The 72089-nt window shown below is 34.3% G+C and overlaps 3 protein-coding genes across 7 annotated transcripts; all 3 read right to left on the bottom strand.

Annotated features, from left to right (window-relative positions):
* Nucleotides 1-34539: 34539 nt before the first annotated feature.
* LOC107951136 (amino acid transporter AVT6A) lies at nucleotides 34540-37116 on the bottom strand. Its single transcript, XM_016886070.2, has 5 exons — nucleotides 36639-37116; nucleotides 36387-36539; nucleotides 36106-36309; nucleotides 35240-35705; nucleotides 34540-35090 (listed from the first exon to the last, which is right to left on the bottom strand). Exons 1-5 carry the CDS (start codon nucleotides 37060-37062, stop codon nucleotides 34952-34954), a joined length of 1386 nt encoding a protein of 461 aa, XP_016741559.1. The 5' UTR covers nucleotides 37063-37116; the 3' UTR covers nucleotides 34540-34951.
* Nucleotides 37117-37882: 766 nt separating this feature from the next.
* LOC107951137 (uncharacterized) lies at nucleotides 37883-40164 on the bottom strand. 5 transcript variants are annotated; one of them, XM_041083036.1, is made up of 4 exons: nucleotides 39591-40161; nucleotides 39437-39523; nucleotides 38162-38339; nucleotides 37883-37981 (listed from the first exon to the last, which is right to left on the bottom strand). In XM_041083036.1, the coding sequence occupies exons 1-3, from the start codon at nucleotides 40008-40010 to the stop codon at nucleotides 38193-38195; spliced, it is 654 nt and encodes a 217-aa protein (XP_040938970.1). In that variant the 5' UTR covers nucleotides 40011-40161; the 3' UTR covers nucleotides 37883-37981; nucleotides 38162-38192. The 5 variants fall into 5 exon arrangements, with proteins under 5 accessions (XP_040938970.1, XP_040938976.1, XP_040938980.1 ...); XM_041083042.1 differs by having other exon boundaries at nucleotides 37883-37978; XM_041083046.1 differs by lacking the exon at nucleotides 39437-39523 and having other exon boundaries at nucleotides 39591-40164.
* Nucleotides 40165-41582: 1418 nt separating this feature from the next.
* LOC107951135 (branched-chain-amino-acid aminotransferase 2, chloroplastic) lies at nucleotides 41583-46753 on the bottom strand. The gene is made up of 9 exons (XM_016886069.2): nucleotides 46591-46753; nucleotides 46419-46489; nucleotides 45829-46000; nucleotides 45242-45418; nucleotides 42542-42673; nucleotides 42365-42463; nucleotides 42073-42285; nucleotides 41890-42002; nucleotides 41583-41821 (listed from the first exon to the last, which is right to left on the bottom strand). Exons 1-9 carry the CDS (start codon nucleotides 46657-46659, stop codon nucleotides 41707-41709), a joined length of 1161 nt encoding a protein of 386 aa, XP_016741558.1. The 5' UTR covers nucleotides 46660-46753; the 3' UTR covers nucleotides 41583-41706.
* Nucleotides 46754-72089: the final 25336 nt, after the last annotated feature.

Below are 72089 nucleotides of genomic sequence, written 5' to 3'. Positions count from 1 at the left end.
AAGTTGATCTAAATGACTTTTATATTCGGTCACATAGGTAAGTACATGTGAGCTTATATTGAACTTGTATATTCAGTTGCATGTGAGGTTATATTGAACTTGAGTATTTGTTTACATGTGAGCTTATATTGAACTTGTATATTTGGTTATATGTGAAGTTATCTTGCATGTACATATTCGGCTATATGTGATGTTCTATTGAAATTGAACTTTAGGTTATATGTGTTGTTTTATTTAACTTTTATAATCGGCCACATGTGATGATATAGTGAATCTTGTATATTCTTCCATGCATGTAAGTGTCCATGTGATGTTATATATTTGATTTTTGAACATTCGGTCAAGGTAGCTTATTGTGTTAAAGTATAACATTATTGATATAATTTGATTTGTTTGATTGTTTTGAATATTCATTGAGTAGTTTAAATTTGCTTAAGGCTTACTAAGCTAAATTAGGTTACTCTGTGTGTGTTTTCGTTACTCTGTTTTATAGATTTTGGTGGTAAGTTACGAGCTCGGGGATCGTTATTGAAGTCATCAACACTATCGTCCACTTTCGGTACTTTGTAAAGTCTATTTTTAAACTTATGCATGAATAGGCTAATAAATATTTTGTTCAACTTTGGATATGTATAAACTTAGCCATGCGAATATGGCTTATCTTAAATGTTTGGATGTGGCTATGTTTAGCAATGGTTTATTCCGTTTTGATTTTAAAGTTATGTGAAATGAATGGTAGGTATATGTGATTGGTGATATGTGTATTGGAAATAGCTTAAATATGATTATTAGACTTGGTTGTGATTGATAATTCGGTCATGGTATGTATAAATGAGGTTAGATAATTAGATTATGGTACATGTACAGTTAATTATAACATGAGTTCATATGTTAAATTTTAAGTTAGTTTAAAGTATATTTTGATATGCATGATATATGGTATGTTTTGTATTAATGAATAGAAATTGGTTCGGTTTGCATGGAAAGTGTATGTATACTTAAAGTGATTAGTTGTTTAATTATATAGATATGGTTAATAAAGTTAAGTAAAGATTATCTATTGAGATTGTTTTGTTTGATATATATTATAAGTGAGATAAAGATAATTTACCAAATGAGTAATGATTTGTGTAATAATACACTTTGGGAATTATATGAATTTTAGCAAAATGTTAATTATATGTATATATACATATGTACATGTTGTTTATTCGAATGATGCTCGCCATAATGGTTTGATTTATAATGAAAGTATATGCGTATGTATATATATTTGCTAATAAAAATGTGATTATTTTAATGTTATAAATTTGATTAAATTTTGAGGTATGATTCGTAAATGTAATATGATTAATAATGTATGATTAATATTTAATTAGCCATGTGCTTATTATATATGAATATGAATTGTATGAAGATGTGAATGTTTGGAAATATGTTTTTGTTTAGTAATGCCTCGTAACCCTAGTCCGGCGACGGATACGGGTTAAGGGTGTTACAGTATTGGGCTAACGCCTAACTGATTCTGATACTGAAATAGGCTTAGACCTAAGACTGCAATTGAATATGTACTGTGATTGTTACTTGTTTTGTTTACAGGATTACACACTGAGTTTATAAAAACTCACCCCTCTTTGTTTAATGTGCATAGGTAATCCCCTGGCCTAGACGGATCGGTGTAGCGAGAGACTCGTTGGTGACCACGGTTCTGGACTGTCATGGTTTTAATTTATGATTATTGGTTTTATTCTATTTTTACTGGTTAAGTTTCTAGGTTGTAATTGGTCTTTCAGATTTTGGTTTGGTTTTGGGTTTTAAATATCTCCACTTTATATACAACTGCTAGCAGTAGGAAACCTCGATTTTTAAAAGAAACAAATGATTTTAAAAAATGCACGATTGTTTTAACTGTTTAAAAAGCTTCTGCATCGAACAAACATTTTGAAACTATCGACTAAATGAGTAACAAAATTTTAGAACTGATAAGATAATAAGATAAGTAATTCAAAGGAAATGGTTTTATTGCAAGGACACAGTTTTCAAACACTCTATCATGTGACATCGCGAAATCCTGCCATAGCGCCTAGGCCGGGTTTGGGGTTTACATTATGGTTATTAGAAAATAGACTATGGACTATTATCTCTATTTAGGACTATTTTTTTAAAATTCATAGAATTTTTGTGAGTCAGAAATGGACATAGGACTTAAATGTAATTTTTTCCAAAATGAGCCTATGACGAGGAAAAGATGGAGCGATGGTGGTTGAAGACCCAAGGAATTTCTTGTGGCAAAAAGCTATGTAATTTTTTTTTCATTTATTTTCTAGAAATAGAACCATAGAAACCTTGGCTGACAATTTTATTTTAATTATCTATCTTCTTTTATATCTGCTTTATAATTGTTTATAATATTTATATTATATAATGTTATGATTGTGATATATATGTATGAGATGATCCACAGTTGATCAATTAAAGATAAGAAGTGTGATATTGCGAAATTGTATCATTCCATTCATTTCTTTAGGTTATTCGATTGCAGTGAGAAGTGTGGTAATAAGAAGGTGCATGTCTAGGATTTGTTTTTGTAAATAAAGGCTTGGTTTTGAAGCGGTCAAATAAGACTCATCTCCCTTTCCTATGACCTTACCTGGTGTACGGTTCACATTCACTTCTTCGATTTTCCCTTAAAAGAAAAACTGTGGAGAATCAAAATTATTTGTTTTATGATTGATTGATTCTTATGAATAAATGAATGTGAATGTTATAAAATTGTTATAGCATGTTATGTATATATTGGAGGTATGTCATATAAGATCAGGTAAGAATGTCACTAGGACTATTGTATGATCATTCTTGAAATTTGAATACAAACTTTACAAGTTTTTAAAATATTGAGTAGAAGAAGTTCCCTGAATAAGACCTACGGCATCCATTGATGGTCCTTGAGTAATAGCATGATAAAGTTTCGAGTCAGTTCCTACCTAGTTGCACCTAAGGTAAACTTTATCATGTGGGTTCACTAGATAGGATTTCCTTTTAAGGACAACTAGCTATACATGACTTTTAGTGAGATTATCCCAAGATGACTCAAAAATGAAAGCATGTTCATAATAGGTGTTGAGTCAATGGTTGCACACTCAAGATTGTCTCTTATTAAATATTTTCCCAAGATACAATATTTAAGCTAGAATTAAGAATTAAGAATTAAGATTCATGAACTGATTAGATGTAATCCATGTTCTTACTAGTTAATCATGGGATCTCAAGGTGATATGATTAATAGGTGTGAGAATGATCATAGAAATGGAAAAATGTTTTTTTAAGGTTTTAATACAATACGCACGCATCATACTGCATTCTTGATATGTTGCTGAAATAAAAATATTTGCTTAATACAAATATACTAATTAGTGAATCTTTATTGTTTTTTCAATTCAAATATGTCTCCTACTCATTTTATTAACATTCTTATTGAAAATAAATTGAATGGGGGATAACTTTCAAGAATGGAAACGGAACTTGTTGCTAGTTCTCAGTTATGAGAAACAGAAATTTGTTCTTGATGAACGTTGCCCACCTGAAGCTCAGCCCAAAGCAAGAAATCACTAGAGAGATTTTAACTTAATTGCTCGATGTCATATGTTAACGAGCGTGAGTAGTGTGCTATAAAAGTAACACGAGAATTTTTATATTGCTAAAGAGATCATGAAAATTTTGGAGGATTTGCTCAGAGGCTAAGTCACATTGGCTCGACAATCCACTTTTAGAAATTTGATGAACTCTCAGTAGAAACCTGACACTCCGGTCAAATAACATATGCTTAAGCTTATGGTATTCTTTGTAGAAATGGGGATCTAAACTAGATGTGAACACTCATATTGAAATAATGTTCAAAATTTTGACTAAGGAGTTCACTACTTTAGGGCTGCTTACAACTTGGAGAACAAGGCGCTTACCTTGCGTCAACTCATGAAGGAATTACAATCCTATGAGTTGATATTGAATGGTCCGATTCAGGAGAAACCTAAGGCAAACTTAGCTATAGGCTCATCGTCCTCTAAGGCGAAGTAGAAAGCTAAGGGAAAGAAGAAACCAAATAAGTTTTTGGTTCCAACTCGTGTGGATAGGAAGAAAGCTAAAAAGTTAAAAGATCTTAAAAAGATCAAATGTTTCTTCTGCAATAGGAAACGACACTTTTAAATCAAACTGTAATGAGTATTTAGGTTACCTAGTCGAAAATGGAAAAAATATGAACTCTTTGTGGTTGAAGCTTACTCAATGGATGAATCAATTGACAATTGGGTTATTGATTCTATAACCACTAACCATGTGTGTGTTTCTTTACATGGGTTCAGCAAAATGAGAAGTCTGTGTGACAAAAGCCTTTCGTTGCAGACTGGAGATGAGAGCTATGTTTCAACCGAAGCAGTAGGAGAAGTTAATTTTCATAATTTTAGGAACATTGTTTTAAAGAACGTATGTTATGTACCTCATTTTAAGAGGAACTTAATTTCTGTAGCATGTTTATTTAATGACGTTTATTCTGTAACATCTAATAAAGGGATTATTGTTCACAAAAATCATTTTTTAATCTATAATGGATGGATATGAAACTATTTTTACTTCATCAAACCAAATAACTACTCGATACTTCAAAGTGAAATGGTGAATAAGAAGCTTAAAACTTCTCAATCTAATGAGGGGTACTTATGACACTTAAGACTTTGTCATATTAACCAAGAAAGATTAACTAGACTCGTGAAAGATGGTCCCTTAAGTATGCTTAAAGAAGTTAGTCTTCCACAATGTGAATTTTGCTTGGAAGGTAAAATGACTAAGAGATCTTTTAATGTGAAAGGTACAAGGGGGTGCACGCTAATGTATGTGTTCCCATGACCATCAATGCTCAAGGAGGTTATGATTATTACGTGACTTTCATCGAAAACTATTCTTGACATGGATATGTGTATCTAATGCATTGCAAAAGTGAAACCTTGGATAAATTTTGAAAGTTTCGTGTAAAAGTGGAAAAGTAATTAGATTTATCTGTAAAGAATATTCGGTCTGATCAAGGTCGGGAATACATTTCCGATGAGTTCTTAAGATACCTTATAGAGAATGGGATTTTATCCAGTTTACTGCACTGGGAACTCTACAGCAGAATGGTGTAGTTGAGAGAAGGAACAAAATCTTGCTTGAAATGGTTCATTCAATGTTAAACTATTCAGAACTCCCTACTTCCTTCTAGGGATATACGATACAAACAGCTTGCTATATTCTGAATGATGTTTTAACCAAGTCTGCTTCTAAGAAACCTTATGAACTATGGAATGGAAAGAAACCCACTCTAAATCACTTTACAATATGGGGTTGTCCAGCCCACATTATAGATAAGGATGCAAAGAAGTTTGATGTACAGACTGAATTATGCATGTTTGTAGGATATCTAAAAGGAATAAAGGGTGGATTATTCTACGATCTGAAAGACAATACGGCTGAAGTTTCTACTCATACTACTTTCCTTGAGAAAAATTACATGGATAACTTTAAACCTCGAAGTAAAGTGGTAATTGAAGAACTTTTGAGAGCTGTAGTATAATCACCAAGTTCAGTTCTTGAGAAAGTTGTAGAAAGACTTGCAAAAGAACAACAACATAGGGGAATCCATCGTAGTGAGAGAGTTTTTAAGAGATTGAACTTATTCACCTATAATGGTAGTATTTATAATACGGAAGCCAATCATAGGGATGATTATCCACTCACTTACGATAAGGTTATGCAGGAAATTGATTCCAAGCTCTAAAAATAGACTATGAATGCCAAAATGGATTCTATGAAATTCAATACCGCGTGGGAACTTGTAAACTTACCTATTGAGATTAAACTCATAGGGTGTAAGTAGATCTACAAGAAAAATAAAAATGTGGAAAATGGAAACACATATAGTTAGACTTGTAGGGAAAGGCTACATATAGAAAGAACACATTAATTACGACAAGACCTTCTCTTTAGTAGTCAAGCTCAAGTCTATCCACATACTCTTATCCATTACTATTACTCTCAATTATGACATTTGTCAAATGGATGTCAAGACAACATTCTTAAATGGCAATCTTAATGAGATCATTTACATGGCTCAACCCACTAGCTATGTTGTCAAAAAAAAAGGAGCAAGATTGTTTAAAATTGTTAAGATCCATTTATGGACTTAAGCAAGTGTTGTAACAGCCCGTTTTTGGGTCAAATCAGAATAGTGGTTGCGGGACCACAAATCTGAAGTCAAAATATTTATTTTATTATTATTTTAATGTTTACAGCATGATAGCATGTATGTGTGAAAATTTCTTAAATAAATTTTATCATTTAAATGGTCAATTTGATAAAAAGAACTAAATTGCGTAAAGTGTAAAAGTGAAGTTCCATTAGCTAAAGGTATTCAATAGCTATGGAATCTTAATTTAGAGGCCATTATGTTGTAATTTGATCATTTGACATATGAGTGGACATATTTGGACATTAAATTGATGATTTAAATGGTTTATAATTAAGGTTAAATTTGTAATTAATTAATAATGTCATAATAAATAAAACAAAAATTATAATTTTGGGTCATCTCCATCCTCTAGCTGAAAGTAAGAGGAAAGAAGAAGCCATGGATGCTATTTTAGGTTTTGGCAATTGCATGAGTAATTAGTACGTGATTTTGACTTGGTTTTTATTAATTTCTATGTTTTTGAGATTGTTGCAGCTTAATCTAGCTAGCCCGTATCTCCGATTTCAAAACTGTTAAAGTATTTGAATATTGCCATTGTTGAATGCATGAGTATTTTGTTAGTTGATGATGGAAAATAAATCATTGTTGTTAGATGTATTAAATGCCCATATAAGAGGCAATTTTCATATGTATGAATGAATTCATTTTGAATGAAGTTTTATGGCCGGATGTGCGCGTGTTTGCTGGTATTTATGTACGGTAATACCTCGTATCCTGTCCTAATGTCGGACTTGGGTAAGGGGTGTTACATTTAGTGGTATCAAAGCTATGGTTTAGTCGATTATCATACTAACATAGCATGTGTATGAGTCTAGCTATACATGCCATAAATATATTATGATAGTGTGGCGACTTTTGATGATTTTGACATGTATTTTCATATAGTAAATGGATCCCAACAGAGCTGTGGCAGATGATGTTGAAAGTAACGCACCTACACCCGCTGAAGGGGCAGGGCCATCTGATAGTGGACCCTCTACAGTTAGTCGAGGAGAATGAGGTAGGGAAGCCTTTCTCTATATGATGGACGTCTAGTATACGGAGTTCGTTCGAACGAACCCGAACACTCAACCCCCTCCACCCCCGCCTATTCTTGTAGCACTCCAAGATATAGGTTTTATGAGACTAAATAGAAATCCAGTAGATAAAATTCAAAAGCAAGGGGTCGAAGAGTTCCGAGCTAGTAAAGATGATGACCCTGAGAGGGCAGAGTTTTGGCTCGAAAATACCATTAGGGTGTTTGATGAGTTATCATGCACACCTGAGGAATGTATGAAGTGTGTTGTCTCCCTCCTGAGATACTTGGCTTATCAGTGGTGGAACATGTGACAGCCCTAAATTGACCCTAGTCGGAAAGTGGTTTCGGGACCGCTAAACCGAGTCACCGAAGTATTTGAATATGATATTTATTGTCTAAAATATGTGAATATGAATGTGTGAAAGTTTTAAGCTTCGATTTAGTCGATTGCATGTGAATTTAATTAATAGGACTTATGTGTGACACTTTTAAAAGGTGATAGGTTAATCTATAAGGACCTATTAATGCATGTTATAAAAATGATGGGTTTGCATGTCAAATTGACCGAAATCTAGATGGTGGCCGGCCATGCTATGGGTTAAAGCATATTATAAACATTTTGTGTTAATGTTTTATGTTAGAAATAATAAAATAAAAGGTTAGTAATAAAGTAATGAAAAGGGAGGGATGATGAAAACAAAGTTGTCTCATCCATGCTCCCCTATTGCCGTGACTTGAGTAAGGAAGAAGAAGAGGATTCTCTTGCTTCATGTTCGGCTTGTTGATGTTTAGGAAGAGGTATGTTTGATGTTATTCCATGAAGTTCATGCATATTTTCAGATGTTAGTTTGAATTCTACCTAGCCCATGGTTTAAATTCTTTTTGCTATTTGATGGAGATGATACTCGGCCATGGGTGTTGTCTTCTTGGTTGGTGTTTGATGTTGTGGTGATGAGGCATGAAGATGATTGAGTTTGAGTGCTTAATAAAAAGGATTGGATGTGAGTGTGTGTGAGAATTTGAAAAGGACGGGTCTTGACAACTTCATGAAGTATTCGGCCATGGTGCTAAAATGTTGTATTGTGTTTAAACTTAGAATTTTAGTTATATGGATTGTTAAGTTGCTTGAAATGTTAGATTAATTTGAACTCATCACCAAGTTCTTTAGGCAACCCATGTTAAAAATTTCGGTATTGAGATGCCTAGAACTTTCGGCCATAGTAGCTATGGAGAAATAAGGTTTTTGTTTCTTGTTAAATTGGATGTATCTTGTTGTATGAGTGCTTGAACAAAATATGATTAAATAGATGCATAGATTCAAGGTGGGAAGAATTGGCTATTATGCTTGATACTAATGCCGAATATGAGAATGTTGTACTTGAAAAATGTAGGTGAACATGACAAGTGTATTCGGCTTAGGGCATAAAGGATATGAAAATTTGGTATTTATTTTTTATTGTGTGTGTGTATGACCATGGATAATTGGCTGCACAAATATTATAAATACATAGTGTATGTTAAATTTATTAAGCTACAAAACATTATACATGTTCGGCCAAGGTAAATTATTTGAGTAAAGTATATCTTGATGGTACATTTCGGCTAGTATAAAATGTATATGGATGTCGTATGACTATGTTTGATTTGGGAAGTAAATTGTTTGATTTAGCTCAAGAGCCTAGAGGATCAAAGATGGATAACGGAAAGGAAAAAGTGATCGAATAGCCGTTGAAATCGTTCAACAACATCCGAAGTAAGTTTTCGAGTAATGAAACTTAGTTTATGATTTGATTAAGTCATGACATATAAGCATAACAAATAAACGGTGATATAATGATTCTACTTGAATTGTATATTGAAGTGATTAGTTTATACCTATGACCGGTAGCCGAATGTGTATAGAGATCATGTTATAAAGCAAATCAAAATCATGCTCTTTGTATGTGGCTATTGAGCCAAAAATGGTAATGGTTGATAAGCGTCTTGTGTTTGAATTCTAGTTATGATAATGAAATATGGATGTGTCATGATTTATTGGTATATGTGCTTGATTATTCAGATGATATCCGGGCTAAGTCCCGAAGGCATTTGTGCAAGTTACTATATCCGGGCTAAGTCCCGAAGGCATTTGTGCGAGTAGTTGCTATACCCGGGCTAAGTCCCGAAGGCATTTGTGCTAGTGACTATATCCGGGCTAAGTCCCAAAGGCATTTATGCTAGTGACTATATCCGGACTAAGACCCGAAGGCATTTGTGTGAGTTGCTATATCCGGCTAAATCCCGAAGATACTTGGGTTTGGAAGCGAGTGATCTTGCTATAATAATTTCAATTAATACGCTCATAAAATCCAAACGATAAGGTATGTTTCGTATATGCATCGGAAAGGTTGACTCCTTTCAAATAGTACTTGCTCAATTGATTAACGAGCTTCCGGCCTTTAGTTAGGTTTGATACCCTGTGTATGAATATATTGGTTGAAGCATGAAGTAATTATGATTTTGAGAATATGCATATATGAAATTATTCATTTAGTCATATGAACGCTATACTTTAGTCGTAAATAATTTCATTACTCAAAACTTACTAAGCATTAAATGCTTATTCCGTTTCTTTAATTCTCTGTTTTATAGATTTTGTTCGTCAGCTATCGGAATCGGGATTGTCGAAGTCGAAGTCGTCCACACTATCTAAGCCCTTTTGGTACTCTTTTAGTTAAACGTTGATAATGGCATGTATAGGACTAACCTTTGTTGTTAATCAAGTACCTTTGGTGATGTGTATATATTCGGATAGCCATGCGAAAATGGCTTAAATATTTTGAGCACAGTATTAAAATCATTTTGTATATATATGGCTATTGAGAGGTGTGGAAATGCTTGGCAATGATTAGCCATTGGAATGGTTAATCACGATCATATTTGGTGCTATGTATGTCCAATGGCTAGTTGAATCATGGAAACTATGGAATAGGTGAAATTTCCCTTAAAATAGATGCTGATAACAGCAGTGATGTGATTTTGAAAATTCACTAAAAATAGTAGGAATGCAATTAAATAATGAATAAATTATGTAATCGAACCTTGATGAGTGTATTTTCATAGGGAGAAGCGAAACGACCATATGAGCCGTATTTTATGAGATGTTTAAGTTTTCGTGAAACAGGGCCAGAATGGTTACTGGATCCCCTGTTCTGACTTTGGAAATTCACCATAAATTAACCAGAAATAATTAGAAGTCATGCTTTATATGTACAGATTCCTTTTTGAGTCTAGTTTCATTAGAAACAAACGGCATATGTATTGAAGCCCTGTATAGGGAGATATCTAAGTCGTAATGCATGAAGGTCAGAGTAGTCGAACCCTGAAACAGGGGAGACTTTAACTAATAAACTGTACTAATTGGGCCGACCAAAAATTATAGAAAAAATTATGTAGATGGATATATGAGTCTAGTTTCAGGGAAAATTCACGGAATCAGATTTCGAGTTTTGGAACTCGAGATATGATTTTTAAGGTGACAGTGACGCAGTTATCCAGCTTGTCTGGAAATTTTAAAATGAACTGTGTAAATAAATGAATTAAGTTCGTTAACACCTCGTGTTCGACTCCGGCAACGGTCTCAGGTGCGGGGCGTTACAATTTTATTGGTATCAGAGCTACGGTTTAGTCGATTCTAGGACTACCGTAATACGTTCGGGTCTAGCTATACATGCCATTGTGTGTCTATTTGATAGTGTGGTGATTTCTGACAGTTAAAAATGTGTTTGTTTATAGTAATGGATCCCGATCCCAACCGAGCGGTAGCTGATGATCTTGAGAGTGTAGCGCCTGCTCCCGCACAAGGGACAGCGCTGGGGGACTCTCAACCTATTGCTAGTAATCAGAATGATGAAGCTAGACAGGCTTTTTATAGCGTGATGAATGATTGGTTCAACCAATACATTCGAACTAACACGGCTGTTCCACAACCCCCATTTCCGACTAATACAACCCCTGCACCTACGATACCTCTGATAACTAACCAGATAAGGTTAAATAAGCCCCCAGTTGACAGAATCTGAAAACACGGGGCTACTGAATTTAAAGCTACAGATAGCGACGATGCCGAGCAAGCTGAATTTTGGTTGGACAACACTATTCGGGTACTTGATGAACTATCTTGCACACCCGATGAATGCCTAAAGTGTACGATCTCCTTGCTACGTGATTCTGCCTACTATTGGTGGAATACGTTGATTTCTGTTGTGCCCAAAGAGCAAGCAACTTGGGAGTTTTTCCAAACCGAGTTTCTAAAAAAGTATATCAGCCAGAGATTCATTGATCAAAAACGAAAAGAATTTCTTGAACTTAAACAAGGTTCCATGTCGCTTACTGATTATGAACGAAAGTTTGTAAGGCTTAGCCGGTACGCACGAGAATGCATTTCTTCAGAAGCTGTGATGTGTAAACATTTCGAAGATGGATTGAACGATGATATAAAGCTGTATGTTGGCATTTTAGAAATCAGAGAATTTGTGGTACTTGTCGAGCGAGCTTGCAAAGCCGAAGAGCTCAGTAAGGAGAAAAGAAAAGCTGATATAGGAGCAAAGGAGTTTCGTAAGAGATCTTCGGGAAAGCCCTTTCAACAGTCATCGAAGAAATTTAGAGACGATTTAGGCCGATCTAGAGACACGTCGGGCTTTTCTAGACGAGACCGTTATCGACCCCCTGTAAGTACACGAGTTACTTCGGTCGCCAGTGTTGGAAATGATCGTCGAGACAGAACAGAGTGCCAGTATTGTGGTAAATGGCATTCGGGGAGTTGTAGATTCCATGACCGCGCCTGTTACAAGTGCGGATCAGTTGACCACTTTATTAAAGATTGCCCGAGATTGTCTGAACAGAATGTAAATCAGAGTGGGAAACCGGGTGCTACTACTACTCGAGGTAGACCATCTAAAAATACGGGGAATGCTAGTGGCAGTCAGAGAGGATCTAGAGATGTTACCACCAGATCTGAGGCTCATGCTCCTGCCAGAGCTTATGCTATACGTGCACGCGAGGATGCTTCTTCGCCTGATGTTATTACCGGTACATTCACTCTCTTTGATACTAATGTGATTGCATTGATTGACCCTGGTTCTACTCATTCTTATATATGTGAGACTTTAGCATCCAGTAAGACTTTACCTGTTGAGCCTACTGAGTTCGTTATTAGAGTGTCGAATCCCTTGGGTCATTGTGTGCTTGTTGATAAAGTGTGTAAGAAATGTCCCCTAGTAATTCGAGGTTCCCGTTTTCCGGCGGATTGATGCTTTTATCGTTTGATGAATTTGATGTTATTCTCAGTTTGGATTGGTTGACCGTGTATGATGCGGTTGTGAATTGCAAAAGTAAGACTATTGATTTGAGGTGTGCAAATAATGAGATAATTCGAGTTGAGTCTACTGTCTTGAATAGATTGCCAACAATAATATCCTCGACGTTAGCTCAAAAATATGTGAGAAAGGGGTGTGAAGCGTATCTTGCATACGTGCTTGATAATGAAAAATCAGGAAAGAAACTTGAATCGGTACCAGTGGTTTGTGAATATCCAGATGTTTTTTCCCGAAGAATTACCGGGGTTACCACCTGTTCGGGAGGTAGAGTTTGGCATCGAACTTGTACCTGGGACTACACCGATTTCGATAGCTCCGTATCGTATGGCACCAACGGAATTAAAGGAATTGAAAGCTCAGTTGCAAGAGTTGATGGATAGAGGTTTCACTCGACCGAGTTTCTCACCTTGGGGTGCACCAGTATTGTTTGTGAAAAAGAAGGACGGAACCATGAGGTTATGCATCGACTATCGTCAGCTGAATAAAGTGACAATAAAGAATAAATATCCGTTACCGCGTATTGATGATTTGTTTGATCAACTAAAGGGAGCCTCAGTGTTTTCAAAGATAGATTTGAGATCGGGTTATTATCAGTTGCGAATTCGAGATTCGGATATACCCAAAACTGCTTTCAAAACGAGATATGGTCACTACGAGTTCTTAGTGATGCCGTTTGGGCTCACTAATGCCCCTGCGGTATTTATGGATTTGATGAATAGGATCTTCAGACCGTATTTGGATCGGTTTGTAGTTGTGTTTATCAATGATATTTTGGTTTATTCGAGAAATGAAACCGATCATGCTGAACACCTGAGATTAGTGTTGCAAATTTTACGGGATAAGCAGTTATATGCTAAGTTCAGTAAGTGTGAGTTCTGGTTAAGAGAGGTTAGCTTCTTGGGTCATGTGGTATCTGCATCGGGTATTCGAGTTAATCCGAGCAAAATTTCAGCCATCCTTAACTGGAAGCCTCCGAGAAATATTACTGAAGTTCGGAGCTTTTTGGGACTTGCCGGTTACTACAGACGGTTTGTAAAGGGTTTCTCGATGATAGCCACACCAATGACGAAACTACTTCAGAAAGATGTTAAGTTTGAATGGACAGAAAAATGTCAGAAAAGTTTCGATCAACTAAAAGCTTATTTGACTGAAGCTTCAGTATTAGGGCAGCCTGAATCAGGCAAAGAGTTTGTCATTTACAGTGATGCATCCTTACTTGGGTTGGGTTGTGTATTGATGCAAGAAGGTCGAGTTGTAGCTTATGCGTCGAGACAATTGAAGCCACATGAGAAAAATTATCCAACCCATGATCTCGAACTAGCTGCCATCGTATTCGCTTTGAAAATATGGCGACATTACTTATTTGGTGAGAAGTGTCATGTATATTCGGATCACAAAAGTCTCAAATATTTGATGACTCAAAGAGACTTGAATCTGCGACAAACACGTTGGCTCGAGTTGTTAAAAGATTATGAGCTTGTTGTGACACCCCAAAATTTACCCTAGTCGGGAAGTGGTTTCGGGACCGCTAAACCGCGTCATAAAAATAATTAGCTGTCATATTTGATGCTTATTATATGTATATATGCATGTGTGAAAATTCCATGTTTGAATTTTTTTTTAATTGAAGGTGAATTTTAGTAAATAGGACCTATGTGAGAAAATCTGGAAATGTGATTGGTTAAATTACAAGGACCTATTAAAGCATGTGGTGAGAATAATGGCTTTGCATGTCAAATACCCCTTCTTTTATACATAGTGGCCGGCCATGATGGAGCATATATTAGAATAGGTGGTAAGTTTCCATGAAGTGGTCATTATTTTATGTAAAGGAAAGGAAATAATAAAAAGAAATACTAAGGATAATAAAAGATGTAACAAAAAAAGGGGGTCATTACCTTGTTCTTCTTAGCCGTACAAGAAGAAGAAAAAGGAGGGGGGGAGCAAAGGCATTCGGCCTTTTGAATGAAGAGGAGGTTAGTAAATTTTGTTAATTTTTCTTTTGAAATAATAGTTGTTTGGGTTAATCATCACGTTTTTCTTACCTAGCCATACTAAAATTTCAAATTTAGAGTGTTGGATGGAGCTTTCGGTTATGGTATGTGTGAGAAGAACTTGATTTTTTCTTACCTTTAAGTTTTGATGGATAAAGAAACAAAAGGTTGTTGATGAAAGAAATTAATGTGTTAAGAGATTATATGAAACTTATTCATGTTTATATATGTTATATGCATTGAAAATGGTTGATGATTTTGGAGGTGATTAGCTTGAATCGGCCATGGTATATCCATAAACACGATCTATGCTTGTTATGTTACTCATGGTTAAAACGATTCGGCTATGACTCTTGTAAAAAAAAAAGTAAAAATAGACATGTGAATTTAAAAGATGGTATGAACAAATGTGGAGTTTTGCTAGTTTAAGAGTATTCGGCCAAGTGTTCATGTGGTGGAAATTAAGTGTTAAATGGAATGAAAATGATGTTATATGGGGGTATGTATATTCGGCCATATGAGTGAATACATAGATGATGTTAAATTTGATTATGTATAATGGGCCATATAGAGTACACATGGTGATATTAACCTTAATTCTTTATAATTGATCAAGTGGATGATGTTGGTTTATATGGTCGAATTTGAATTATGACTATGTACCTTGAAATAGAATGTTGCCGTATGCTTCTTTTGATATGAAACTATTAATGTTACGGGATATAAATAACTAGCAAGGTAATTAAACTAGTTGATTTATTTATTTAAGCTCAAGAACCTAAAGGAGAGGCGTCCAACAAGGGGAAATCGAAGGTCATCGAGTAGCCGACTCGGAATTATTTTACCCAACATAAAGTAAGTCATTAAGCATATACTTGGTATTAATTCAAATGGTCATAACATCTATGTAATGATGCCGAATGGAATGAATAAATATATATATACATGTATGTATGTGATGATGAAATTGTTGAATGAAAAGAAAAGAGGTGAGATGTGTTGAGTTGTTGATCTCGGCACTAAATGTGCGGGTATAACCATTTATGACCATGAGATTGGCGCTAAGTGTGCGGGTTTAAATTGTACAGCACTAAGTGTGCGAGTTGGACTATGTAGCACTAAGTGTGCGAATTGACTATGTTGCACTAAGTGTGCGAATTGACTATGTAGCACTAAGTGTGCGAGTTTGATTATGTAGCACTAAGTGTGCGAGTTGACTATATAGCACTGAGTGTGCGGACTTAATATACATCCTTGAATCATTATGGACACTATGTGTGCGACACTATTGAGTCGATCATGGACAGCGGATCGGGTAAGTGTCTTGAGTTCATGGCTAATGGGTGAAAGGCCGTTTAGTTGTATGTTTGTAACGAAAATAAAATGATTTATGAAAATGCCTCGAATATCCTATTGATGAGTATGTGGATTGTGAATGCATAAATTGGTATGAAATTGAACCGATAGGTTGGAGGAACTATGGTATGGTTCGGAATGGATGGAGTAATTAGCCTCGTTCCATTTTGTTTTCTCTTGTGATAATGTTATTGATGGATGGTAGTGCATAGCTTATGACTTACTGAGTTATAAACTCACTCGGTGTTTCCTTGTCACCTATTCTAGGTTTCTTGGACACATCTCTTTTTGCGTGGTCGGGCCGTCATCGAAGTCATCACACCGGATAGCAAGTTTTGGTACTTTCTTCTTAGTCGGCTTAGGAGAACATTTCGGCATGTATAGGCTATTATGTTGTGTTTGAACTTTGGTATGTAAACTTTTAGCCATGCAAAAATGGCATAAATGTTCGGTTGGGTTTGGATTCATACGTTAGGTCGCAAATCTTGATAATTCGACCTTTTTATGCCATACGTCATGGTTGATTATTTTGGTGTTAAAATTCATGATATGGCAATAGTGTAGTAGGGGAAAGTTTGACAATGATTAGCCTTTGGCATGGTTAGTCATGATCATAATTTGTGATATGCATGATGAATTATTAGTTAGATCAAGGAGTAAACACGAAGTGGGCATAGTTGCTTTCGTAACAGATGCTGGCAGCAGCAGTGACATGAGATTGAAAAATCACTAAAAATAGTAGGAATGGAATTGATTGATGAATAAATTATGTAATCGAAGCTCGATGAGTCTATTTTCATATAGAAGTAACGAAAGGATCATATGGACAGTATGTTAAGAGATAATCAGGTTCTCGTGGGACAGGGCCAGAACGGTTTCTGGATTCCCTGCTCCGACTTTGGAAATTCATTATAAATTAACCAGAGATAATTAGGAGTCATGCTATATATGTATAGATTCCTCTCTGAGTCTAGTTTCTATAGAAACAAACGGAATCAGCATTGAAGTTCTGTACAGGGAGATATCTAGGTCGTAACGCGCAAAGGTCAGTGTAGTCGACCCCAGTAACTTGGGAGAATTTGACTAATAAACTGTACTAATTGGCCCAACAAAAAATTCTAGAAAAAAACATGTAGATGGGAATATGAGTCTAGTTTCAGGGAAAAATCACGAAACTGATTTTCGAGTTGTGAAACTCAAGATATGATTTTTAAAGCGACAAGTACGCAGATTAGGCAGTGTCTGGAAAATATCTTTATAAGGGGTTATAGTCTGTTAACACCTCGTGTTCGACCCCGGTGTCGATCTCGGGTTCGGGGTGTTACACTTGTCATTGACTATCACCCGGGAAAGGCTAATGTGGTTGCGGATGCTTTAAGTCGTAAATCATTGTTTGCTTTACGAGCGATGAATATACACCTGTCTGTTCTATCCGACAGTGTGTTAGTAGCAGAATTAAAGGCCAAACCATTGTTGATTCACCAAATTCGTGAAGCTCAGAAAGTCGATGATGAATTGGTTGCAAAACGGGCTGAATGCGTTTCGAATATGGAATCAGAGTTCCAAATTGATGATGACGATTGTTTGAGGTTCAGAAGTCGTTTGTGTGTTCCAAGAAATTCAGAACTTATTTCGATGATTCTGAACGAAGCTCATTGTAGCCGAATGTCAATTCACCCGAGGAGTACGAAAATGTACAACGATCTAAGACGTCAGTTTTGGTGGCATGGTATGAAACGAGACATTTCCGATTTTGTTTCGAGGTGTTTAATATGTCAACAAGTGAAAGTGGAACATCAAGTACCTACAGGTTTACTTCAGCCGATCATGATACCTAAATGGAAATGGGATCGAGTCACGATGGATTTTGTATCTGGGTTACCATTGTCGACAAGTAAGAAAGATGCGATTTGGGTTGTTGTTGATAGACCGACTAAGTCAGCTCACTTTATCCCTGTACGTACGGATTTTTCATTGGATAAACTAGCGGAATTGTATGTTTCTCAGATTGTAAGATTACGCGGGGTACCTATTTCTATTGTGTCGGATAGAGATCCGAGGTTCACCTCGCGATTTTGGAAGAAATTGCAAGAAGCTTTGGGTACCAAGTTGCATTTTAGCACCGCTTTTCATCCACAAACTGATGGTCAATCCGAGCGGATAATTCAGATACTTGAGGATACGTTGAGATGTTGCATCCTTGAGTTTAGTGGTTCATGGGAACGGTATTTACCTTTGATTGAATTCGCTTACAACAATAGTTTTCAATCAAGTACTAAGATGGCGCCTTACGAGGCTTTGTATGGTCGTAAATGCCGTACACCATTGTTTTCGACCAAGCTCGGTGAAAGTAAAATTTTCGGAGTTGATTTGATTAAAGATGCTGAGCAGAAAGTAAAAATAATTCGTGAAAGTCTGAAGGCAGCATCAGATCGTCAGAAGTCGTACGCGGATTTAAAACGAAGAGATATTGAGTATCAGGTGGGAGACAAAGTGTTTCTTAAAGTTTCACCTTGGAAAAAGATACTCAGATTTGGCCGTAAGGGCAAACTGAGTCCGAGGTTCATAGGGCCGTATGAAATATCCGAACGAGTTGGCCCAGTGGCATATAGATTGATTTTACTCCCTGACCTCGAGAAGATTCACAACGTTTTTCATGTCTCAATGCTTCGACGTTACAGATCTGATCCTTCGCACATAATAAATCCCTCCGAGGTTGAAATTCAAGCCGATATGAGTTATGAAGAAGAACCGATTCGCATCCTAGCTCGTGAAGTGAAAGAGTTGCGAAACAAGAGGGTTCCGTTAATAAAGGTGTTATGGCTCAAACACGGGATCGAAGAAGCTACTTAGGAAACCGAGAACTCTATGAAAAAATGATACCCAAACCTATTTACCAGTAAGATTTTCGGGGACGAAAATTTCTTAAGTGGGGGAGTGTTGTGACAGCCCTAAATTGACCCTAGTCGGAAAGTGGTTTCGGGACCGCTAAACCGAGTCACCGAAGTATTTGAATATGATATTTATTGTCTAAAATATGTGAATATGAATGTGTGAAAGTTTTAAGCTTCGATTTAGTCGATTGCATGTGAATTTAATTAATAGGACTTATGTGTGACACTTTTAAAAGGTGATAGGTTAATCTATAAGGACCTATTAATGCATGTTATAAAAATGATGGGTTTCCATGTCAAATTAACCAAAATCTAGATGGTGGCCGACCATGCTATGGGTTAAAGCATATTATAAACATTTTGTGTTAATGTTTTATGTTAGAAATAATAAAATAAAAGGTTAGTAATAAAGTAATGAAAAGGGAGGGATGATGAAAACAAAGTTGTCTCATCCATGCTCCCCTATTGCCGTGACTTGAGGAAGGAAGAAGAAGAGGATTCTCTTGCTTCATGTTCGGCTTGTTGATGTTTAGGAAGAGGTATGTTTGATGTTATTCCATGAAGTTCATGCATATTTTCAGATGTTAGTTTGAATTCTACCTAGCCCATGGTTTAAATTCTTTTTGCTATTTGATGGAGATGATACTCGGCCATGGGTGTTGTCTTCTTGGTTGGTGTTTGATGTTGTGGTGATGAGGCATGAAGATGATTGAGTTTGAGTGCTTAATAAAAAGGATTGGATGTGAGTGTGTGTGAGAATTTGAAAAGGACGGGTCTTGACAACTTCATGAAGTATTCGGCCATGGTGCTAAAATGTTGTATTGTGTTTAAACTTAGAATTTTTAGTTATATGGATTTTTAAGTTGCTTGAAATGTTAGATTAATTTGAACTCATCACCAAGTTCTTTAGGCAACCCATGTTAAAAATTTCGGTATTGAGATGCCTAGAACTTTCGGCCATAGTAGCTATGGAGAAATAAGGTTTTTGTTTCTTGTTAAATTGGATGTATCTTATTGTATGAGTGCTTGAACAAACTATGATTAAATAGATTCATAGATTCAAGGTGGGAAGAATTGGCTATTATGCTTGATACTAATGCCGAATATGAGAATGTTGTACTTGAAAAATGTAGGTGAACATGACAAGTGTATTCGGCTTTGGGCATAAAGGATATGAAAATTTTGGTATTTATTTTTGATTGTGTGTGTGTATGACCATGGATAATTGGCTGCACAAATATTATAAATACATAGTGTATGTTAAATTTATTAAGCTACAAAACATTATACATGTTCGGCCAAGGTAAATTATTTGAGTAAAGTATATCTTGATGGTACATTTCGGCTAGTATAAAATGTATATGGATGTCGTATGACTATGTTTGATTTGGGAAGTAAATTGTTTGATTTAGCTCAAGAGCCTAGAGGATCAAAGTTGGATAAGGGAAAGGAAAAAGTGATCGAATAGCCGTCGAAATCGTTCGACAACATCCGAGGTAAGTTTTCGAGTAATGAAACTTAGTTTATGATTTGATTAAGTCATGACATATAAGCATAACAAATAAACGGTGATATAATGATTCTACTTGAATTGTATATTGAGGTGATTAGTTTATACCTATGACGGGTAGCCGAATGTGTATAGAGATCATGTTATAAAGCAAATCAAAATCATGCTCTTTGTATGTGGCTATTGAGCCGAAAATGGTAATGGTTGATAAGCGTCTTGTGTTTGAATTCTAGTTATGATAATGAAATATGGATGTGTCATGATTTATTGGTATATGTGCTTGATTATTCAGATGATATCCGGGCTATGTCCCGAAGGCATTTGTGCAAGTTACTATATCCAGGTTAAGTCCCGAAGGCATTTTTGCGAGTAGTTGCTATACCCGGGCTAAGTCCCGAAGGCATTTGTGCTAGTGACTATATCCGGGCTAAGTCCCGAAGGCATTTATGCTACTGACTATATCCGGGCTAAGACCCGAAGGCATTTGTGAGAGTTGCTATATCCGGCTAAATCCCGAAGATACTTGGGTTTGGAAGCAAGCGATCTTGCTGTAATAATTTCAATTAATACGCTCATAAAATACAAACGATAAGGTATGTTTCGTATATGCATCGGAAAGGTTGACTCCCTTCAAATAGTACTCGCTCAATTGATTAACGAGCTTCCGGCCTTTAGTTAGGTTTGATACCCTGTGTATGAATATATTGGTTGAAGCGTGAAGTAATTATGATTTTGAGAATATGCATATATGAAATTATTCATTTAGTCATATGAACGCTATACTTTAGTCGTAAATAATTTCATTACTCAAAACTTACTAAGCATTAAATGCTTATTCCGTTTCTTTAATTCTCTATTTTATTGATTTTGTTTGTCAGCTATCGGACTCGGGATTGTCGAAGTCGAAGTCGTCCACACTATCTAAGCCCTTTTGGTACTCTTTTAGTTAAACGTTGATAATGGCATGTATAGGACTAACCTTTGTTGTTAATCAAGTACCTTTGGTGATGTGTATATATTCGGATAGCCATGCGAAAATGGCTTAAATATTTTGAGCATAGTATTAAAATCATTTTGTATATATATGGCTATTGAGAGGTGTGGAAATGCTTGGAAATGATTAGCCATTGGAATGGTTAATCACGATCATATTTGGTGCTATGTATGTCCAATGGCTAGTTGAATCATGGAAACTATGGAATAGGTGAAATTTCCCTTAAAATAGATGCTGATAACAGCAGTGATGTGATTTTGAAAATTCACTAAAAATAGTAGGAATGTAATTAAATAATGAATAAATTATGTAATCGAACCTTGATGAGTGTATTTTCATAGGGAGAAGCGAAACGACCATATGAGCCGTATTTTATGAGATGTTTAAGTTTTCGTGAAACAGGGCCAGAACGGTTACTGGATCCCCTGTTCTGACTTTGGAAATTCACCATAAATTAACCAGAAATAATTAGAAGTCATGCTTTATATGTACAGATTCCTTTTTGAGTCTAGTTTCATTAGAAACAAACGGCATATGTATTGAAGCCCTGTATAGGGAGATATCTAAGTCGTAATGCATGAAGGTCAGAGTAGTCGAACCCTGAAACAGGGGAGACTTTAACTAATAAACTGTACTAATTGGCCCGACCAAAAATTATAGAAAAAATTATGTATATGGATATATGAGTCTAGTTTCAGGGAAAATTCACGGAATCAGATTTCGAGTTTTGGAACTCGAGATATGATTTTTAAGGTGACAGTGACGCAGTTATCCAGCTTGTCTGGAAATTTTAAAATGAACTGTGTAAATAAATGAATTAAGTTCGTTAACACCTCGTGTTCGACTCCGGCAACGGTCTCGGGTGCGGGGCGTTACAGAACACCCTTGTGCCGGTGGTACCTAATCGAGAGAATTAACTGGGAATTTTTCTAAGAAGAATTCCGTAAGAAGTACATTAGCCTGAGATCTATTGATCAGAAAAGGAAGGAATTCCTCGAGTTAAAACAGGGTCAAATGAAGGAACTGAAATATGAGCGTGAATTTGTGAGACTGAGCAAATACGCTTGAGAATGTGTACCGACTGAGGCCATCATGTGCAATAGATTTGAAGATGGATTAAACGAAGGCATCCGATTGTTGGTGGGTGTCTTTGAACTGAGAGAATTTGTTGTGCTCGTAGAGAGAGCTTGTAAGGCCGAGGAATTGGCTAAAGAGAAGAGAAAAGCTAAGTTGTCTCGAGATTCGAAGAAGAGACAGATGGGTAAATCATTTTAGTCTTCAACTAAGAAACCGAGAGAGTTTAATACTTGATCGAGTGTTTCAGCTGGGTTTTCGAACAGAAACCATGGAAAATAGTATTCGGGTCATAAGGCTCAAACTACTTCGATAGCGAGTGTAGGTAACACTCGACCTAATAGACCTGAGTGTCAACATTGTGGCAGACGTCACCCCAGTAAATGCTGGATGAACAACTGGGCATGTTTCAAGTGTGGTTCACATGATCATTTTATCAAGGATTGTCCTGAGACGGTTGAAAAGGAAAAATTTCAGAGTGCAAGATCGGCAGTGCTACTTCTACAGTGAGACCACAGAAGAATCCGGGAAACAGGGCGAGTAGTATGATCGCACCTAGGGAACCAGCTGTGAGATCCGAGGGTAGAGCACCTGTGAGGACTTACGCCATTCGCGCTCGCAAAGAGGCTTCATCCCCTGATGTGATTACGAGTACTTTTTCTCTCTATGATACTTCTGTTGTTGCTTTGATTGATCCGGGATCTACCCATTCGTATGTATGTGTGAAATTGGTGTCTAGCATGAATATGCCCGTTGAGTCTACAGAATTTGTGATAAAAGTGTCAAACCCTCTAGGCAAGTATGTGATAGTTGACAAAATATGTAATAACTGCCTTTTAATGATTAGAGGTAATTGTTTTCTTGCTAATCTCATTCTTTTACCTTTTGATGAATTTGATATAATACTTGGTATGGATTGGTTGACCATGCATGATGTAGTAATAAACTGTGGAAGGAAAATCATTGAATTGAAATGTGAAAATGGTGATATTCTTCGGGTTAAATTAAATGAATTGGATAGCTTGCCTATAGTGATTTCTTCTATGATTGCTCAGAGATGTATGAGAAATGGCTATGAAGCGTATCTTTCCTTTCTGTTGAATACGAATGAGTCAAAGTTAAAAATTGAGTCAGTGCCGATAGTATGAGAATATCCAGATGTCTTTCTGGAAGAGTTGCTCAATTGCCTCCCATTAGGGAAGTTGAGTTTGGCATTGAAATAGTTCCAGGTACTGCACCTATTTCAAGTACTCTGTATGTGATGGCTCCAGCGGAGTTAAAAGAGTTAAAAGTCCAGTTACAAGAGTTAACGGATAAAGGTTTCGCAAGACCTAGTTATTCTCCGTGGGGCGCACTGGTGCTATTTGTGAAAAAGAAAGATGGTTTAATGAGATTATGCATTGACTACCGACAGCTTAATAAGGTAACCATAAAGAACAGTTACCCCTTACCAAGAATTGATGACTTGTTTGACCAATTAAAGGGAGCCATAGTATTTTTAAGATAGACTTGAGGTCCAGTTACTACCAGTTGAGAGTTAAAGATTCAGACATACCGAAGATTGCGTTTCAGACGAGGTATGATCACTATGATTTTTTGGTTATGCCTCTTAGTTTAACGAATGCTCCCAAGGTATTTATGGATTTAATGAACTGTATTTTTCGATCATACTTAGATAAATTTGTGGTTATTTTCATGGAAGATATACTGATTTATTCTCATGATGAGACTGAGCATCCCAAGCACTTGAAAACGGTTTTACAAACCTTGAGAGACAAGCAATTGTATGCTAAATTTAGTAATAGTGAGTTTTGGCTTCGAGAAGTCAGATTCTTGAGGCATATTATTTCGGGTGATGGCATTCAAGTAGATCCAAGTAAGATTTAGGCTATTGTTGAATGGAAACCGCCAAGGAATGTGTCAGAGGTTAGAAGCTTCCTAGGCTTAGCCGGTTATTACAGACGGTTTGTTAAAAGATTTTTCATGATTGCTACTCTGAAAACAAGATTGTTACAAAAGGATGTCAAGTTCAAATTGACGAAAAAATGTCAACAGAGTTTTGAGAAACTAAGGGAATTATTGACTGAGGCTCCAATTTTAGTACAATCTGAACTAGGAAAAGAATTTGTGGTTTATAGTGATGCATCCTTGAATGGATTGGGTTGTGTACTTATGCAAGAAGACAAGGTGATAGCTTATGCCTCGAGGCAGCTGAGACCACATGAGAAAAATTATCCAACACACGATTTGGAATTGGTTGCCATTGTGTTTGCGTTGAAGATTTGGAGACATCATTTGTATGGTGAGAAATGTCGTGTGTATACTAACCATAAAAGTCTAAAGTACTTGATGACTCAAAAGGATTTGAACCTACGACAATGGACATGGCTAGAGTTGATAAAAGATTATGAGTTAGTGATTGATTATCACCCAGGGAAGGCGAATGTGGTTGCCGATGCCTTGAGTAGGAAATCCTTGTTTTCATTGAGGGCTATGAACACTCAGCTGACCTTATCAGATGATGGTTCGATTCTAGCTGAGTTAAGAGCTAGACCAATGGCTCTCCAAGAGATTTATGAAGTTCAGCAAAGTGATGGTGATTTGCAAGCCAAAAGAGTTCACTGTGATTCGGGTGTAGAATCAAATTTTTGGATTAGTTCTGATGGTTGCTTGATGTTTTGAGATAGGATTTGTATTCCTAAGAATACCGAGTTGATTCAGAAGATTTTACTTGAGGCCCATAGAGGTCGTTTGTCTATGCATCCGGGTAGTACGACAATGTACAATGACTTGAAGAAATTGTATTGATGGCTGAGTATGAAAAGAGATATTTCCAAGTTCGTTTCGAGATGCCTAATTTGTCAACAAGTGAAAGATGAACATCAAGTACCTTCAAGCTTACTTCAGCCTGTGATGTTTCCCGAGTGAAAATAAGACCGTAAATTACTATGGATTTCGTAATGAGTTTGCCTTTGACACCGAAAAAAATGATACCATATAGGTTGTTGTAGATCGATTGAAAAATTCGGATCATTTTATCCCGATACGCACTGACTATTCACTTGATAAGCTAGTCGAGTTGTATATTTCTGAAATAGTGAGGTTGCACGGAGTGCCTTTATAGATTATATTGGATAGAGATTTGAGGTTCACTTCGCGATTTTAGAAGAAGTTGCAGGAAGCTTTAGTTACAAAGTTGAATTTTAGTACCGCTTTCCATCCGCAGACCAACGGTCAGTTTGAGCAAGTAATTAAAATTCTTGAAGATATGTTGCGGTGTTGTGTTCTTGAGTTCCAATGTAATTAAGGAAAGCATTTACCATTGGTAAAATTTGCCTAAAACAACAGTTTTCAGTTGAGTTCGAAAATGGAACCTTATGAGGCATTGTATGGGTGTAAGTGCCGAACGCCTTTGTATTGGACCAAAATCAAAGAGAAGCAGATTCATGGAGTTGATTTAGTCAGAGAAATAGAAGAAAAAGTAAAGATAATACGTGATTGTTTGAAAGCCGCTTCAGATAAAAAGAAATCCTATGCTGATTTGAAATCGAAAAAGACTGAGTTTTAGATTAGTGATAAGGTATTTTTGAAATTGTCTCCATGGAAAAATGTTTTGCAATTTGGTAGAAAAGGCAAATTACGTCCACGCTTTATTGGACTGTATGAGATCACCGAGAGAGTAAGGCCAGTTGCCTATCGGTTAGCCTTACCATCTAAATTGGAAAAGATTCATGATGTGTTTCATGTGTCTATGTTGTCTGATACCGATCTGATCCTTCACATGTGATTTCACCGACAGAGGTCGAGATCCGACAGGATTTGACTTATAGCGAAGAGTCGGTTAAGATTTTGGCTAGGGAAGTCAAATAATTGAGAAACAAAAGAATTGCCCTTGTGAAAGTTTTATGGCAAAGACATGGGGTTGAAGAGGTTACATGGGAGACTGAGGAAAACTTGAGAAACCAATACCCAAACCTTTTCACCAATAAGATTTTTGGGGACAAAAATCCCTAAGGGGAAGAATTGTAACATCCCAAATTAGGGCCTAGTTGGAATAATGGATTCGAGACCACAAATCTAGAGTAGAAATATTATGATTATTAGGAGGTCTATGATATGATTGCATGCTTGTGTGAAAATTTCACGAAGAAATTTCATTGATAAAGTGCCAAATGTGACATTAGGACTAAATTGCAAAAGTTGCAAAATGTGAGCTCTAGAATCTTTAAGCATGAAATTGCCATGGATTATTAATTAGAGGTCCTTAAATAGTAATTTTCTCAATTTCTATTTTTATGGAGAAAAATGGGCATGAATAGGAAAAATTTGAAAGAAATGCCTTAACGGAAATTTTGTCATTTGGTTAATAAAAGAATAAAAAGGGGAAAATAAGTCAAAATTGTGTCTATCTTCTCCCACCTTGGCCGAAAATCTCAAGGGTTCCATAGCTAGGATTTCTTCAACTTTCAAGCTCAATAGTAAGTGCATCCTAGCCCGGTTTTTAATGCTTTTTACATTTTTGAAACCCTCATAACCCGATTTACTTATTTCTAGCCATATTTTTTAGTAGGGTTCATGTTTGAAATTTGACCCATGTATGACATGCATGTGTTTTGATGTTTAATGGAGGAATATGAATGTTTGACGTGTGATAAACATCTTTTACCAAGTGATTTATAGTGAAAATGGCTAAAAAAGACTTATTTGTAAAGTTTGTAAAATGGGAAGTAAGATGTATGATTTAATGAGAAATGTGAACTGCTATGAGTATGTTATAAGTTCGGCTAGGCTTAGGTAACAGAGAAAATAAACACATTTCATTTTACGAGCCTAGGGACTAATTTGTAAATATGTGAAAGTTTAGGGGCAAAATCATAATTTTGCCTAAATATAGTTTTTGGATTGATTTGAATAATGTGACTATTAAATGAGCTGAATTTGCTATTATAGTTCAAGAAAAACGGAGTCCGGACCTAGACCGGGGAAAGAACAAGGTTTTGGACTAAATCGAATTAATTGTCCATATTTTGCACTAAGGTAAGTTCATGTGTAAATAATGTAATGATATATCATGTTTTAATATTTTATTAATGTACGAGTCTCTATGTTTAATTATTATGACAAGTGTATGAACGATGTTATAATCTACGAGCATAACATTGGGAACGAGTTCGACGAACATGTGATATCAGGAAAAGTCTCGTTTGAACCTTAGGAATAATTTAGGATACAATATGGCATGTCACTAGGAAATATATGTGTTGAGCTCATAAGATATGTGATATGTGTTTAACTGAGTCCGGGTGCTAGTCTTGTACGTTCTACCGGTGGCTGGGTAGCTCGGCATGTGTTACGGGTACCTGTCAGCTTGTGTGAGTAGCCCGAGTAGTTACGTCCTGACTATCAACTTGTGTGAGCAGGCCCGTGATTAGCTCGAGAGTGAGTAATGTGTGATTGTGATATGAGGTAGCATGTGGCTACGTTTGAAGCACTATGTGCAAGCCTTCCGTGTATCCGATAGTATTCCAAGTGTTCAACGAGTAAATCAGTGAGTTGTTTGACAAGTCATTGATGACGAAATATGAGAATGTATTACGAGTTAGTACAGGTATGTAAGAAAAACTCTTATGAATGAACCCCATATGTGATGATCTTTTAATAAGGTTGGAAATGTGTAAGTTATGCCTATAAATTTAAGTTATGCCTATGAATTTATGATGACACATATGTAAACTATGTTATGTCAATGGTATCTATATATATTAGTGATTATGTTGCTATTTATTTGTATGTGAACCTACTAAGCTATATGCTTACTCCTTTCTCTTTTCCATTTTCTTATAGTATCGCCAAGCTAGGTTGGGGATCAAAGGACATTGGAGACTCGATCACTCTATCAATTGGACATTTGGGTATAGTTAGTCTCAACATTTTGAGTATGGCATGTATAGAGACTTAGTCTTTTTGTTATATGTCATATTGGGTTAGTTAAATGTTGTCTTATAATGATTTGATGATTCATTTTGTATATGGCCATGAGATATGGCTCATATTAATTATGGGGATGTAATCCTATTCATATATCCATGTTTATGCTAAGGTCATTCATGATATGGTTAAATTCATTTTGAAATGGATGAATTGTGGATATGATTATTGATGTTTGACGATGGATTGTGAGTAAATAGCATAATAATAACTACGATATAAATGTGTAAAATGGAAGTAAATTGATGTTGTGTATTGCATGTGATTTGGTAAGCCTAGTTCAAATAAAATATGGAGCCTTAACAAGTACCAACTGATAAGAAGTTGTTATGCATGAGCTTAGTTTGTGAAGGTATAAGTACTCATTTATGCCATGTAGAATGTCATTGAGATGTGTAAATGTGCATGTAACATTAAGGGTAACAAAAAGCTTGGAAAATAGCCTCAAAGTTGTCCATACAAGTAGACACATGGACGTGTGTCTAGGCCGTGTGTGACACACGGTCTGCCTTATGGGCGTGTACTCTGGCCATGTGTCCCTTGCACCCTAATTAATGCAAAATAGAATGCCCAGTAGTAAACACACGGGCAAGACACGAGCATGTGTCTCTGCCGTGTGAAAGGCACGGCCTTAGGACATGGGCATGTGCCCAGGCCATGTGAAGTCTGCACCTAATTTTGGAATTTAATTCGCCACATGGCCTAAGCACACGGGCGTGTGACTTGGTCGTGTGACCCTATTTGTGTTGATGACGTCATAAACAAAAAGTTCCACGGGCTGAAGACATGTGCGTGTCCCAAGCCACACAGACGTGCGTGGCTACATGGCCTACCCACACGAGCGTGTGACCCTATTTCATGAAAATTTTTCTAAGTTCTCTAAAGTTCTTGGACTAGTCCCGAACTACTCCCGACGTATGTTTTGGGCCTAATAGGCCCATATGAGGGGAAATTTTCATATATATGAATGAATTCATTTTGAATAAAGTTTTATGGCTGGATGTGCGTGTGTTTACTGGTATTTAAGTCCGGTAATGCCTCGTATCCTGTCATGGTGTTAGACTCGAGTAAGGGATGTTACACAGCGGAAGAAAAAGTGTATATGAGTAAGGTTCTATATGCTTTGGCAGTTGGAAGCCTTATGTATGTCATGTTTTGCACATGTCCAGATATCTATTTATCCAAAGAAATAGTAGATGTGGTGAAAGTAGTTTTTGAATATAACCTTGCGGATTCGTTTGCTAAGACTTTTATAACTAGGAGTTTTAACAAACACGTCGAAGATATCGGAATACGAAACATGACACATTTACTTCACTAGGGAAAGTGGGAGATTGTTGGGAAACGTGCCCATATTATAGTTAACATGTAACTATTTTCTATGTATTTGAACGATGAATAAATAAATAAAGTTAATTTCACATTTCACTGTTATATCTTCTTTTCTTTTCTTTTCTTTTTATCTTTCATGTTTTGTATACATAGTAAAATTATGACAAGCAAATATTAGTTCATTGATTGTCTAAGTTCAAATAGATGATAAGTGGCGCTGTAAGAACGTTTACATTGCGAGAAAGACAATTTACTTTAGTAGATAATCTAAATGAGTCTGTAATCTCGTAAAAGAATCAATGTGAGCATTTGATTCAAATACTTACAAGGATTATTATATCATCTACAATTCCAATTGGGGAGATGGCGAGTCTTAACTATCGGAATCATTGACTCAACGAGTAGAGACATAGATTTATTTATTGGAAGAATGATACATTAGACTAGACCCAAGATGAATTAATTCTGAATCCAACTATGAATTAATTCACTTGTGACTTTCATGATGTAATTTACCTAAATCTTGAGTTAATCACTAACCATGCGTATGTAACTTATGTACTTTGATATAAGTGGAAACTTATGCTCTAAAGATGATCGAGCCAATAGATGGTATATTGGGTACATGACTTGTATATGACATGACTTTACTAACAACAATAGAATTCATAATTCGATTAAAGAGTTAACAATATCCTCTCATTGGCATTGTCTAGATTGATAAATATAGAACTTGGTCACGAGTTGCTTGCTCTCAAACAAGCAATTTATCACAGTTATTTGTTAGCAATGCTCAAATTAATCATTAAGAAGACACAATGGTGACAATGAGATAAAATAGGATTGTATTGAGCAATGAATTTAACTCAAAGGAATCACGGATATCATATGAGGGTAACATACAAATTACGAGGTCATTGGACAAAGCAATTGGATGAATTACTTTCATAAAAAGTATACAATAAGGAGTTTTCAATCATGGTACTTTTTATGGACTGACTCCATGATTAAGTAATTGTAAATTATCAAAATGATTCTTTTAGACATCATTGCAATTACTAGAGCCGAATTGTATATGTTTGATTGGTCCCTATGCTAGCTCAACAAAAGCTCGATTAGACTGTATTTGAATCCAATTACTTTGAAAATAATTTAATTGAGTCGATTTATTCTATATGGAATTAAATTTGACAATCGTGAGAATTGTTCTACTAGAAGTTTTGATTAAAAATTTTCTTGAAAAATTATTTTTGGAAAACTCAGTGATTTTTTTAGAAAATTTATTTTTGATTAAGTAAAATTAAATTAATTAAAATAAATATGATATTTTTAGAAATTAATTTTCAAGTTAGACAATTGACCTAATGAGTAATTGAACTTGAAAAATGGACTTAAGATCAAAATTGGGCTCGAGAATATAAAACAGAGACCAAGACTTAAAAATTGGTTGAACCGGGTCTGGTATGTGAAATCGAGTCGATGGTCTAACTGATTGCAAGAACGAATTGGTCGAGTCGTCACTGACCTGGACAAAATTGACAACAGTTGAACCAACTTGGGGTGTTGAGAGGGTGTCACACTCGCGATGGCACCACCGAACATGACAGTGCCGGCGATGACAACATTCCAGTGACCGACGGGTGGTCCTTCGATGGTTGAGAAATGGAGGAATCACACTACTAGTGGCACACTACCAGATTATTTGATTTCAGATTAACTATTCTAAAAATAATATTATTTTAATAAATTTAAATTTAAAATTAATATTTATCTTGATAGTATTTTATTAATTTAATATTGAAGTGATTATCTTAATATTAAAATTAATTTAATAAGATTTAATAATAATTTTAATCTAATATTTTTCTTAATAAACATTATACTAAATTTATATTAAAGGGACTAAGTTTAATAATAGTTGAACTTTCTAAACTCTCCAGCATTGACTCATTATTTTTTACATACTTGAATTCAAGAGAAGGTTGTAATGAGAAAATTCTCTAAAAAAAATTATTTCAGCATATTTACAACTTCCTCGTCGCAACATCGGTCGATAGTATGTGGCAACACGACAACGTAGCAACGACTTGTGGTCTGACATCATGAGATGACAAACTGTTCGATGATGTCACGATGTCAGCCTTGAAATTATAAAAAATGACAATTTGGTCTTATTTCAGTCTTGGGTCAACAAAAAAACTTTCGTAAGCTTGATTAAGGCTCAGATTTAATGACTTATCATAATAAAAATGTGTTTAAGACATGTTTGTATGTTTGATTGACTTATTTATGGTATATTTGACAATAGTTGTTTCTACAACGAATGTGACATTCTGTAGCTCGAACTCGGTGGTCGGGTTGTTCAATGAGTGTTACACTTATCCTTCCATTCTACAATCCATGGGTTTTATCCTTCAACAACTCCTTTTTGGTTTCTTTGATTATTTTATTATCTTAATTATTTGATCTTAATCTAGTTGTTATTTTTGTGATGTTAGATATCAAGGCAGCATTCCGGAGTTGGTTTCTCCCTTGGAAGCTTCTAGACATTCAATCATTCTTCTTGCCTCAAACCTACTCTACTCTGGCTTTTCCTTCAATTTTCTTTATCGTATTTGCTGTTTAATTGCTGATTTAATTTCTTTGTTTTTCCAGCAGCAAAGTCAAGTTCTCCAAACTCCTAAGTCCATTCAAACTCTCACTCTAATTAGGAGAAGCAAATCGCCAGCCTTGCTTCTACTTCTACTCGAACAAGGGGTCGTATTTCCAATCGCTTCTCACTTCAATTGCTTTTATAATTATTATTATTATTATTATTTTACATCAATTCTCACACTCTATGTTGTTTTTCGGCTTTGAACGTACCTAGTTTGCTGCCCAAGACATAAGTCTTCTAAAACTCGCAATAACTTCAGATTTACTTGAGAGTTTATGGAAGTTGCCCTCTTCATCAATAAAGATAAGAAAAAATACAAAATAAAAAATTGTCAACAATAAAATTTAAGAATATATGAGTTGTGGTTTTTCATGTAAGTCGTTATATAATTTCTGTAAAAATTTAAAATTATATATAATTTTTCCTTGATATACCATCTAGTATATTTTTATCCATAAATTATTCAATTTTTTGTAACAAATTTTATAAAAAATCAACTTTAAACTTTAAAATTCAATGACTTAATTGTTGATTAATTAGCTATATTTTAATTAAATTAAATTATTTTATTTTTAACATACCAAAATAGAGAAAATTTATTAATTTGAAATTTAAAAAAATAAATTAAAATTCCATATTTAAATTTATTAAATTTGAAGTAGACTAATACCATATGAAATCTATTTTTAAATATTAATAAGTTGAAGTTTAAATAAAATAATACAATTAACTATTTAAATGGCATAACTTTGTTACTTTTTAAAATTTAAAAGGTATAAACATCAGTTCAGTTTTAGTAATTAAAATTAATTTCACACTTATGGAGAAAATATATGCATATTTTAAAAAAATGCACTATACTTCAACATCAACATTTGGTTTGCACTATAAATTTCAAAATAGTATAAATATAATTTCTTATTTTTACAAATAATAAATTTTCACAAAAATTATAATATTTTTATAAACCAAAAATATTGTTATAATATCTGAATATGACTTAAAGTGTAAAATCAAACAAATAATATGAAAATCTGTACTTATATAAATAAATATAAAAGTGCCTGAACACCTGTCCATTGTCTTTTCCTTTGAGAACATATTGGTCAATTTCAATTTTAATTCTTCTGCCTATAACAATGATTAATTTTTTTTTTTTAGTTTCTATATTTTAGAGTTGTTCATGGCCGCTATCGGCCTTAACAAAAATTTAGATCTGATTAATGAGCTCCGCCTAAAATAGTCTTAAATTTTTGCTCAAGTTTGACTCGGATTGTCCATATTAAAATTTTTTATTTTATTTTTTATATAATTTTTTAAAAAAATATAATACATTAAATAGATTAAAAATTAAAATAAATATTTTCTAAAAAATTAAAAATAAATTAAAAAATTTTATACTTAAATAACACTAAAATAGATGCAACTTAACAAGTGAATATTTCTAAAATAATATCAAAATTAACAATAAATCAAAAGTTATACAATATTCAAATAATAACAACAAAATGTAGCAATATAATAGTAAAATGACAACAAAACAACATAATTTTTTTTTTTTACAAATTCAGGCTAGGCCTAAGCCAAAAAACCTTACCCGAGACTTAACTTGTTTTTCAAACGAGACTTATTTTTTTGTCCAAGCCCATTTTTCAGGTCTATATTTTTGCCTAAACCCTCCTACTTTTTAGGCAGATCTTTTAGATGGACCGGGCGGCCCGCCTATGGACAATCTACTATATTTTGCTTAAATTTGAGATTTAATCTATATATTTTAATTTTGACATAATTTGATACCTTAATTTTTATAATGTCATTAGCTAGTCTAAATTATTTATTCTAATTAGAATGATGATATCAATTTTTAAGAACTATTAGCACTATTAGAATTCTTTATTAAATTGATGTCCATTATAATGTTTTTTTTATATGGATACCAAACGAATTTTTTTTTTTTAAATTTCGAGATGCTTTGCCAGTAAATTCAACAAAAATTTTTAATAATGTTAATAAATAGACTTAAATTTTTTATTTTGAAAAGTAAAGAATAAATTCGAATAAAAATCCAAATTACGAAAAATACATCTACTTTTAAGCAAATTGTAACTTTAACTTCTCAAAAAATAATAATAATACAGTAACCCATGCAACGGTAAGAATTTAGTTTGATTACATAATGAGAAACACGTTCAATTAAATTTAGATCATGAATAATCAATCAATAAAATTTTCCTATTTGTTACCCACCTAAAGGACCAAGAACTAACAGCTAAATCACCTTGAATTTCATCGAAAAGGTCATATCAAACCTCATGACACGCTGGAAAACTCACTTTATTCCCAGCAAGCTCATATAAAACATATCCCCTATTTGTCAAGTTAGCTTTGAGGGTAAACCGCATGAATAGAACCCAGATCGTCTCCTTGCCCATTAGCTCTGGTTTCCAACAGTGCACTGCACCCGGAACACTGGATATATATAAACGGACACCTCGATAGAATCAGGTTATAACTCCTTTGTCAACTGTTAAAATGCCATAAATGTCACTTGTCACAGCCACCGTGCTCGTTGAGACGGCAAGAAATATCATCATCCATGATATTAGTCTATCTTTCTTTGTTGCAATTCCATGGGTGTCCCTGCATAAAGAATCCAGTAGCTAATCTTCAAAACTAGTTTTAATGTCTGGTGCACTCTGTTATAAACATATATAGTACTACACCATCTAACAAGGGGTTGCATGAAAGTTCATTTGACACTGAATTCAACAAAACATCTATTACTTTACCTAAGGGTGATGGCAGCTGGAAAGATATAACCAACACAAACTGCGGCGGTGGCACCAGTGAACTGGAAGGCATCCCAGATGCTAGGAATAAAGTTGGCTCCCATAAAGATAAAACCCATAAGAGCTACTGTCATTGAGAAGAACCTCTTTTCGGAAAAGGCAATAGGAATGGCATATGGAAATAAAAGACCATCTACGTTGAGACGAAGGGAGAAAAACACAATTGGGAAAACAAGCATCAAGTGAAGCCCGTAGCTCACTCTGATCAAGTCATCGAGCAACAAGCTATACGGAATTCCAAGATCACCATCAAAATTGGCAAGCACATCATCCAAAATATGATCTCCAAACAGAACTAATCCGAAGAAGCTGGTGGCAATGTAGAGAGAAGAGCAAAACATGAGGGACTTCCTAACAATTAACTTCATCTGTGTAGGGTCTCTCAGTTCATTCGCTATTGGGAGTACTGCACAGGTGTATCCAAGACAAAAGGAAATAGATAAAAACAAAAGGGTTGATCAATTGTCATATAAACAAGCATATATTAAAATTTTAACAATATTTGCCATGTAAGGAGGAGAGTTGTTGGAACACTTATTTCAGAGAAAACTTTTGTTACAATAGCGCATCATATTTGTAATTCTATGTAATGTTGAACCATAAATGGATTACTTGTTCTTCGCAGAGTTTTAGGTATCAACAGGTACATTAAGCATCTCTTACCGTTAAAGCATTCAATCAACTCAAAGATGCAACTAATTTGGTACAAATTGGAAGATAATCAACTTGAACCAACAACTAAACAAAACCAAATTATGATAATAAATACTTAGAAGTGTAGAAGGAATCAATCTCTGATGACTTACCGTTATGGTGGCATATATAAGCAGTGACTAGAACAGGAACAGTGGTGAAAAGCTTCCAAAACGATGCCTGGTTTTCAAGTTTCGGCATTAAACGAGGCATTTCGATTTTCCCTTCCATCAACTTAACAATGGTAACTCCCGCTGTTATTGCCACAAATACGATCACGAAACCAACTGACAATGCCGATGTGTATCTCAATGAATCTAAAATCACGAAAAACAACAAGCATTCAATAAAAGTATAGCAGCAATTTAGAATTTTTGAGGAGTGAGTTAGTTACCAACGCGTTTGAATGAAATGAAAGGTGCGAAAACGAAGAGCGTGGTGAACATGAGCAAAGCCGAACGCGTTGTCCACCAGTGTTCACCGAACCATTCTTCCATAACTCCCTTGTGGTGGAACCCATCCTCCCATGTCCCCGACAACACATCACCTGCAATCAATTCAAATTCAGAGGTGATCGAAGGGCAATTAGTCGTTCCACGAAGCTTAATTTTTTTTTTTGGGGGGGGGGGGAGGGTTTCAAACTTACCTATGATGATCATGTAAACCACAAGCATGCCCAAATTGTTGATGACGATGCAAACCTGAAGGATGTTACGGCCGGTCCCACCGAAAGCGTCAGCGGCAACGCCTGAATACGTGGCCGACTTGGAGGCTCGACTGAACCTAAGTATCTTATCGATGGATGATCCCGTTAGCATAGAGACGAATATGATTGCGAATAGACCCGGGATTAGGCCCAACTGATTGACGGTGGCTGGGAGCGCCATGATACCGGCTCCCACAACTGTGGTCGAGAGGTTGAAAATGGCTCCTGAAGTTGAAGCCCCATCAAAGCCGGCTTCGGGAGTCTCGAGTACTCGGTAGCCCTGCTTTTGTGGGAGGAGAGCCTCTCCTCGGGGACTCCGTCGGTGTTTACTGTCTGAGAAGGAGGGCATAATATTCATTTTCATCACTTTGGTGGTTAAAGCCGTTGAATGAGGCCGTTCAAGAAGAAGAGTCTTAGGAAGTTTTTGAAGATGATAGCAAGTCCCGAGTCGGGAAGGTCTTCACGCGGGAAGTGACCGGACGATAAATTGCGAACACGTGTAACTACCGTGAAAGTTTCCAGAAAATAGAAACGCAGCCAGCGAGAGAGGGTCCTTTGGGCTTTGAAGATTTCGTCCGTCACGGCCTTTCTTTTTGGTGTAATTTTATAGATCGAAATGGAAAGGCTCCAATAACACAATGGTTACGGGAAGTACAAGGAAAGCGAATGGCGACTTGACACCTATAAACCAATGACCTCATCTCCCTACATGAAAAAAAAAAAAACCAAGCTTTTGGTTGCTCAAAATGGAAATTTTATTAAATCTTCCTGTTACTTCTTTCTGTTATAGTAAAACTGCTTTCTTTTTTTTTTGTTGGTTCAATTATTAAATTACATTTTGTTTTACCAAGAAAACGAGAATTTCATTGGTGTAAATTATGTTTTTTCTGCCATTTGAGAGCCTTTTTTAGCTTTCAGTTTGCAACAGCTAGGCTAACCATTAAAGAGTCCATAAATGGACCATTGTCCTTCGGCCAACCCTAATTTGCTTGTGGGTGGGTTAATAATGCCTAACGTGGTCCCTTTAATTAGTTAATTCAAGTACCAAACCCGGGTGGTACGTTCACCTAGCTTTCAACAACGCTGTGGTTTGAATCTAAAGCACCTGCACTGCACTTTACCATTCCACCCACAAGCAAATTACCATCCATAAAGTAGGGGAAAAAAGGACTGAAATTACCTCGTAAGTTAAAGATGGATCAAGGGTTTCATCATATAACTTGGGTCTCTGACATTTTCTCAAAGTAACTTCATGCAAGGTGCCATAGCATGGTACTGTGCTACTGTCAATATTTAACTAATATCAGAGGGTTAACCATACTAAAACAGTTAAATCCAACACAAGGTATTTCAGGCTGCATTCCATGCATGTATGCCAGATATATGACCAAGGCACAACATCACATTGATAAAGTGTTAGTATCAAGTAAACAAGATTAATACTTGGCCATGTTAGAACTCACAAAAGTTTCCATCATCTTGCACATAGATAATTCAATGTTTTCTCTTTCTTTTGTTGCTTCCCTTGATCTTCTTGTCCGGAGCTGTCTGTGAAGACTGCAACTTTACGCCTACAGCTGAACTCCACAAAGCCCTTTCTACATCTGAAGGTCTGAAGGAGTCACCCATTGAACTTAGTTCCTGTAATAAGAAACATAGATCATCCTTTTCGGAAAGGTATTTCCTGGATCAGGCACATAGATGAATGATTAATTGATCATTCCCCATAACAACATGCATTACATTATGAGAAAATATTCTTGTTAGCCTATGAATAAAGCCAACAAAGGTACGTAGAAGGGGCACAGACTGAGGACGAAGTGAAAAGCTTATCACTTGTCAACATCAAGAATTCACATCTTTCCTTAATCAATTTTATCACTGGTAGGCTATTAATTTTAGGTCATAAGCAGTATAGCCAAAACTTCAGTGGCTTCTACACTGATTGAATAAGTTCTTCAAACAGACATACAATGGGCAAAGGTTCCAGTGGATATTAACAATTAGAGAATACTAGAGTTGCCTTGTTGTTCCTTAAGGAATATGATAGCGTTGCCCGGTCAAAACGCAATTAGCCGAGAATCAGAAACAAGGAAAACTAGAGACGGATTAAGGATCACCTATCAACAACATAAAACATTCAATAGAAACAAAACAATAAGACTGGCATCAGAAAGCTACAAATTCAGTGAGACAACAATGAAGCTTCAGAACAATATAAAGCGACCCTTGACCAGCTATCAACTCTGAAAACAATGAGTTCAGAAAAAGAAAGAAAGAACACTTGTGGTCCTGACTCCCGAAACTATGTTATTGTCAAGTAATTTCCCCTGCAAACACCATTTTGGGGAACCATGCAAAGTGTGTGCTCAATCAAAATAAGCAAAAGGAAAATGGAAACGAACTTCAGAACATGAAAATGAAAGAGATTTAGTCAATGGAAACTAAGTTCCACCTAAAATGTACAAAATTGAACTTCCAACAGGCTCCACAAGAAAAAAGATCAACATCTTAAATAGTAAAAGTTAACTAGTTCAAAGCCTAATCGATACCATCTGCAAAAAGCTAAGTATTTTTTAAATATTTCTTATTAAACTGCCATTATACTAACTTGAAAGTTACTAGCATATTTTAATTGCACAACATTGATCATCATCATCAAGACTAAATACAGGTAAGGATCATGCCAAAAGAACAACAATAATAACTCTAATAGGATAGAAAGGAATCTCACCAACCTTAGATTTGCTTTTTAGTTTTTCCACAAATAACAAGTATTGTTTTAACGAATAATCTTTGGAGCTTCCAAGCGCAGCCAACATAGCCTTGAATATAAATTAAAAGTCATATCAAATAAAAAACCAATAAAGGAAAGATTGGAGAGGCAGTTACCTCGTCGGACATAAACGGCGCCGTTTCAGGAGCGTAGGCGGCGAGAACAGCGGAGGCAGTAGCGGCGCCGACTCCTTTCAAAACCGTAAGCTCGGAGATGGCTTTGGAGATGTCGGGAAGGGAGAGGAAAGCCTTTTGAGAAACGGATTGGACGGAAGAGTCGTCCAAAGAGGAAACGAAGTCTAACAAACGAGGCCTCCATTTGCCGCGAGTGAGCTTCCATTGCATAAGGCGGGAGAGTTCGGCGGTGGTAATGAAAGGGTTAGGGTTTCGTTGGCGGAGAAGAGAGGGAAGTTCGTGGGTGTAAAATTGGTCGAGAGAAATCAAATTAGGCTTGTTTAGAGATTGGATTCGAGATTTGTAGGAGGAGAGAGCTTCTTTCCAAATACTCAAATCTGTGCACTCAAAATCCAGTTCCATTGGGGAAATATTTCCTATCAACTTAGGCAGTTAATCCCTCCATTTAGACAAAAATGTAGGTTTGTTTCCAATTCGAATCAGGTCTTGACAATCCAATCTGGTTTTTTATTTTAAACATGAGATTATAATTTTAGAATTCAGAAATAATTTTTGCATGTTACAGTAAATTTTGATGCATAAATATATTTATTTTTTTTCAAAATTATAATTATTTTAATTATTTAATTTTATGTCATGTTTCTCGTCCCCTATTTATAAAATATCCATATTATTTCTATATCATACTCTTGTTATATCCATATGTTAAGTATATTATAAACTTATATATAATGTTCACATCTTAAAAACTTCTGGTACGAGTTGTGTTTATGGTATTTGCTATTGTATTTTATTTTATATAATTTATTATAGCAACACAATTTTTAAAAAAATAATTTTTATATTCGTGTTCTCTTTAAGTTTTTTCGTATTTTGCATAATTTATTATATTGATTCAATTTATAAAAAATGTGTCTGTATTGTGTTTTTTTATACAATAAGTACAACTACTTGTAACTCCTCCTCAATCATTAAATAGGAGGATAACGCGCTTTTAAATGCACTTGAACTCACTTCCTCCTACATTGGTAATAATGTCGATACCAATCGAACTAGGGCATCGATCTAGTGAGAGGTAAAAACTAGTTGCCTCGTGAATTAGTCCAAATTGATTGAATAGGGTTAAAAAACCATTTGAATTGGTTGTTGAAACAATTTTTATTTTCAATATTTTTAATAATTTATTTGATTTAAACCAAGCTAAAAAACCATTTGAATTGGTAGTAGAACCAATTTTTATAATCTTATTTTTTTTAGTTTTTAATAATTTATTTGCTTTGAATCGGTTGAATTGGTTGTCCAGGGATCTAATTGACCAAGTTAGTTCAAAACCAGTTCAACTGTTAGTTCAACTGATAGTTCAATTGATTTTTTAGCCCGATTCAACCAAATCATATTAATTTGTAGGTCAATGAGTTTTTTACCTCTCACTAGACCGATATCCTAGTCCGGTCCAGTTTAGATATATTTTGAAAATTTTTATATTTTTAAAATCATTTTTAAAGAGTTTTAGTTCAAAACCAGTTCAACTGATAGTTCAATTGATTTTTTAGCCCGATTCAACCAAATCATATTAATTTGTAGGTCAATGAGTTTTTTACCTCTCACTAGACTGATATCCTAGTCCGGTCCAGTTTAGATATATTTTGAAAATTTTTATATTTTTAAAATCATTTTTAAAGACTTTTTATTATTTTATTTCTAAAATTTTAAAATTCAAAAGAAAATTGACATTTTTTAATTTCATTATCAAAACTTGGTTGTCTGATCCATTTGCCTGACTCTCAATTGTCCTTACTATTCAAGACTTCATCACGAACAAGTCCAAGTCTTATTTTGGATGGGGAAGAAACCCCTAGTGTAAACCAAGTTTTTATGAAAAATTATTTACCCAAGTTCAAAATACTCTTTGACAACATGCTGTTTGGCGTGTATTTTGATGGTGCAGATGGTTTTGAGCTTCCATTGTTTGTATTGCGAAATCAAACATTTTTCATAAGGTAGTATTGCTGAAGCGATGAAGAACTTAACATGGAGTTGATTAAAAGTTATTCTGAACTCATCAACTACCAATACTGATTCATATATGATAAAAGAGTTAGTGAATGTTGATAATCCACTCCTTCTTATCCTCAGTCAACCCTGTTTGAATGCCAACAAGAGTGGAGCCCAATGCTTGGCATACAGTGTTTTCACCCACCTTGAACTCAAATCTGTAGCACATGATAATATATGTTAGACGATTTGTGAAGTCAAATTTTCGCTTTAAACAACAAAATACCTTGTGCCTCGGTAAGTAACACTCCCTACAGCAGCAACTCCCACAGCAGTTCCGGTGCAAAAAACTTCATCAGCTTCTGTCAGTTCATGCACTGATATAGATCTTTCCTCTACCTGTTTCAGTTTTAATTATCAATTATGCTATTATGTTCAGTATAAGTTTTGGGAGAACAGAATGATTGACCTGAAAACCAAGACCAAGCGCAATCTCAATAATGCTTTTACGAGTAATGCCAGGAAGAATTGTCCCACTTGTAGGAGGAGTTGAAATTACATTTCCCTTCAAAGTAAATATGTTGGAAGCTGAGACTTCCTCCAAATATTTCTTATTGACAGAGTCTAGGTATAAAACGTCAGAAAATCCTAGGGTTTTTGCTCTAACAAGTGCCTTCAACACCTACAAAATAAAACCCAAAGTTAGAAACTTGATACTGTCCCATGCAATGCAAGTTACCCCTACTAAACAATGGACTCACCGGCCCATAATTCGACACAGATTTCACTCCTCCAACTCCACCAGAAAAAGCACGAACCTCTTCTTCTTCAACATATAAGCTCAAAGGTGTTTTGCCTTGCTGTTTAATCAACAATCCGTACAACTCAATCTCATTTGAAGTTAAAATTAACTGCTTATCGTTCAAATAAAGGAGCACCTTGAAATAGTTGCCAACAGGGGAAGCATATGTGAGGAACATGTATTCAGGCGCTGGACCTACGCCCAGAACCGGACCGCTTCCAATGAGCAAAGGTCTAATGTAGAGGGATCCTTTTCCTGGTGGAGGAACCTGTTCATTTATTGCCAATTGAAGTCATCCAAAATAAACAAATGGGTAATTTATTTTCTTCTCTTATTCTAGTTGCTCCCTGCGATTACCCTTAACAGGAGTTTAGGGCTTTCAATCCCATCCAAGAAAAGAAATTGAATTTTATATTAAGGGTTTTAGATTAGGCAGGAGGGACGCTAGGGTTTTAGGAATAAAGCCTCGCCTCAAAGACTGACAATTTTATAGTCTAGCCCTTTTCAATAATATAATAGTAAAATTTAATTTTAACGGGTTTTTTTATAATATTAAAAAAAATACTAAAATGACATGTTTCAAAAATTATGTACTAAAATATTACATTTAAAGGGGTGGAGGGTGATGCGTAGGCTGTACCATTTTAATATTCTCGCAGCATTCTGTTAAAAAATAATAATATTTTAGTAGGTGGCAACACTTAAAGGTATATAAGTATGGTGTCTATCTAATAGACGGTACCATTGGTATTTTCCCCTCCCCATCAGGCTCAATTAATAAAAATAAATAATTTAAATATGATAATTATTTAATACATTAAAGTTGATTTTTTTAAAATTCTACCATTTATTTTTAAATATATTTAAAAAATTTAAAAATAATAAAAACATGTGAAAAAATATCATTAAAAAATTTCACATAATTACTCATTTGGATACATAATTCTCTGCTTACAAACTAAAAAAGAAAATGTGATGCTGCCTATCACTTGGGCACCAGTACTAAAATATTATTATTATTATTATTATTATTATTTTAATAGAATGTTATCAGAATATTAGGGTGGTGCTGCCTATGCATCACCTTCCACTCCTTTAAATGTATTATTTTGATACATAATTTTTGAAACATATCATTTCAGTATTTCTATTTTATTTTTATATTATTTAAGTAAAAAGACCCTCATTTAATCCTTTTAAAAATTAAAAATTTGTAACCTAATTAAATTATAAATTATATTTTAATTTTAATTTTTTTAAACTTCTAGCTTCCTAACTACTTGTAGGATGCCAAAATATGTTTTCAAGAAAAAAAGGGTCCTAAGCATGGTGGTTAGTTCCACACCAGTTTTGATTAATTGTTGTAATTGGTGTGCACCTTCCTAGTGCTAAAATGGAACATCAAATAACCCTTTTTCTATTACGTCAGCCTGCTCTGATCAATTTTATTTACACTAGGTAGAACATGATGCACTGACTGATGCACCAAATAATATTGAAAAATATTTTTTTTATAGTTTATTTTGTTTTAAACTTTAAAAAATCAACACTTGCATTAAATAATAAAAAACTTCATTTAGTTGAACAAACTATAAATTTTAAAATATAAAACTAAATTATAATAAAAAATAAACTCATTCGCAGCTCAAAAAAAAAAATTCTCCTCACCTTTCTCTTCATCTAAAGAGGGAAACAACTTGAATGCCTAAATCCCTAAAATTTCAGCCTCCAGCTTTGATATGTATGTTAGTATTGAATGGGCTAATGTTGGGGATTATATTATCGTTTAATACATGAGATTGTTTTTTCCTTGTTAATTTTGGATTCATAGATCTATATTGAGAATTTTATATAATTGATAAATATTTTATATTTAAAATTTATTTAATATTATTAGTTAATATTTTTAAATATATACATATATTTAAATTTTTTAAATTTTTTTGATAAATTTAGAATGGTATGTTAGAAGAGATCGATATTGGCATGTACCAGTTCTAGAAAAAAAAACAACGCACTCACTGAAACGGTACTAGCTACCTTGGTCTTAAGACCTCTCTTTAAGCTTGACCCTAGAAGTAGTTTGAGAGTGCGGCCACCTAGGGTTGTTCTAGCTTTTAACATGGAAGAAAAGATTTCAGCTTTTTAAGTTTTCTGATCGATACTTCATTGCAGGCAAGGAAAAAAAGAAAGAAAAGGGACCCAATTTTTTTATTTTATTACTAGTATATGTTTTTATTTATTGTATTACATTTTATAATTTTTTTCAAAAGGGGATTCAATTTATTGTTTCTCTAGAGCCTCAAAAATGTCAAAAATGGGACCGCCTCTCTCTTCCTCTCTTGGATCGGCCTTTTTTAAGACCTTTGAACTTAGAATTTCAAAAAGAAAAAATATATTTTTATTTGTGTTGTGATGGATAAAAGTATTATTGAGACCTGTTGTATTAGAAGCCAAATTGTATTTTACTCTATTAATTAAAAAAAGGTAAATTAGTACATGTACGTTAGATTAAAAGAGTAAATTGGTCATTTCTGATAAATATTTCATTCATTTCTAATGTTGAACTAGTGTAGTTGACGAAATAAATAGACAATTGCATATGATATACCATGTGTACCTCATGCTGACATACATGAACCAATCTTTAACTGTAGAAATAAATGAATTTTTTAATAAAAAGATCAATTTACGCTTTTATTTAACTTGTAGGGACTAAATTACTTAATTTTTAATTAAAAAAAATAAAATCTAACTCTTAATATAAAAATTTCCATTATATTTTTACAAACCACGATATTAAAAGAAAAGAAAGTAAGAGGAAGAATAGAAATACCCATCTAATGTTGGCAAGAGCAGTTTGTTTGACAGCGTGGATAAACTGATGGATGGAAGGAGAAGGCATGCACATTCTTTGGGCACCCATTTTCATGCGAAGGGCATGTTGATCAGGGCGAAACAGAAGCAGCCTCCCATCTTCTTTCCTGTTTACTTTTAAACCTTCTATTATGCCCTGCATTTTTATTTTAAAATATATATCCAACTCAATTATTTCATGTATTTAGTGTTAAGCATTAACCATCCAATCAACTTTAAATCCAAATCTCATATTATAACTTTCTTCATATTTTATGCAATATATGTTCACCTCCTCATTTTCCCAACTTTGGTTGGGTTTTTTTTTATTCACCTCACTCCTTTAAATATTCATTCAATCATAAACATTACATTACGGATTGAATCATAAGTGTCTAATAATATTAAAGACTAAATTGAGAATATTTACATTTGATAATGTTAACGATTAAAATGGATTAAAAAAAATTTGTGAATAAAAGTGAAAAAACGATAACTTTTAAGAATTAAAATGTGCATTAAACCAAAAATAATAATAATAATAAAGAAAAGAAAGGTGACAACTACCTGTCCATAATTTAAGACCGCTGCGAAAGGGCTGAATTCAATGTTCCCATAGTGAGTAAGGTTTCCTTGAACAAACTTTCCATCTTCACAGCATTTCATGCTGTACATAAAATCAGTTGATACGGGACCAAATCCAAGCTTCTTCCACTCCATATCACCATTCTCATCTTCACTATATATCCCATCATCTCCATCAAATAATAATAATGATGATGATGATGAATTTGTTAATAAAAATATATTGTTTTTTTTTTAATTAAGGTTTGAATTTAATTTCGATTTTGAAATTATGTTACTCATGCTCGACTTTAGATAAGTTACTAAACAAAGATTTTAAACTGCAAAAGCCTTTTCAACTTAAGTTATCAAACTAAGATTTCAACCCCAAAAAGCCTTGCCCATGCAAATATAACATTTAAGCTCAAAATTATACTAATATCAATAGTAAACGAGATCTTAAACAGAAGTTTGTATAAATCAGATAAGCATGAATCTTTTGGCAAGGAAGAATATCCTAAAACGGAGAAGCCAATTAAAAAGAGGAAAGAAAAAATTGAAAGATAAAGTAAGATTAGTGGTAAAATATTTACTTGTACGAAGCCTTGCGTGGTTGCTGTAAGGCAAACGCAGGATTTGATGAGAAATAACGATAAGTTTTATCCTGAAAAGAAAATTACATGATCTAACATATTCATATCAATTATAATATATTTTTTTATTGTCACGTGTTTAAGGTTTTGTCTCAAAAGAAAAGATTGATACCTTGGAATTAAAAGATGAGGCAACAAAAGTTTGAAGACAACGCTGAAATGATAAACTTCTGAAACTCATCTTTTCTTCTTGCTCTTTAAAATTGTTTGTTTGAAAAAGAAAATAATGAAGTTGTAATAATAGTAAAGGGTTTTTGTACAGCTGCAACACTATCAAATCTGGACTTCCAAATAAACCTAAAATTTATAGCTCCTAAGAAAATAAAGATTATCCTGTTTGAGTATATAGGTTTGGGGTTAAGCCAAATAAATTAGGCCTTCATTTAATTTTAGTTTAAAATTTTATTAATTAAATTATAAGTGAAATAGTTTTTTTTATCGAAACCAAAGTATTTACAGTAAATAACAATGATTAATTCTCTCATCCTGAATGTTTTTTAAAAATGTAAATAACTAATCATAAAATATATTCCATTTCCATAAAGGTTTAATAACATTGGAAGACATTATAGGTATTAACTAATAACATAATGATTTTTTTGACTCTTCAATTTTTTTTTAAAAAATTAGTTTTACATTTAAATTTTTATCTTTTTTTAACTTTTAAATTTGCATTTTTTTATAAAATCACCTTAAAATAAATGTAAAAGTCAACGGTTTGTTAACTTTAATGACATGATATACACATGGATTGCCACATAAAAGACATACCAACATTTAATTAATTTTTAAAAATTTTAAAAATATTTTTTATGATTTTTAATTTTAAAAATATTTTATTATAATTTTTTTGAACTTTTAAAATTTAAAAAATTAATTAAATGTTAACTTGTCATCCATGTAATGTCAGTAAAAAAAACAGACGTGAATTTTTTCATTCATTTAGAGTGATTTGACAAAAAAATATAAATTTAAGGACTAAAAAAACGAAAAATTAAACAAATGGCTAAAATGATTTTTTTTAAATTAAAAAGTCAAATAAATTATTATACCTTAATAAATAAGTAAATAATTAATTTCACTTTAAGTTATATGAAGCCAACCACTAAAAAAATAACAACCTATGGTATTCATTAGCCCACTCTATTTTGGAAGAATGCACTTATTATTTAATGTCATTTATGTTTATTTTTTCAATTTAGGAATCAAATAAACTTCCTAATTATATGTTGAGGATTAAATTTAGCGCTAATGAAATCTTACTTTGGATTTTTAGAGTTTGAAATTTAAATTTGAAGAAAATTGTTTCTCATTTAAAACTTATCTTGGGTTAATGAAAAGTTTTAGGATTTAAAACTCTCTCTCATTATATAATTATCAGGATTAGTAAAAAATGTTTTCTCTCATTTAATAATTATTTCGATTAATGAAAAAAGATTACTTTTTCTCATGAAAATTAATTTTTCCCACCTTCCCAACCATTTATAAGAAGGAAAATAATGAAAAAGGTGAAAGGTTCTTTTTATCTAGTGATTATGGTTCTTCATCCCCATAATCTTTTTCCTTTCATCTTGTTAAAAAAATTTATTACTACCCTTCAACCTTAAATCGTTGTTTCTTGCAAAAATGAATCTTTTGAAGAAGAAGAAGAAGAAGTTGTTTTATTTCGTTTTTCATGGAAAGAAACTTGTTATATACTATTCATGACATGAGTGTGCTCCTTTAGCTGTTGGTGTTAAGAGAAATCTTTACAAGTCATTCATATCTAAGAGAGATGCATGGAAGCTTTTAGGAGTTTCCAAAACACGAAATGTGATGAAGGGAAAAGCTCAAGTATTATAATTCATTCTTTACTAAACACAATCTCATTCATTATGTCAAGTGTTGTGGAAAATTGTATTTATCTCCCAAAATTTTTTATGACAAAGTTCATGAGGATTTGATGTATGCTTTTGTTGTAGGGTTTCATTTGTGACACCTCACACCTGACTTGGTTGTTGGATCTGAATGTGTGATGTCACCTTATTGTTGAAGTAACTCAAATTAACTTGTATAATTTATGAATTAATCAAGCATATAAACATGACATGATTTAAACCATTTCAAATTTCAAGTATAAACATACATTACAAATGCCCAACAATCTCATCTAAGTAATCTCGGGGTTTTATGGGGTCAAATATGGAGTCAAGAATTGAATAATAACTCAACCATAAAAATTCAACTAGCTATCTTGAAACATTGAGGACCATGTCTCGAGATAGACTTCCCTTGTTTTAAACCCCTTAGCTTCGATATGTTCCTGTCTTGATACATTAGGTTTTATGTCTTAAGGCCTAGTTCCCCTATCTTGGACCCTTGGTTTCGATGTTTACTTGTCTCGAGATTATTCCGGAAATGTAATGCCCCCGTACCCGAGACCATCGCCGGAGTCGAGCACGAGGTGTTAACGGACTTAATTCATTAATTAAACAGCTCCAACAATTTATTTTTAAAATTTCCAGACAAGCTGGCTAACTGCATCACAGTCGTTTAAAAAATCATACCTCGAGTTCTGAAACTAGAAATTAAGATCTGTAAATTTTTCTTGAAACTAGACTCATATATATATCTACTAATTATTTTCTAGAATTTTTGGTCAAGCCAATTAGTACAGTTTATTAGTTAAATTCTCCCTTATTTTAGGGTTCGGCTTCTCTGACTCCTGTGCACTACGAATCAAATTTATTTCTGTACAGAAATCCAATGACTATGTCGTTTGTTTCACTTACAAATAGACTCAATAAGGAATCCATACATATAAATTTTTAGTCCTAATTATTTTTACACAAATTATGGTGAATTTCTAAAGTCAGAACAGGGAATCCAGAAATTGCTCTGACCCTATTTCACCAAAACGTAAATATCTCATAAAATAAAACTCTTTTATGTATTTTGTTTATTCCACATGAAAACAGATTCATTAAGCTTCGATTCCATATTTTATTCATCATATAATTCTATCTCTACTATTTTTAGTGATTTTTCAAACTCGCGTCACTATTGCTGGGTGATTCTATTTTATAGCCAATTTCACCATTTTATGGATTTCCATAGATTAGTTAGCACATAAAGCATACGTGTTATCAATATAATCTCGATTAGCCACTCCAATAGCTAATCATTCTCAAACATTTCCATGCCATCCATGAGCTATATCATAAGATTATATACACAAAAGGATTATAATGCTATACATGCCATATTCCCAAAATATGCAAGCCACCAAACTGAGATGGTCCGTTGATAGTGTGAGCGTGCCTCCGACCGTCCTGATCTCCAAACCGGCTTGTCAAAACTACAAGGAATGGAAGGGAAGGAGTAAGCAGAAATGCTTAGTAAGTTCACATGCAAATAACAAATAACTTAACAAAGCAATTATACCAACCAACATTAGCATAATATCACCAAAACATATATCACATTTCTATTCATCATTCATTGTCTTACTACATTATTGTTGTCGTATCAAGTCTCAACCCGAGGGTTAAGTACATACCTGTCCAAAGTGCCCATTCCACAACACTTACCAATACGTCACTTGCATCTTGAGTATTCTTCCATTTCACTAGAATTTTACCCGTTGAACACATCGGACTATAACTCGGATACATGGAAAGTTTGCACATAAGTGCCACATATGTAGCCAAGCTACCATGTAACCCGCCCATAAGCGAACTCGAACTCAACTCAACGAGCTTGGACGTTCGCATCCATAAGTGAACTCAGATTCAACTCAACGAGTTCGGGCATTCGCATCCATAAGTGAACTCGGACTCAACTCAACAAGCTCGGATGCCTAGTTACATCTCACGAACTCGGACTCAACTCAACGAGTTCGGACGTTTGCATCCATAAATGAACTCGGACTCAACTCAACGAGTTCGGATACTCAAATATCCGAATCTATTCCTAAGGTTCAACGGGACTTTCCTTGTTCGTACTCCTTTACCATTCTCCTTGGAATCCCAATGACGATACTTCGGTAGTCTTTCACATTTTTCACATAATTCATAAAATTTTTTGCATGTTGTCCAATAATGACCACAAAGCATAGAATTGCATGATAACAATCATAATACCGTATAAATAGCATTAAATGATTTAAAATAACGGTTATATTACAATATTTACATATGAACTTACCTCGTATGCGAAAATAGTCATTTTTACCATTTTGTCCACAACTTAGTATTTTGTCAATTTTAGCCCGAATTTCGATTTTCCTTGCTCTATCATTTCAAATATAGTCTAATTAGGACTCATATTATTCAAATCAACCCAAAATCATATTTTGGAAAAATTACAATTTTGCTCCTAAACTTTCACATATTTACACTTTTGCCCCAAACCTCGTAAATTAAACTTCATCCTATTTTCTTATGTTTTATGATATTCTGATCATTTTTCCCTTCTACAGCAACATCCAATTCTCACTCTAACATGTACTTATGAACATTAGGTATTTTTACCGATTATGTCATTTTAGTCGTTTTTACGTAAACATCACTTAGCAAAAGTTGTTTAACACAATATCAAGCTTCATATTCTACCATAAAACATCAAAATTCATGCATATCATTCATGGGTAAATTTTTAAATATAAACCCTAGCTCAAAATATTGGTAGAAACAGGTAAACCGAGCTACGATGATTTCAAAAATGTAAAGAACATTAAAAACGGACATAGAAATCACTTACAATCAAGGCTTAAAAGTGTTGAAACCCTAGATATGGTGGAGAGCAAAATTTGGCAGCAAGTTATGGAGAAGATAATCATTTTTTGTGTTATTTTTCCCATTTTATTTCATTTAATATCAAAATAACCAAAATGCCCTTCCTTATTAAACTTTCAAAAATTCCATCCATGTCCAATTTTTGTCCATAAACTTAGAAATTGGTCAAATTTCTATTTAAGACCTCCTAATTAATATTTCAAAGCAATTTCATACTAGAAACTTCTAGAATGCAAATTTTGTAACTTATTCAATTTAGTCCCTAACTTCAAATTAAGCATTTTATGCATAGAATTTCTTCACAAAATTTTCACACAATCATGCAATCATATCATAGACCTCAAAATAATCATAAAATAATTATTTTTATCTTGGATTTGTGGTCTCAAAACCACTATTTCGATTAGGCCCTAATTAGGGATATCACAGGAAATGCCTAGAATGGTTAATTTTTTATTGGTGTCTCGAGATAATAGCCTTATTGTCTCGAGACCAAAGGGTAAAGTTTCCAAAATGTATAACTTTTCTTCATGCATTAAGGACACCAAATCATACGTGTATAAAACTATTATAGCATACTATCAACCAACATCAATTTGGCTCCTAAACACACATAATTAACACCTAGTAACATCTCAATGAATGTATCACCCATAGATATATATAATTCATTATTTAGCAGCATCAAATACTTATACTTACCTGTCTAAATGTCATCATCAACGATTACAAGGTGGCCAAAATATGTCCCAACATAGATATCAACAATCTATATCCCCCTAATTACCTAGGTACATGCCATTAAACTCACAAATATATCGAAACCTTACAGTAGTTTAGTTAAGCCGAGATGTGAGATTTGGATGCTGTTGACTCTCCTTGATCAGTTTAAAACCTAATAGTCACTTGCGCATAGAAACAAACAATCCACACGTTGACCAAAAGAGCTTAGTGGTGTTTACATAATATGATAACAATGCTTATACATAATAAGTGTCGAAACATTTTTTTTGAAAAATCGACTTTTTATTTTAAAAAACAAAAATGGAGTCACCACCAATCCTTTTTATAAGGTGTGATCAGATCACCTAGTAATTTGATCATTTTAATAAAAGGTTTAATTTACTAAAATAACAATTTTTGGTCTATAAAATTCAGAAAATTGGTTCAGGAGTCGGTTACGCACGAGGAAGGATTAGCACCCTCATGATGCCCAAAATTGGTACCTAGTTGATTACTTGATGTCTTAATGTCGAGAATTAAAAATTTGAAAGGGAGTTTAAAACACGTTCCCTTTTTGGATTAAGGCATTACTAAATTAATTTTCATGAAAAGGGCTTTTTTCAAGTTAATCGAGAAAGAAGGATAATGTCCCGTAAGTTAGGGCACAATGCCTTAAATCTTCAAAATCAAGAATAAATGTCATTTAATCGTTACTTGAATCTTGTTTTTATGTTTTTGAAATGGATATTCGATTATTTCGGTTTTGAAAAAGAAGCTATAGCCTGTAAGTTAGGGACACGATTCTTCTAATTCCAAAAATAATGATCATTGCCTCAGTTTAAAAATTTTCCTTTCTTATGCATAGTGCAAAAAAATGAACACAATATTTAAAGTAATATGTATTTAGCTTACTTGGGCATAACATAAAAATGAATAAGTACATTTAAACACAACTTATGGCATTGTTATAACAAAAAAAAAAAAAGAAGTGTATAAAAAATGAAACGATGATGTATAAAAAAATAAAATGCCATACTAACAAATGACAATGATGTAACTACGATAGTGATAAAATGCCAATTTGTAATGACGATTGCAAAGATCATATTATAATTATTATTCTAGTATTAATAATAAATAATCGAGGAAAGGTAAATAATAATAATAATAATAATAATAATAATAATAATGTAAGCAATTTAATTATTAAATATGTATAAAAATAAAGAAGTAATAAATAACTAGATAAATAGATAATAAAATAGTAATAATAATAATACAGGCATGAAGAAGAAAAAAGAAATAAATACTCGATAAAAGAAAATAGAAAAATTTAAATATTAGAAAAATAAAGGAATAACAAATAAATGAATAAAGGAATTAAAATAAAATAAATGAATAATATATAAATAAGTAAATAAATAAGCAAGTAAATGAATAAAATAAAAGGAAAAATAAATAAATATGTAAATAAAAAAATAAAAGCAAACAGTTTACAAAAGGTGAAAAATAAAGGACTAAATCATAACTTAAATCAAATTAAAAGGATAAATCTGAATCAAATAAATAATACAGGGGCTAAATTGTAATAAAATAAATAAATAAGGACTAGATCAAAATTTAAATGAAATTTAGGGGCGTAAATTGTAAAAATAAAAAAAAACAGAATAAGGACCAAAATAAAACACGCTAAAATAAGCAGGGACTAAATGGGAAATTATACCAAAGCTTCTAGACACGTGTCCTTCCCTAGTGGGTCAACGGTCTTTAATTTTTCTTTGTGTTCTGTTTTGAATTTTTTTTTGTATTTTTCTCTCTTTGATTTCTATTCCAAAAAAAAAAACCCAAAAGCCTTTCAAAGATTCGACTTTTATAGTCGTTTTTAGATTACAATATTTCTTTTCTTTTTTCTTTTTCTCTCTACTTTGGCTACTGTTATTTTGCGTGTTGTTTGCTATTTTTTTGCAGGTGGTGGCTGAGGAGCAATTGGCGGTGGCTGAGGCTAGGAGCGGTGTTGACATGGGAGGAGTGGCGCATAGGCACTAGATTAGGTTTCTGTTTTTGAAAATTTTTTAAGCTTTTGGGTCATTTGGGCCTTTAGGTTTTTTTTTTTGTAAATAGGCTATCATTGTAATTTGGACTTTGGATTGTTTATTTATTTGGTTATATTTATTTTGTTATTTTTTGTTCATAGTGGGTCGAGTAGAATTGGCCTGTTACAGCTGCCCATCTTTGCTCATTGTTGTGTAACGGGAATGGAGTAAAGACTTTAAAAAGGCCAATTTTGCCTGGTCTTGCCGAATCTCGACTTCTTTGGTGCTTCCCTTCTTCAAGTAGCCTCATTCTAACCCACTGCAACTTCAGAGGTATAGAATTTGTTACTTCAATCTGCTCCATTGCAACTTCAGGGAGATAAGATTTGCAACTCGTAGCTTTAATCTGTTCCACTACAACTTCAGGGGAAATAAGATTCGCATCTTCAATTTCCTCCACTGTAACTTTAAGGAAATAAGATTCGCTATCTTCAATCTGCTCCACTGCAACTTTAGGGAGATAAGATTTGTAACTTATAGTTTTAATTTGTTCTATTGCAACTTCAGGGAAATAAGTATCGCTATCTTCAATCTACTCCACTGCAACTTCAGGGAGATAAGATTTGTAACTTGTAGCTTTAATCTGTTCCACTGTAACTTTAGGGAAATAAGATTTTCTATCTTCAATCTACTCTACTGCAACTTCAAAGAGATAAGATTTCTAACTTGTAGCTTTAATCTGTTCCGTTGCAACTTTAGGGAGATAAGATTCGCCACGATGGCTTCAATCCATCCTACTGTAACTTTAGGGGTATAGGATTTATGGTTTCACTGATCTATTACACCGTTCTCTGTGGAACCTGACCTGTAGAATCCATTTCATGGGCCTATATTTATGCCTAGCGATTAGGATGTTATGATCAGAATGAATCAAATGCTCCTAACTAGATGTGTATGAATGATATCTACATGAATGCAGTATGTCATTTTTCGAGAATGATTCCCCTTTTAATGCTTAGGTTGACATTGCTCGTTGTTTATCAAGGTTCTATCACTGACATATTACCTTGCCTTCTTATTCAGTTGGTATCTTTGACAGAAAACCCGAAGAAATAATCATAACTTAAACTATTCGTTCCCAAACATTTCCAACTCTTAGATTTGGTTAGTTTTGACCAGTGGTTCTATTTTAGGTCATTGTACTTTTTAGAAACCTTTCAGAGCAATATGCAAATAATCTTTTTTGCATATTGTTGGTCCGTTGACCATTATTTCAATGTAAAAATGCTTGAAAAAGATTGTAACAATAGAGAAGATTGAAATTTATTGGGAGCAGAGCTCGAAATGAATAGATTAATCAAAGATAGCAAACGTTGCTAAAATACAAAATGAGTAAGATTAAAATAGGTGCCCTAAATATAACACCCTAAACCCATATCTGATGCCGGAATAGAGTTACGAAGCATTACCAGACTTATAAATCAAACAATCATACATTTCATAATTAATTCTCATGCCAAATAAAAACCATTCAACTTCATTCATATAGCCCTTAATACGAGCCATCGAGACCCTAAATAGACATTAAAGTGGCTTGAGACTAAACCGAGTACCTAAGGAATTTTTAGAAAAGTTTTGAAAATTTTCAAAGTGCAGGGACACACGCCCATGTGACCAGGCTGTGTGTTTCACATAGCCAAGAGACACGCCCGTGTCTCAGGCGGTGTGGGCATTCGAAATGGGAGCACACGGCCGTGTCCCAACCCGTGTCTGACCCTTTGTAACTCACTGACTTGGGTCACACGGCCAACCGCATACCCTGTGGCCAGGCCATGTACTATTCAAAATGGCCTCACACGTCCGTGTGCCAGGCCGTGCGCTAGGCCGTGTGGAAACTGGAGGGTATGCTCACTTGTCCCACACGTGTCTCTGCCCGTGTGGAAAAAAATAGGCCATTTTCCAAGCCTTATTTCTCACTCAATTCCATACCATCCTAAACTCAATAATATGCACATGACCACAATATAATGGGCCTTCAAACCAACCCAAATACAAACTTAAAACATGCACATCATGACAATCAATCAATGGATTTGCTAAGTGCATAACCTACATATATCATTTCTATCCAATTCAAATCCATGTAATAAGAAATTGTTTCATTTAACTTATTAAACAACCAACCTAGACAAATCACCCAAAATGACCATTTCCATTAAGCAACATCATTTTCAATACAGCATAGAACTTCAACATGTATTCACAAATATTTACACCTACAAAATCATGTACCCTAAAGCTCACTAAACAAAAAGGGACACTAACTTTTAATTGCATTCTAGGTGCATGCCAAAAACACAAAAGGAAAACGTCACAAACTTTGAGTGCAGGATTCTTACGAGATGACGAGTTTGATTCTACTATTTATCTAAGCTGCAACATGTAAATTAATTTTATTATTATTAAATCCCATTTATTAGATAAACCCAATTCCAAATACCATTAATAGAAATTTCTAACTTAATTAAATAAGATTTCAATAATTCAAGTAACCTCATTAAGATTTATTAACGACGTGGCACCCAATGCCTAGTTGTAAATCGTAGAAAAAGTTTCGCCCAGCACTAGTCAGATTAACCGACGGTAATGAATGTGAGCCCAGCTCTGGTTGGATAAACCATCAATAATTGCACCCAATGCTAGTTGGGTATACCGACAAAATAACTATGAGCCCAGCTCTAGTTGGATGAACAACGGTAATTGGTCCTAGTACTACTCGGATTAACCGACGGTTGTGTGCCCAGCACTAATCAGACAAGCTGACAAAAGATTGCGCCCAGTGCTATTCAAACATATCGACGATTGTACAATTATTTACTTTCACAATTTTGTCATATATTTTTCTTACCTTATTTCAAATATAATCATACATTTGACATCAAGAGAAATTTAGAACTACTTAATTAGATAGAAATTAGCATGAAATTAAGTTCGAATCCACGAACTTACCTCAAACTCGTATGGAGAATTGATCGCTTAATCCAACGCTTTATCTTTCCCCTGATCTAAGCCCGTACGTTGTTTTTCTTGATCTATATAATCATATTTAATTAATCTAAGTCTCATTCTATACAATTCAATCCAAAAATCACGTTATGGAAAATTTACTATTTTGCCCTTATACTTTTAACTTCTTTACAATTTAGTCCCTAGGCTCGTAAAATGAGATTCATGCAATTTCACCCCTAACCAAGCCTAAGCGAATTTACCATATGCGTATATCAGCCCATACATTTCACCATTTCTCACATTTATCACATAATTTATCACATTTCTCAAGCTAATCCTTAATGACAATTTTCATCAAAAACCACTTAACAAAATATGTATATCAATCTACAACCATTATTTTCCTATCCTAAAACTTCAAAACTCAATATATTCATCAATGGAAAAACTCAAATAATTCAATATTTTTGCAATTTAATCCCCTAGTTAGTTAGGTTAAGCTACAACGATCCCGGAAACATAAAAATCGTTAAAAATGGCACCTAAATATAATTACATGCAAGCAAAACAAGAATGAGTAACCTAGCAAACTTCCAGGGCTTTTCGTCTTCTTATTTTTAGCACAAGCATAGTAAAAGATGAAGACTTTTCATTTCGTTTTGTTTATTTTTATCATTAATTACCTAATTACCAATTTACCCTTACCTAACTTTAAAAATTACACCATTACCAAGCCATGCACATCCACTATCACTTCTAATGGTTTAATTACTTTATAAGAACCTCCATCTAAATGTTCTTTATCTATTTAACACATTTAGCTAATAGAACACAACTTTCGCACTTTATGCGATTTAGTTCTTTTTATCAAATTAGGAAATCAAACAGTAAAATTTCTTAATGAAATTTTTATACAATAATACTATCATGCTATGGATCACAAAATAATATTAAAATAGTTTTTTTGACCTCGAATTTGTGGTTCTAAGACCACTATTCTGATTTTTCTAAAAATTGGCCGTTACAACTCTTTCCCCCTTAGGAATTTTTGTCCCCGAAAATCTTACCAGAAAATAAATTAGGGTATTGTAACCTCATCATTTTTTTTGACTCCCACGTCGCTTCCTCAACATTATGGTTGTGCCAAAAGACCTTTACTAAATGAACTCGTTCGTTACGTAATTCATTTACCTCAAAAAGCCAAAATTTTGACTGGATCCTCTACATACATCAAATCAGACTGTAATTCAATTTCTTCTGGTGCTAAAATATGAGATGGATCCAACCGATATCTTCTAAGCATCGACACATGGAAAACATCATGAATTTTTTGTAACTCTACTGGTAGTGCTAGTCGATATGTAACGGGTCCGACTCTCTCAGTGACTTCATACGGACCTATGAAGTGAGGGCTTAATTTCTCTTTTTTTTTCCAAAATGTAAAACTTTCTTTCACGGAGATACTCTTAAAAAGGCTTTATCACCCACTAAGAATTCAATGTCCCAATGTTTCAAATCAGCGTAAGACTTTTATCTGTCAGAAGCTGCTTTCAATTTGTCTCGAATCACCTTAGCCATACTTTCTGTTTCTTGAATCAACTCCACCCCAATCACTTTCTTCTCACATAATTTAGACCAGCATACAGGTGTTCTACATCTCCGACTGTACAAAGCTTCTACGGAGCCATTTGAATGCTTGGTTGGAAACTATTATTATACACAAACTCAGTCAAAGGTAAATAACATTCCCAACCAAATTCAAAATCAATTACACAGGCTCGAAGCATATCCTCTAGAATCTGAATAACACGTTCAGAAAGCTATGCTAAAATTTTGCCTAGTCCCGAGTAATTCATGTAATTGTTTCCAAAATCATGAAGTGAATCGAGGATCCCTATTAGATATAATTGACATAGGTATGCCGTGTAATCTGAAAATTTCTTAAATGTAGACTTCAGCTAGCTTTTGTAGAGACCAATCCATTCAGACTGCTTGAAATGAGCTGACTTAGTGAAAGGATCGATTATCATCCATATGACATTTTTCTTGTTCGAAGTTAGCGGTAACCCGATGACAAAATCCATTGTTATACACTTCAATTTCCATTGAGGAATAGAAATAGGTTGAAGCAATCCCTTGGGGACTTAGTGTTCCGCCTTGATATTTTGACAGGTTAGGCATTTAGCCAAAAATTCCACTATTTCTATTTTTATGCCCGGCCAACAATTTCTGAAGATCTCGATACATTTTTGTTCCACCAGGGTGTAGAGAAAAAGGACTATCATGTGCCTCACGTAAAATCAATTCTTTTAACTCTATAACATTAAGGATACATATTTGATTACAAAATCATAAACAACCTCGTTCAGCAATGCTGAAATCTTTAATCGACTCTTCTTGAACAAATTTTCTTTTTTTTAACAATTTACGATCTGACAATTGTGCTTCACTAATTTGATCGAATAATACAGGCTTGATTCTCAATTCGGCCAAAAGATTGCCATCATAATTAACACTGAGTTGTGCAAACATTGCTCGTAAATTAGCTACTACTTTTCTACTTAGCGCATCTGCTACAACATTAGCTTTACCTGGATGGTAATCTATAACACAGTCATAATCTTTCAAAAGTTTAACCCAACGCCTTTGTCTTAAATTTAGCTCCTTTTGGGTTAGGAGATATTTGAGACTTTTATGATCCGTGTATATACGACATTTCTTACCGTATAAATAATGTCTCTAAATTTTTAAAGCGAAAACAACCACAGCTAGTTCTAAATCGTGCGTCAGACAATTACGTTCATGAATTTTCAACTGTCGAGATGCATACACAATTACTTTTCCTCCTTGCATCAGAACGTAACCCAAACCACTTAGTGAAGCATAATTGTAAACCACGAATTCCCTTCTTGACTCGAGTAAAGTTAAAATCGATGCCTCTGTCAAAAACTATTTTAACTTATCAAAGCTCTCTTGGCACTTCTCATTCCAAACAAATTGCACATTTTTCTGAAGAATTTCTGTCATTGGCATTGCTATCTTCGAGAAACCATTCACAAATCTTCGATAATATCTGGCCAAACCAACAAAACTACAAACTTCCAACACATTCTTCGGGGCCTTCCACTGAACAATTGTTTTAATCTTTTTTGGATCTACTCGAACTCCATCTGTTGATATCACATGTCCCAAGAATACCACCTCGGTTAGCCATAACTCACATTTGCTGAATTTCCCAAACAACTATTTCTCTCGTAACACTTGTAACACAATTCGTAAATGTTGTTCATGTTCAACTTCTGATTTTGAATAAATCAAAATATCATCAATGAAAACAACCATAAACCGATCAAGATACGGTTGAAAAATATGATTCATCAGATCCATAAACACTGTTGGAGCATTTTCCAATCGGAAAGCTATTTTTGGTACATCACTATCCTTTACTTTCAACTGATAGTATCCTAATCTTAGATCGATCTTAGAGAAAACGGAAGCTCCTTTAAATTGATCAAACAAGTCATTAATACGCAAAAGGGGGTATTGATTCTTAATTTTCAACTTGTTCAATTGACGATAATCAATGTAGAGTCATATCGAATCATCTTTCTTTTTAGCAAATAACGCTAGAGCTTGCCAAGGTGATATACTCGGCGAATAAGACCACATTCCAACAAATCCTGTAATTGAACTTTCAATTCTTTCAACTCTGTTGGAGCCATTCAATACAGAGCTATAGATACAAGAGCCGTACTAGGAAACACTTCGATTGCAAACTCAACCTCTCTATCTGGTGGTAATCCCGACAATTCTTTAGGAAATACGTTAGAAAACTCACAAATAGTCCGAATATTACTAATATCTTCGCTTCCTATTTTTGAATTGATAACATATGGTAAGAAAGCTTCACAACCTTGCTTCAACAATTTATCTACTTGTATCAAAGGGATAATTCGATTTGGCCCATTTGTTTTCACACCACAAACTTCTATAACCTTCTCTTCTTTATTTTGAATCGAAAACTTTTTCTTGCGACAATCTAAAACTACTCTGTGTTCGATCAACCAATCCATACCCAGGATTACATCAAAATCACCAAAAGGCATAATCAACAAGTTTATAGGAAATACTAAATTTTGAATCTCTAAAGAACAACGTTTACAAATTTGATCTACTAGTACAGTTTGACCTAAGGGACTTGACACGGACATGGCTACATTCGACTTTTCATAATTCATACTTCTAATTTTAACCATATCAGAATTTACATATGAATGAGAAGAACCAGGATCTATCAAAGTATAAAAAGGTGTGGAGAATGGAAGAAAGATACCTACTACAACATCGGTAGCATCCCTCTCATCATGAGTCCGCACAACATAAGCACGTTCTGGCACTCTAGTCTTAGATTGATGAGTAACTGATTCATCCCTTCTTCTCGATCCACTCCTTGAGATCAATCCACCTCTACTCATCCCTCGGCCCCTCACCGTGGAAGTAGCTCTCTGTGAATTATCTTCATGTTTCTGACATTCCCGAACAAAATGTTCTAACAACCCATAATGGAAACAACCTTTTGTCAATTTCTAACATTTTCCCCAATGCTTCTTTCCACAATGCTCACAATTCTGCGTCTCTAAAACTTTATTTGGTCCCTTTACACTACCCATTAATACTATAGGTTGATGGTCTTGCACTTTAATTGGCATGCTCGATCTTGCAGTCGATTTCCTAATTTCCCGCGATTCTCTATTTCTTTTTGATGCAGAAGAAGGATTACATTTCCCAAATTGTTTGCTTGTAGTACGAGGAGGTTCAATTTTCTTGCATACACCTAGAGATTGCTCAACCATCTTTGCTCGTTTTGATAAGTCCGTAAACTCTTTCATTGTCAATGCTACAAGTTGAGTCCAAATTTCATTCCTCATGCCCCGTAAATAGCGTTTGCAATTTTCTTTTTCTGTAGGAATCAATTCCTTGGCATACTTGCTAAGTCTTGAGTATTTCCTTTCGTAGTCTATTATTGACATATCTTCTTACTTTAAAATGAGAAATTCTTGCTTCCTATCTTCAAGATAAAGCTCACCAACATATTTCTTCTGGAATTCCACTTGGAAAAATTCCCAATTAGCTACTTCTGTAGTAATGTGCCTCGTAACTATGTTCCACCATGCATAGGCCTCTTCTTGTAATAGTGAAACAACACAAATAACGCTCTCTCGAGGAGTGCATTCTAACTATTGTAAGATTCGAGTCATTGACTCAAGCCAAAATTCTGCTGTTGAGGGGTCAACCCCTTTTGTCCCTACAAACTTGGTAGCACCATATCTTCTTAGTTCTTTAATAGGAGCTCGTCTAGCCACAGGTGTGGTCATCAGGAATGGATCAACTCTTGCTACCCTCTAAAGAGCTTCCGCTATCACTCGCAATACATCATTGTCAGATTGCCCTTCATTTGGGCTACTATTAACATTAGGTCTTTGTACACCGTCAATGCATACACTGGGTGTTACCGACTCAAATTCATCAAATTGCCCAGTGGATTTATCACCAATATGTACTTCTTGATCAACTACATTGTTAGTATTATCCGACATCTTTATGCTATAAATAAAAAATAGTTATTAGCATCCAATCCTGACTCAAACTCGACTCAACTTTGGCATCTATCTCTAGACTCACTTCAGAGGTCAATTTAGTCTGAGAATTGGCTAAACCTGTAAGCACTGATACCAATAATTGCAACACTCTAAACTCATATCCAATGCCGAAACAGATATACGAAGCATTACAAGACTTATAAATCAAATAATCGTACATTTTATAATTAATTCTCATGCCAAGTAAAAAGCATTCAACTTCATTCATATAGTCTCTAATACGAGCCATCGAGGAATTTTTAGACATTAAAAGTGGTTCAGGACTAAACTGAGTACCTAAGGAATTTTTAGAAAAATTTTAAAAATTTTCAAAGTACAGGGGACACACGGTAGTGTGGCCAGGCCATGTATTTCACATGACCAAAAGACATGCCCGTGTCTCAAGCCATGTGGGCATTCAGAATGGGGGTACACGGCTGTGTCCCAACCCATGTCCGACCCTATGTAACTCACTGACTTGGGTCACACGGCCAACCACACACCCGTTCGGCCATGCTCTGTACTATTCAAAATGGCCTCATAGACCCGTAAGCCAGGTCTTGTGCTAGGCTGTGTGAAAACTGGAGGGTATACTGACTTGTTCCACATGGCTAAGCCACATGCCCGTGTGCTAGGCCGTGTGAAGCTACTGAATTGATTCCTAAAGAAGTATCAGGGGACACACGGCCGTGTCACCTGGCCGTGTGTCGAGACACACGCCCGTGTCTCTGCTTATGTGGACAAAACTAGGCTATTTTCCAAGCCTTATTTCTCACCTAATCCCATGCCATCCTAAATTCAATAATATGCACATGACCACAATATATTGAGCCTTCAAACCAACCCAAATACAAACTTAAAAGATGCACATCATGACAATCAATCAATGGATTTGCTAAGTGCATAACCTAGCTATATCATTTCTATCCAATTCACAATCCATGTAATAAGAAATTGTTTTATTTAACTTATTAAACAACCAACAAAGACAAATCCCAAAATGACCATTTCCATTAAGCAATATCATTTTCAATATAGCATAGAACTTCAACATGTATTCACAAATATTTACACCTACAAAATCATGTACCCTAAAGCTCACTAAACAAAAAAGGATACTAACTTTAAATTGCATCCTAGGTGTATGCCAAAAACACAAAAGGAAAATGTCACAAACTTTGAGTCCGTGATTCTTGTGGGATGTTGAGTCCGATTCTACTATTTATCTAACTTGCAACACGTAAATTAATTTAATTATTATTAAATCCCATTTATTAGATAAACCCAATTCCAAACACCATTAATAGAAACTTCTAACTTAATTAAATAAGATTCCAATAATTCAAGTAACCTCATTAAGATTTATTAATGACGTGGCACTCGGTGTCTAGCTATAAACCACAGAAAAGGTTGCACCCAGCGCTAGTCAGATTAACCAACGTTAATGAATGTGAGCCCAGCTCTGGTTGGATAAACCAACAATAATTGCACCTAGTGCTAGTCAGGTATACCGATGAAATAACTATGAGCCCAGCTCTAGTTGGGTGAACTAACAATAATTGCATCCAGTGGTAGTTGGATTAACTGACGGTTGTGTACCCAGCACTAGTCAGACAAGCTGACAAAAGATTGCAACCAACGCTAGTCGAACATATCGACAATTATACAATTATTTTCTTCCATAATTTCCTCATATATTTTTCTTACCTTATTTTCAAATATAATCATACATTTTACATAAAGAGAAATTTAGAATTACTTAACTAGATAGAAATTAGAATGAAATTAAATTCGAATCCACGAACTTACCTCGAACTCGTATAGAGAATTAATAGCTTAATCTAACGCTTTATCTTTCCCCCGATATAAGTTTGTAGATTATTTTTCTTGATCTATATAATCAAATTTAATTAATCTAAGTCTCATTCTATACAATTCAATTCAAAAATCAAATTATGTAAAATTTACTATTTTGCCCCTATACTTTTAACTTCTTTACAATTTAGTCCCTAGGCTCGTAAAATGAGATTCATGCAATTTCACCCCTAACCAAGCCTAAGCGAATTTACCATATGCGTATATCAGCCCATACATTTCACCATTTCTCACATTTATCACATAATTTATCACATTTCTCAAGCTAATCCTTAATGACAATTTTCATCAAAAACCACTTAACAAAATATGTATATCAATCTACAACCATTATTTTTCTACCCTAAAAATTCAAAACTCAATATATTCATCAATGGAAAAACTCAAAAAATTAAATAGTTTTGCAATTTAATCCCCTAGTTAGTTAGGTTGAGCTACAATGATCCCGGAAACATAAAAATCGTTAAAAACGACACCTAAATATACTTACATGCAAGCAAAACAAGAATGAGCAACCTAGCAAACTTCCATGGATTTTCTTCTTCTTATTTTTAGCACAAAAATAGTAAAAGTTGAAGGCTTTTCATTTTATTTTGTTTATTTTTATCATTAATTACCTAATTACTAATTTACCCTTAACTAACTTTAAAAATTACACCATTACCAAGCCGTGCACATCCGCTATCACTTTTAATGATTTAATTACTTTATAAGGACCTCCATATTAATGTTCTATAGCTATTTAACACCTTTAGCTAATAGAACACAACTTTCACACTTTACGCAATTTAGTCCTTTTTATCAAATTAAGAAATCAAACAGTAAAATTTCTTAATAAAATTTTTATACAAAAATAATAGCATGTTTTGGATCACAAAATAATATTAAAATAAATTTTTTGACCTCAAATTTTTGGTCTCGAGACCACTATTCTGATTTTTCTAAAAATCGGCCATTACACCAAATATCGCAATTTAAGCTTCTCTACACAAAACTTCTTAAGGACCATTTTAAACTTGATATATGTCTAGAAGATCTAGAGTACTTTGTTGATGCCTTAAGATGTAACATTCTTCTTTCAGAGGAGACCCGACTAACACATATTCAATCTTCAATCCTCATATATGTTCAGACCAATTGAGAGAGGTTTTTCAATCCTTCCCATCACCCTCCTTTCTGTACCATCGAATGCTCTCATTATATTTTGACACGTCTTCATGTGAGAGCTATCCACTAGTAATCTGTTCAGTGTGGATAGAGGCAAGACGTTCAGCGCAGATCCATTGTCGATTAACACCCCTTGCAATGTATATCCTTTGCAACGAGTAGTGATATGTAGGTCCTTCGTGGATTCCATGCCCCCTAGAGGTATTCCATTATCATTGAAAAAGATGAAGTTTTCGGTACTTATATTGTTAACCAGGCGATCTAGCTTATTCATAGAGATATCAGTAGCGACATAAGTTTCATTTAACATCTTCATCAACGTGCTACGATGTCTCTCTAAGCTCAAGAGCAATGCTAGTATTGATATGTGAGCTGATTGTTTGTGTAGCTATTCTACAACACTATAATCACTATGCTTCAAGAATTTCAGGAATTCTTTATCCTCATTCTCATTTACTGGCTCATTAATAGGTGATTCAAACCTAACTGTCTTTTCTTTCTTATGCTTAACTGCCAGGGTTTTTCTTTTAACGGGCTAGGTTCTTGCATTTGCAGGGTCATAGCGCCTCCCACTGTGCGTGTAGAAACTGATATCCTGGCCATCTTTTGAAGTGCCCACCGAGCTATCCTCTCCTGTGACCATTACATTGCAGTTATAATTCCGTGAAACCCTTTTGTTATCCTTATAGGGAAAAACCACAAGTTTCTGAATTATGACTCTCGGCGTAGTTTGTGTTATTGCTTCATTATTTTTCGACCATGAAATAATCATCACTGGTTGATTGACCTTGTAGGCCTTCTCCATTGATCCTTCCTTTGAGGCTCAAATGTCTCCTTCTTCCGAGCCTTTCCCATCTTCAAAGAATTTCACCTCCTTGTTATCCATCAAACTTTGCACCAAAGTTCTGAATTCAATGCACTCATAGATCTTATGACCTTCTTCAGTGTGGAACTCATAGTAGCTCCTCATCCCTTTAGGTACCTCCTCTAAATTTTGAAAAATTAATCCCACATTTATCATTTCTTGCCACACCCATTTTAGCGGAGATCTCACTTTCGCAACATCAGTTTTGGCCATCTTTCCCCCACTCTTAATTATCGTGTTTACCCCTTGGTTTGAGTGACTGGGTAACAGATTTCCTGCCATATTAGGTCCCGATAGATCATCGAACCTTACAATTCCCATCTTGATGAATCTTTTAATCAACTTTTTAAATGTAGTGCAGTTATCAATTGAGTGTCTCATTATTCTTGCGTGGTACTTATATTGAGCACTCATATCATACCATTTTAGGAACGGAGGTTGCATGGGTTTCAAGTAAAATGGGGATACCACATGCGCATCGAACAAATTCTGATGTAACTCCCTCTATGTCATCGAGATAGGTGTGAAGTGGAGTTTTTCTGCGTTTGGTCTTGAGTTAGATACTTGCCTTGAGGGCCTTGATGGCTAGTTGTTACGGTCCTTGGTTGGCCTACAGTGACCGATTTTGAATAACCTTTATTATACACACTCGCATTATTCACTTCATTTTCTTTCTTTCTCGGGGCTGATCTTTTGGCGTTTTCCCTTTGTCTATTTTCCCACTCCTTACTGCATTTTCAATCATCTCTCCAGAGATTACTATATCTGATAAGCTCTTGGTAGCACTTCCCAACATATGGTTAATGAATGGAGCTTTTAGAGTGTTTATGAAAACATTGTTGTCTCCTTCTCCAGAAGAGCTGGTTGAACTTACATTGCCACCTTTTTCCATCTCTGAGCGTATTGCCAAAAGCTTTCTCTAGAAAAGCTCTTTTTCATGTTTTGCAACATAATTCTACCAGGTGTCATGTCGATCATATGGCTGTATTGTTTCATGAGAGTCTGTCCTAGGTCTTTCCATGAGTTGATTTTGGCACGACTTAGCTGGTTGTACCACTTGGCATTGACCCGATTAAACTATCTTGGAAGTAGTGAATTAACAATTAGTCGTTATTGACGTATCTCGTCATTCTTCGACAGAACATTGTAATATGAGCTTCAGGACAACTAGTCCCATTATATTTTTCAAATTCTAGAGTTTTGAATTTTGGTAAGAGCACTAGATCAGGGACTAAACTCAACTCCTTAGCATCAATCCCGCAAAGGTAATTGACATTCTTCATAACTCTGAATTTCTCTTCCAACAACTTGCACAAATCTTCTAGTTGTTTCGATAGTTTTACTTTTTCTTTATCCATTTCTGCCATGTCATCCAAATCTGGAACAACTGGATTGGTCGGATTGTCCTCGAGGTTGGAACCTGAACCTGTTGGGCAACTCACCGATGCTGAAGTGCCAGCTTGATATTGTTAGGGTCTTATGGTAAGATGTAATCTTCATGGATAGGTATTTGGTTGGGCTTGGACATTTATTGAGGTAAAGCTTGGGGGCATATATGGTCTTCATTATCATCCCTAAAGTTATTTACAGTACTTTTCCCTTTTTCAATCCCTCTGGCTAACAAATGGGTCAACTAGCTTATCATGCTTTGTTGAGACTCTTGTATTTGATCTCTCATATCTTGCTGTACTTTAGCTAATTATTGTTGGGGCTGGGCTTGCAACTGATCTTGCATGTCTTCTGAATTTGTTCCTATCTCTCTGACCTTTGATCTATGGCTCTGATTTTACCTCGGGTACTGTAACGATATTATGTTGGTAAATTCTTGTTGGTTTCCAGGGAAACTGTCATAATTTTGATTAATTAGGGTGTTTTTATGAAACTTAATACATATGATGAAATGCACTGCTGATAAATGAAAAATGAATGCAATAAGAGGCGCTGGTTCTGATTCAATTCTATTAGAATAACTTTACTAGAAAATGAATCTCTTTACATAAAATGGATACATTTTACATATACGAGCTTGCCCTAATACTCAAAGCCTTGACTTTATTAAGAACTCAAGCTAATTCTCGACCCCGATCTAGTTCTGATTCGTATTTTAAGCTCAACATATCAGCTTGAACCATTAAGGTTTGTAAATGGTCGATTATGTAAGAACCTATTTTCAGTGAATCAGAACAGTTGTTTCGGGACCACAAATCCGAGTCACAAAGAAAATTTATTTTAAAATTATTGCATGGTCTGCATCATAATAGGAAAGATGTATGAAAATTTCAATGAGAAAATTTTATCGATTTCATGTTTAATTATGGAAAGGACCAAATTGCATAAAATGTAAAAGTTGAGTTCTAGTGTCTATAATTATCAAATAGCTATGGAATTCAAAACTTAAGGTCCTTATATGGTAAATAGACATTAAGAAAATTTAGTAGATATTTTTGGTGAATCACCCATTGAAAATTAGAAAAAGAAAATGACTAAATCGGAATGTTGAAAAATTAATGGATGATAATGAAATTAAATAGAAATAACATATTATTATTATCATCTTCATCCCCAAAATACATGGAAACCCTAAGAAAGAGAAAACATTCAAGCAAGCTTTCTTGGCTTAATTGGGTTAGCATTCTTATCTCGTTTTTAGTAATTTTTATATTTTCGAGTTCATAATAGCTTAATCTATCTATTTTGGCGATTAATTTGTAAAGATATCAAAGTATAAAATTTTTTCCATGGACGTAAGTGCTGAAATTTTGAAATTTATAGTAGAAAATGAAAGGTTGTTGGTAGATAAACAACTTTTACAAAGAGAATTTTGATAAAATTATGATTTAGGGGTTAAATTGAAAAAAATGATAAAAACCAATTGAAAAATTCTAATTTTTGTGAAATTCATGGGTTGTTATTGTAACATGTAAAATTCAGTTTGGCTTGAAATACGAATTAAATTGCATGAATATCATTTTCCAAGCTTAAGGATGAAATTGTTATTTATGAAAAGTATAGGGGCAAATTGGTAATTTTTCCTAAAATGTGAATTGAATTCAATTGAGTATAAAGTGAATTAAATTGATGCTAAATTCATTTATATAAATTCAGAAAGATCAAATAAAGAGTTAGATCGAGGAAAAGAAAAAGGGTTGGATTAGTAGATTTTCATACACAAACAAGTGTCGAGGTAAGTTAGTGTAACTTAATCATATATATTAATATGTTTGAATCGCATGTTGTATTTGTGTGAATTGCATAAATGTTTAATGTATGAAATTAATCACATACGCGATATTTTTCGATAAATGATAAGTCTCGTATGAATAATGAAATGCGAGGGATACAGTATTTTCCCATATTGATTATAGTCCTGCATATGCTACGGACATTATAGCTCAGACGCGCATCCTGTTAAAGGCCTTCTCAAGCATTCCTATTATATTGTTCTTATGAGTATCCTGATCAGTAGTGATCCTACATGTGTTGTGAACTACCGCAGCTCTTTGTGAGCATCTGGTTATATGATCGATTGTGATCCTGCATATATTTCGGACACAAACGCAACTCTTTATGAGTGTCCTATTATAGCTTGCTTGAACTTCCTATTAAATTGCTATCCAGAGCTTTCTGATAATAATTTTTCGGAGTTACCTGTTAAGCTCAATGAGCTTCGTGATTAAAACTCTTATGAGTTTTCTATTTATCCCGGATAAGCTTCCGACACATGGCTCACATGAGCATCCTATTACATGGATTGAGAGAATGCTTCCTGATAATGTACCCTAATTGGGTACCCTTGAATACGAATTGACAGATTTACAGTTTTGTACACTTTGAGTGTACTACTGATGTATCTATCAATATTTCAAATAAACTCAACGGGTAAAGTTTTAACATGTATACACTGAACTTGAGATGACTTGTTATGGAAACATATGAGTTAAGTGAAAATACGATATGAAAGGATTATGTATATGAAAGTTATTACCTGATGAGCTCATCATCATCATTATTATTATTTGAAAAGTATTTAGAAAATTTATGACTAACTTGTTTGATTTAGTGTATGTGATTAGGCAAATGACTAATTTTGTTGGGATGCATATTATTGATATGCTTATTTTAAATGAACATGATTGGTAAGTGAAATTCCTGTTATACGAACTTACTAAGCATCAAATGCTTACTAGGTTTTCTTTCCTTTATTTTATAGTACTCGGAAGCTCGTAAAGGTTGGAGATTGGTCGGAGCATCATCACATTATCCTCCAGCTCGTTTTGGTATAAATAGAAATCTTACCTTGATGTAATGGCATGTATAGGTTAACGATAATAATTGGGCGTACGTAAATGTTTTGGTCATAACTAGTCATTGAAATGGCTAGTGATAGTAAATTTAATGCATAATTATGCATAAAGTTTATTATATTTAGTACATGAATGTGTTTGGTTTAATATATTAGATGCAATTAAGTTTGGGTATGTATATAATTTTAATGTAAAGATGATGCTTGAAAGCATGAGTAAATGTGCCATGCATAAAACTTGATCATTAGATTGATTTATATTCCTTGAATTGGTTGGTGAATATATTGAAGTGTTGATGTAGGTGCAAGGTAAAAAGGGTGAGAAATAAGGCTTGAAAAATGGCCTTATTCTGTCCACACGGACAGACACACAGGTGTATGTCTCCTATATTTAGAAAAATTTTTAAAATTTTGTGAAAAGTTTTCTGAGTTCTTGATTTAGTCCCCACTTGTTTCTAATGCATAATTTGGGCCTCGAGGATCCATTTAAGGGACAACATGATTGAATTATGTTTTGTTTTTGATATGAATAGTAAAAGAAATGAATTAATTGTATTTATTCTGTAAACTCCTATAATGCTCTGTAACCCCATTTCGGCGACAGATATGGGTTAAGGGTGTTACAAACTACTTCCTGTACTTGAGTCACAGCTTTGCCCATGATGTGATATCTATCTCTAATCTGACATTGAGAGCATTGGAATTGCTCTTTCCAATGTTCATTGCTTGTTTCAAGAAGCTCGACTTGAAGTTCATAATTTTGCAGTATAGTCTCGAGTCTTTTATCTTTCTCTTGAACTTTTCAATCTTATTTAGGCTTGCTTTCAACTCAATTGCAGAGTTGTGACTATGATATTGACGCAATGACCTTTCTAATTCTGCTACCCAGGCTCTTAATCCAGCCTTTTAATTTCAGCTTTCTAACAAATTCCTTTCTAAAGCATCTTCTCGTCGAGCAACTTGCAATTTCTTTTCCCACTAATTAGCTCTAATATTTTCTTCTTCGATCTCTTGCTGCCATTGCTCCGATGTTTTACCCAATTTGGTAGTCCTTATTGACAAGCGCAACTTCTTATAATTTGTTTTTAGATTATCTAAGTCTTCCTCAGCCTTGTTCTTTACTTCTCTCATTTTCTCGGCTTCTAACTTCTAGACGTCGACGTCTAATCCTAGTTGCTTCTTTTCCTCTTCCAACTATTCTATCTTTTTTTACAGCTCTGAA

Source organism: Gossypium hirsutum, chromosome A02 (genome assembly GCF_007990345.1).
Source record: "Gossypium hirsutum isolate 1008001.06 chromosome A02, Gossypium_hirsutum_v2.1, whole genome shotgun sequence".
Lineage (NCBI taxonomy): Eukaryota > Viridiplantae > Streptophyta > Magnoliopsida > Malvales > Malvaceae > Gossypium > Gossypium hirsutum.
The sequence above is the reverse complement of the archived record's forward strand: the minus strand, read 5'-3'. Positions and strand labels throughout refer to the sequence as shown.

Bases quoted from the DNA above. Each gene is read 5' to 3' on its own strand.
- LOC107951135 (XM_016886069.2), bottom strand. From the start codon at position 46,659: ATGAGTTTCAGAAGTTTATCATTTCAGCGTTGTCTTCAAACTTTTGTT. The intron at 42,464-42,541 runs GTGCTCCTTTAT...TTGATTAAACAG, and splicing joins CTGTTGGCAACTATTTCAAG to CAAGGCAAAACACCTTTGAG. The intron at 42,003-42,072 runs GTCAATCATTCT...AAACTGAAACAG, and splicing joins CGCTTGGTCTTGGTTTTCAG to GTAGAGGAAAGATCTATATC.
- LOC107951137 (XM_041083036.1), bottom strand. From the start codon at position 40,010: ATGGAACTGGATTTTGAGTGCACAGATTTGAGTATTTGGAAAGAAGCT. The intron at 39,524-39,590 runs GTAACTGCCTCT...TTTATATTCAAG, and splicing joins CGCCGTTTATGTCCGACGAG to GCTATGTTGGCTGCGCTTGG. The intron at 38,340-39,436 runs GTTGGTGAGATT...TTCTTATTACAG, and splicing joins AACTAAAAAGCAAATCTAAG to GAACTAAGTTCAATGGGTGA.
- LOC107951136 (XM_016886070.2), bottom strand. From the start codon at position 37,062: ATGAAAATGAATATTATGCCCTCCTTCTCAGACAGTAAACACCGACGG. The intron at 35,706-36,105 runs GTAAGTCATCAG...ACACCTGTGCAG, and splicing joins TTATATATGCCACCATAACG to TACTCCCAATAGCGAATGAA. The intron at 35,091-35,239 runs GTAAAGTAATAG...TTCTTTATGCAG, and splicing joins CCAGCTGCCATCACCCTTAG to GGACACCCATGGAATTGCAA.